The sequence below is a fragment of the Globicephala melas genome, chromosome 16 (genome assembly GCF_963455315.2).
Source record: "Globicephala melas chromosome 16, mGloMel1.2, whole genome shotgun sequence".
In the NCBI taxonomy this organism is placed as follows: Eukaryota; Metazoa; Chordata; class Mammalia; order Artiodactyla; family Delphinidae; genus Globicephala; species Globicephala melas.
This window is the reverse complement of record NC_083329.1, coordinates 80,952,890-81,014,701: the sequence shown is the minus strand read 5'-3', so window position 1 is coordinate 81,014,701 and position 61,812 is coordinate 80,952,890. Positions and strand designations below refer to the sequence as shown.

The following is a 61,812-nucleotide window of genomic DNA, read 5'->3' as shown; positions in this document are numbered from 1 at the left end:
GTGACAAACGTGAGGATTTATAGACTGCATAAAAACAGGTGCTGTTAGAAGGCGCAGAGCTTTAGTCAGAGTCAAATGTGGGCAATCAGAATGCAACGTAAGGAGGAAAAAACACCATCCCAGAAGTGGAATCTTACTGAAAACCTTTACCTTCCTCTCCCCACCTTAAAAACAAAAGAAAATACGTTCCACCGAATTCCGAAACGTACATGTGTGCATTTGAAGCAATACAACAAGGAGACAGGGTGGAGATGCATTCTGCAGGTTGCCACACAGGTTGAAAGGCATTTCCTGACAAAGGAGTAGCTACCGTTGGGCCACCTGGGTAACTGCATATGCAAATGAGTGCTGGGAAAGTGTTCGTGGGCCTCACCTCCATTAAGTATTGATACTTGGCGGAGTCATTACAGGTTGTGCAACTTAGTGTTCTAGGCCTAATACTTAGGGGAAAGCAGTAAAAAGCAGTTCAAGAAGCACAGCCGTAGATGGACAGTTGAACAGGAGTGGTGGTTACTGAAGGAAAATAATGACGGATCCAGGGTTTGGAAAGTTGAGGTCTTGAGAGCTGCTATACGAGTAGAGTGAGGGAAAATACCCTTTTCCCAGACTACAGTTAAAGTAAGCATTAACTCTCAGAATGTTCATAACTTACTAGCTTCCTTGAATGTAAAAGGAGTCACATTACAATGATTACAATTATATGAAAGTTGTCCTTTTTTTTTTCTCCCCATGGTCACGTCACCTCTAAGCAAAGAGTAGAAGACCACTGGTGGATAAGGGGTGAGCAGGGTGAGACCTCCCACAAACTGAGAACTTTATGCCCAACATCAGCAAAACAAGAATTCAGCCCAGGTCCTCTGGAGCCTGATTTATCCACAAGGAATCTGGCTAATCAACACATGTATGCAAAGAGCTGCAGAGATGTAATGGGTGGTGCTTCGCAAGCTTCTGGCTCGAGTGGGAAGAGACCCTAAAGATTACCTAGAGCAAACTACCTGCCTATGACACAGGCCTGTCAGGGGCTTGAAATCACTGCCATATTCTAGCCAAGTTGTTTCATTTACTGTGCCTTTGTTCCTAAATTTACAAGGAGGAAAGACTGCGTGTACAAGTGCCTACAATATGGAGTCTATTTAGGGAAAACGTAATAAGATATAGTATTTGTGTTTTCCCAACCAGCCCTAGGCCACCCAACTAACGAAGCCTCCGCCTGAGCTTTTATCTAGAGGATGCTGGCGCGCCACTTAGCTGCCCATCTTGAGCATGTTCTTTCTGGAAAGCGACGGTGGGACAAGGGTATCATAGCTAGTATTTAACTGAGCCTTTACTATACCAAAGACTGCGCCTTAGTGGTAACTCATTTGGTGGTCCAATAATCCTACGAGGTGGGTCCTACTTTACCGCTATTTTACAGATGAAGAAATTGAGCTAAGGGTGAATTACTTTCTCAAGGTCACACAACCACTCAGCGGCGGAGAGCACCGTGAAAGTAGGCAGTCTGGCTACGGGGAGGCGGGAGAGGAGCCCAGCGGAGGACGGAGGAGGAGGGAGGTAAAGTGGGACAGAGCGGAGCGGGGGGGCGGAAATGGGACACAGCGGAGAAAGTACCAGCAACGCCTTCCACTGACTGATTTGCACATTTCCATCACCTAAGCTTCTGGTGTCACCGCCAGGAATGGAAAATTAGACTCCTAACTCTGTAAGGTTCCGCCTCGATCCCAAGAAGACCATCCCACAGGACACGCGACGCTGATCCCTTCCTCACCTACCAGCCCCGGACGCTGCAGGGCCGGCTCCAGCGGCAAACTACAACCCCCCACTATGCACCGCGCGGGAGGCGGGGGCCACGCCGAGGGAACGCGAGGGTGCTCCAAAGGTGCCTTGAGGAAAAAAAAAAAAAAAAAATCACGTACATCTTTCGTCGCTTTCCCACCTTCACACTGCTCTCACCCTCAGGGGGATGCATCGTCTTTTTTAATGGACGGCTCATGCAGAGAAGCGTGTAAAGTCGTTTCTATCTTCAGGCACAGCAGAGGGCAGGCGTGACAACGGCTCGAGGGCGCGAGGTCCCCCGGGCCACGCGCGGGGCGGAGCCAGCGGAGGCGGGACTGGGACGCGGCCGGAAGTGTGTGAGGAAAAGAGAGAAGCTTGAGTGGCTGCGGGCGTGCGCTTCCGGCCGGGGCGTCGACGTCGGCCGGCTGCGCAGGTTAGCGCTTCGGGGTCTTCGGCTGCTGCTGTACGCATCGTGCACGCCCCGAGGCGCGGAGTGTCGTCTCTTCTCGCCGTAGACCGTGACGACATGAGCAGCAAAGAAGGTGGCGTCTTCAACGGCTTTGGGCGTTATTTATTTATCTCATCCAGCCTTTTGGTCGCGTTTTCCACTTCCCACCCCTTAAAGGTGCCCTCTCCCCGCGCAGGCTCCGGGAGGGGCGGCGGCCCTGGTGATTTCCCGGCCACATTGGCCCTGTTTGCGCCTCTCTGTTTTTAATCCTCGAGCCGTTTTTATCTTAGTTCGGTAATTGCCCCACCTTGTGCCAGATCAAGGTACTTGTTGGGGGAGGCCTGGGTGAGCGTAAGGTTTGGGGGGGAGAAGGCAGGGTTGCTTTTCTGTCGTCTGCTGAGGAAGCCTCTGTGGCGAGGGCCTTGGGGGTGCCTGGTTTTAAAGGAAGGGAGGGGTTTGCCTGTGTCATGTTTTGTCAGCTCCTTGGCGATGGAAGAGACTTGTCCAACCTTTTTCTCCTTCTCTACGTAAGGATCAGGAGGGTTCAGGAAAAGGAAGCACGACAATTTCCCACATAACCAGAGAAGAGAAGGGAAGGATGTTAATTCCTCTTCACCTGTGTTGTTGGCCTTCAAATGTAAGTTCTCTTGTCATGTAAGCTGGCGAAGGGAAGAGAACTAAAGGGTTTGTAAGAAGGATCGATTAGCCATGTTATGCACGTGAAAACAGCCTCTGAGAATTTCCCCGGGGGTTTTGCCATAGTGCTGGGTCTGCCCTCAGAGTTGAGATTACAGACGTCTTGACTCTTTTTCCCATTACAGTTTCGCAGGTAAACATTAGTTAATTAACATCAGACGTGCCACGTAACTAAAAATTACTGTGGACCTGATAAATATATATACTCACCCCCCCCAGGTGTGTGTGTGTGTGTGTGTGTATCAGGTATATATGTGTATTTTCATTAGATGTATGTTTAAAGTGTATATATATGTGTATATGTATCAGCTATGTGTGTGTGTGTGTGTATACATATATATATATATCAGCTGTATATATACGTGTATTTAATTTTTCAATTTTTAACGTGTATTGGTTTTGTTTTCCCAGCTAGACTTTTGAAGACAGGGCCTGTAGTTTTGTTTTGACTGCAGCACTTTGCAGAGAGTGGGAATCCATGTACATGTAAATCGTACGTGTACATGTGTTCACAGCTCCCCTTTTCTCAGTATATTAACTTGGGCAAGCTGTTGCAAAACTCAACATAAAACAAAATTCACCTAACTCTTCTGCCCAGCATCCTATTTTTTTTTTGGCCATGCCGCATGGCACGCAGGATCTTATTTCCCTGACCAGGGATCGAACCCATGCCCCCCTGCCGTGGAAGTGCGGAGTCCTAACCACTGGACCACCAGGGAATTACTCCAGCACCCTGTTCTTTACAGTTTCTGTAGTTCAGGAATCTGAGAGGGGGCTTAGTTAGCTGTTGGTTCTAACGTGCAGCCATCTGAAGGCTTGAATTGGGTTGAAGGATCCACAGCTATCGGCAAGGTAGGCCTTCTGCCAACAGCCAGCTCTGGGTTCCTCTCCACGTGGACCCCTCCATAGTACTGCTTGAGTGTCCTCGTGTTGTGGCATCTGGCTTCCCCCGGACCGAGGAAGAGAAAGAGACCACAATTCTCTTATGTCCTGATCTTGGACATCATACACTGTCACTTTTGCTACAGTTCTTTTGTTACCAATGAGGTAGTTTTAAAACTCTGCCTCATATTTAAGAGGAAGGGAATTAGGTTCCTCTTTTTGAAGGGAGGGGTATCAGGTGATTTGTGGACATATTTTAGAACTGCCACAGCACATACAGTGATCTTCAGGGGTGTAAGACAACTAGTTGTAATTGAGCAGAAAGCATATTGATAGAGCTATATACTCAGTGGAAAAACTATCGGTACGCTGGGGCAAGTATTGGGTTGGCCAGAAAGTTCGTTCGGTTTTAAGTAACTATAAAAGGCATTTTTCAGTTTCACCAAGAACTTTATTGAGCAACGTATTCATTAACCGAACGAACGTTTTGGCCAAGCCAATATTCCCCACCGGTATGTTCTCACACACCCCATACTGAGCTGCTTGTTTCCAAGCATATTTTGCTGTTTTATGTTTCTACCTGCCTTTGTGCACATAGTTCCTTAAGCTGGGAATTGCTTCCAACTTGGTGCCCCGTTGCCCACCTGGTGTACTGTAGTTTTCTTCAAGACCCAGGTCAAGTAGCTTCTTCCCTTTGAAGCCTTTCGGATTTTCCTCCCAAGCAAACTTGGTGACAAACATTGCATTCATTGAACATCCATCCATTCAGTCAGGAGATATTTATTGAGCATCTATGTTCTGGCATGTGTTGATAGTGAACAAGAAAAATGTAGTTCCTGCTTTACTGAACCTTTTCTATATATTTATTATAGCATGATTACATTTAATTTTTTGTTTACATCTCTGTCTCATACTGGACTGAGCTCATTGAGGGTAGAAATTGCCTTAACTTTGTATTTATAGTATATAATTCACAGTGGTCATTAATGTAGTCCAAATAAATAGTGAATACATTTCATTGTCTTGAAATATTGGGCAAAATCCTAGCCTAATTATTATCTCAGTAATAAAAGACCAGATGTATTTAGGTCTTTGTCAACTACTAATTTGGTTCATAGTTAAGTCAGGTTCTGAATAAACCTTTGTATTCAGAATTCCTCTGTGGATTGCTCCCTATAGGACAGGCAACTTGCTAGGTCTTTGGAGTGACAGTGCTTCTAAAATAAAGTGGTTATTAAGATAAGTAAGTGGTTTATGGGTATTTCAACAACTAGGGCTTGAGAATTCAGAAAGTTGATGTTATTAAGGGGTTATAAACTTAATTTTAGTTTTTTGTTTTTTGGGTTTTTTTTGCGGTACACGGGCCTCTCACTGTTGTGGCCTCTCCCGTTGCGGAGCACAGGCTCCGGACGCGCAGGCTCAGCGGCCATGGCTCACGGGCCCAGCCGCTCCGCGGCATGTGGGATCTTCCTGGATCGGGGCGCGAACCCGTGTCCCCTGCATCGGCAGGCAGACTCTCAACCACTGTGCCACCAGGAAAGCCCTATAAACTTAATTTTAAAATTCCAGTTTATTTTTTGTAGATATTTTTATTGTATATGGTAAGGTGATTAAAAATTACATAACCTAGCGAGGTAGTTGAAAGTAGTTTTTGTAGGTAGTTATATGTGATAATTTTGTGGTAAAAGTCTCATGTTTATTAGAACAGATACTTGTTACAAAATACATGTCTCACTGTGAGCCTCTGAGTGGTAAAATCCAGCGAAGGCATGCCTCTACTTAAAGAAAAAATACCTCGGTTAGTAGCAGTCTTTGATTTCCAAGTACTTTAAAAGTAAATAAGGTGGTTTCTCCAATATTGTTTGATAGGCTTCAAGTGCAGAATAAGCATGCTTATGTTCATAATAATGTGTTCTTAGCATTTCAACAGGAACTTGATGCAAGACATGACAAATACGAGAGACTTGTGAAACTTAGTCGGGATATAACTGTTGAAAGTAAAAGGACAATTTTTCTCCTCCACAGGATTACAAGGTGAGTAAATATCTTCAAAATTTGTCACAGTTGGATACAGTTTTATACGTGTTTTATATATATCGTATTTAATATATATCGTAAGTCAGTGGACAGTAACTAGCTGACTTTTTTTGAACACTGGGGTCAGAGGACGTTAGTAGCAGGTAGATTTTAAGAATAAACATTTTAATAAAAATAGGGACCAATTCTTATTTTCAGAACAGCTAGGGATTTATGTTCTGTTAAGGTCGTTCACCAAGATAGAGCTACTGTTTGTGAAATATTAAATTTTTAATGGTTTACTAGCACCTGTTACATTAAAGCTTTCCTTGGATGATGTGTGCAGAAATTTTAATATTAGATAAATGTTATATTCTGCTTAACTTACTTTCCCATTCATTTTTCAGTTCATTGCGGTGTGGCTTTCTGCCTCACAGAATTGAAATTGCCCTTGTTACTTTCACATTGCTGAGTCTAGTACACACTCTTCTGCTTTTTTTCTGACTCACATTTTTGCAGCATGTGATAGTGTTGACTACTTAATTCTTTGAAAGTTCCTCTACCTTCAGCTCTGCGCCATTCGTTCTCTAGGACTTTAATATTTTTCTAGGTAGGCTCTGTATATTTAATAGATTTCTTTGTTGCAAGTAAAAGAAGCCAGCTTAAAGTAGCCTAAATTAAGAGGAAGGGAGTGAATTAGAAAGAAGATTCAGGAATATTATATGAATGCGGTTGGGTATCTCCATCTCTTATCTTGGTTTGCTTCATATTTCATTTGACTAGCTTTCTTTGCTTCTCTGTTCTACGTGGGGGTGGAAATCACCCACCCTGTAACTCCCAAAGAGAGATTCTTGTTACATTACCAATTCCAAATGCCTGTAGAAGGATAGCAATGATGGGCTTCCCACCATGTGTCTTTTAAGTATTTAAGAAAGACCAAATATAATTTATGAGCTTTTTATTATTAAAATATTATTGAAGTATTCTATTCACTTATAACTTTTAAGGTAATTCTGAAATGCTTTAATTTTTATTCCACTAAGTGGAAGCAAATTTGCCATATATAGGTTTATTGGAATGTGGCACTGTTAACATTTTCTTTTTCATCCTTGACTCTAAAATTAGTTTTTGCTTGTTTTTTGAACCAGTTTTCACATAGCTTGTACACACTTGAGCTTGTATTATGGAAAGAAGCAACACTGATCTGGTTAGTTATGAACACTTTTTTCTACTAGAAATTGCAGTTTTAAAACAATTGCTCTCAATATTCAGCAGTTTAAAGAAATAGTAGAACTGTGACAGGAGAACTTAATATTTTAGAAAAAGCCATGTTATTGTGTACAGTCATCTTGTAAATATTTGTCCACCAAAAAATAATAAATATGCATTATGGTAAACTTAGAAAATAGTAATCTTTAGAAAAATACAAAATGACAGAAAAGTAAAGCTACCGAGTGAAAGAAGTCAGTGACAATACACTAGGATAGCCACTATCAATGAGCAGATTTCATATTTTATACTTTTTTATCATAATTGTGTCCATATTATACATATACTTTGATTAGTAAACTGAGGAAAGGGTAAACTTCAGAAAAATTATAAACTACAGAAAGTAAAAATACTTTATGAGAGAAATCAGCTAGAGTACATAAAGATAACTACTGTTAATGAGCAGATTTCATATTTTAACTGTACTTTATTTTCTTTAATAGATGTAGGTAGATATCTCTGCTAGTGAGCTTTGGTAGTTTGGTCTTTTAAGGAATTTTTCCATTTCATCTCATAATGTTCTTTTATTATCCTTTAATTTCTGTAGAATCTGTTGTAATGTTCTCTCTCTCATTCCTGAAGTTGGTAATTTGTATCCTCTCTTTTTCCTGATCTGTCTGGCTAGAGGTTTATCAATTTTATTGATCTTAAAGGACTGCTGTTGATTTCATTGATATTCTGTATGTTTTGGTTTTCTGACACATTGATTTCTGTTATTTCCTTCTTTCTGCTTACTTGGGATTCATTTACTCCTTTTCTAAAGAGTTTCTTAAGACAGAAGCTGAGATCACAAAGAAGAAACAGATCATTTCTTCTTTTCTAATATAGGCATTTAGTGCTATAAATTTCCCTTTTATGGCTCTAAGTACACTAGCTACATTCCACGAATTCTGGTATGTTGTTTTTTCATTTTCATTCAGTTCAAAATGCTTTCTAATTTTCATTTTGATTTCATCTTTGACCCATTGGTTGTTTGGATGTTATTTTGTTTCCAAATATTTAGGAATTTTCCAAGCATATTTTTTATGATTTGAATTCTTTTAAATTTACTGAAGCTTGGTATTGGCTCAGAATATGGTCTGTCTGGACCTTGTACACTTGAAAAGTATATGTATTCTGCTATTGTTGGGTGTAGTGTCCTATAAATGTCAATTAAATTGGTTGATGATGTTGTTCAATCATCTGTGTTATTACTGATTTTCTGTATACTTGTTCTACAATTATTGAGAGAGGTTCAAATCTCTTGATGATACTTGTGGATTTGTCTATTTCTTTTTGCCCTTTTATTAGTTTTTGCTTGATGTATTTAAGCTCTTTTATTTGATGCATTAATATTTAGGGTTGTTCTGTTCACTTGATGGATTGACCCTTATTTTTATGATAGTATCCCTGGAAATATTCTTTGTTTTGAATTCTACTTTGTTAATACAGCTACTCTAGTTTTCTTTTGATCAGTGTTAACAGGGTATATCTTTATTTGTCCTTTTGCTTTTAATCTATTTGTGTCTATATTTAAAGAGGATTTCTTGTCTTTCTTGCTTTTTTATCCATTTATCCATTTTATCCAGTCTCTGCCTTTTATGGAGGTGTTTAGACTGTTCACATTTAATGTGATTATTGATATGGTAGGAATTAAATTTATGATCCCTTTTCCACTTTTTTGCCTTATTTTGGGTTGAATATATATTTTTTAAATTGGGGTATCATTGCTTTACAATGTTGTGAAGACTTTTTTATAATTCCATTTTATCTTATTTGTTGGCTTATTAGCTGTACCTTTTTTGTTTTATTTTTATAGTGGTTGTTTTATGGTTTATAATATATGACTTGTCACAGTCTGCTGTCTTTACTTTGCACAATACTGTGTTAATTGAAACTTGTGCATCTCAGAATCATGTCTGTCTTTTGCATGGTTCTGTGGTAACATTTACTTTGCAAATTGAGGTCATAATATTGATACGCACACTTTTCAGTTAATGTGATACTGTACAAGGTAAGGACAGCTTGCATATCACTTTGCCTATAGTATATGAACCCTATAATAGTATACTTCCTTTTCCATTTCACCTCTACAGGCTTGGCCTTTGTGCTACTTTGAAATATATGCTACTTCTATATTATTTATAATCCCCATAATACATTATTATTTTTATTTAAACAATATGATTTTTAAAAAATAACAAAATTATATTTTTATATATATTTCCCATTTCTGGTGTCCTTTATTCCTTTATGTACAGATCCAGATTTTCATCTGGTACCATTTTCCTTTTGCCTAGAGAACTTCACCTTTAATACTTTTTGTAGTGTCAGTCTGCCAGTGATGAATCAACTATTTCTGGTCTTGTGTGAGCTCTGTATATCATTTTGCGTGCTCACTTAGGGTGGTTCATTTTTCAGCCTTGGGTAGTTTCCTCACAAGTCTGCACTGATCAGAGTTCAGCTGCAGACTTGAGTGGGTCCCCTGTGTAGATCTCTAAAAACTGTGTGTAGTTTTCTCCTTTGTTACTCTGCCTTGCAAGTTTTAGCCATCTTTACCAACCTGAACTCCCACTTCCTCCCCCTCTGCTCAGGGAGACTCCCAGGGTCCACCTAAGTTTCTCATCCCTGCACTGTCACTGCACTGCAGGCAGTTAGATGGGACAGTCATAATAAGGCACATGTCCTTTTCTTCACCCTTCTCTCAGGGATCACTGTCCCATGCTGCCTGTTGCCCAACGTCTGAAAACCATTTTTTTTGTATATATGTATTTCTCTTTAGTTGTTTAGTTTTATGGTGGGATGATAAATCCTGTCCATGTTACTCCATCCTGACTAAAAGTAGACGTCTCCAGATGTCATATTTTTATGAACATAATTTTTCTTGTAGTTATGGTCATATTATAAGTACAACTTTTTATACTTCTCTTTTCACTTAATATTATAGCATTTTTCCATGTTTTGATTTTTTAACCTTTTTTTTAGTAAACTGTAGTTGTAGTTTTGCGTTAGAAGTTTCCAGATACATAGGATATTTATTTAGCCCTATGTTAATTGATATGTAGATTGTCTCAGTTTTTCACTATCAAAACATCTGACTGATGTTTTAAAAGTTCCCAATATCTTGATTACAGTGCTCCTTATATGGACGAAATACTGACTGAAGCAGAAATTAAATTGGATGGTGTCAGACAAAAGATATTGCAGGTAGCCCAGGAGCTCTCAGGAGAAGACATGCATCAGTTCCACAGAGCCATTACTACAGGTGAGTCTAGGTTCATTGTAGTGGTAACATTAAAAAAAAAAATAGTTCGTTACATGATTTATGTGCATTGCCTGAATTTTAATTGATGCTTGGTGAAATATTACTGGCTTTAAAAAATTAGAACTTCTGAATAGTAATGTAAAGGTAATCTAAAAATGCTTAATGGGCTTTATTTTTCTGTGTAGTGTCAGTCATTGATAGATTTTAATAAAGTAACTGAGGACACAGACTTAATAGATGAACTTTATTCTTGAGTGAGTAGGGTGTATTCAGACAGGGCATAACTCATTTCCCACTATGGGTATATCTCACTTGTGGCTCTAAGTTTCAGTCATAGTAAGTTCATGAAAGAGAATGTATCACTTAGCCAGGTGGACCAGAACATCTCATAGTGTGACTCCATACTGGGAAGTTTAGGGTAGTACTGGGTTTTTTTTTTTGGGGGGGGGGTATGCAGGCCTGTCACCGTTGTGGCTTCTCCCGTTGCGGAGCACAGGCTCTGGATGCGCAGGCTCAGCGGCCATGGCTCACGGGCCCAGCTGCTCCGCAGCACGTGGGATCTTCCCGTATCGGGGCACGAACCTGTGTACCCTGCATCTGCAGGTGGACTCTCAACCACTGCGCCACCAGGGAAGCCCAGTACTGGGTTTTATATATTCATTTAAAATGTTTCATGGAGTACTGGATCTTGGTGATTATCACCATTTGGAAATTAGTTGGCGCAAATGTTTAAGGTACTTGATCTGATCCTCTTCATCCTTTTCTTATTGTGAGTTCACTGTGAGGAGAGATATGTATAATTCAGACATACCCTGAAATTTGCAGAAAGACAAAATCAAAGGCTGATGCATATTTATAGAAGTAAATGGAAGTTCTGTATTCCTTTCTATCAAATAGCTGATTCCACTGAGCTCAGGTAAGTTCAGTAGTAGGAAATGAGTTCATTTGGTACCTGGTCAATATATGTTCAGTTTTAGTCTGGTTATCATTTCAGCACTTGTTTTTCAGAAATGTCGACCTGTGGTTGTTGAAACGTGTTGATATTAGTAAGAGAAGGTGCCTGCGTGTATCGGTTAAAACTGGAGGCGTGTTATTATAAACTAAAGTGATAACACATTTCCATGAGGAGTCATTATAGTATATTCTGAAAGAGGGTACATTCCCATCCTCATCATTTATTATTTACTATCAGGGATTTATTTGATTTTCAAAATAATAGCACATATAATAAAAAAGATTTCATGAATTCAGTTTATGTTGCCACATGCAAGCACAGCCTTGCATGTGACAGATTTGGCAGGGTTGGGAGAGAAGATCGGAGATAATGGGAGAAAGAAGGGTGAAGTGAAAGCTGAAACAAGCCTCTAGAAGAAAACATACGAGAGTATCTTCGTGACCTTGTGGTAGGAAAGATTTTTTTTTTAATGACACAAAAAAGCATTAACTGCTAAAGGAAAATCGGATCAACAACTACTGAAGCCCGTGTGCCTAGAGCCTGTGCTCCGCAACAAGAGAAGCCACCGCAGTGAGAAGCCCACGCACCGCAACAAAGAGTAGCCCCCACTTGCCACAACTAGAGAAAGCCCACGTGCAGCAATGAAGACCCAATGCAGCCAAAAATAAATAAATTTATTATTAAAAAAAAGGACCATAAAAGGTGAATAGGGGCCTTAAAAATGTGAATATTCAGATGACTGAATGTTCACTAAACGGTGTTCAGCATCATTATTCACTAGAGTAATGTAAAGTGAAACCACGGTGAGATACCATTCACTCACCAGCATGACTAAATCATAAATACTGCCTGTACCATTTAAAAAAACTTTGGTGGCAGTATCTAGCTGGAATGTGTCTACTATATGATTACTTCTGGGTATATACCCAAGAGGAGTGAGGCTTATGTCACCAAAAGACATGTGCAAGACACCTCATAACAGCTGTAATCACAATATCCTAAAAGTAAAAGATGACCCAAATGTCTGTCAACAGGAAAATGGGTACATTGTGGTGTAGTTGTACAATGTAGTACTACATAGCAGTAAAAAGTAACCGTATGCGACAGCAAATATGAATTTGACATTGTGTTGGGCAAGATAAGCAGACACAGAAGAGTATCTAACTGTATACTTCCATTTGTGTGATGTTCAAAAAGCACAGTTAATCTAGGGACACTGATCTTTGCTTTATTTGGCCCAGTCATTTATTTTGTAGGTCCTTCATGGATCAATGAGTAAAGTATAAGGAAAGGCTTTAAATAAGAGCAAGGACCATATGGATAATGACACTAAAAGAAACCTAGGAAGTCATACTTGGCTTTTAGAATAAAACAGAAATGGAGAAAAAGAGGCAAAGGGGACATTTCATTGAGTCAGTAGAGTGTTTCTTAAATCAGGAAGGAAGCACTACATTCTTGGAAAAAGTTTAGATAGGACGTTAGTAAAATGGGAGCAGTCTTTCTTCAGATATTCCCGGTTCACTATCATTGAGGATTGTTGTAAGCACCATATTCTGTTTAAGGCCTTTGTTTATGATTTGTAAGTTTTCTTTGAGATTACCTACCCATGAATTAAAAATTTAAGGATTCTCTGTGTCTCACTTTTCTGTAGGAAGTCTTTAAAATTAAGTGAGGTTCTTTAAATTGAAACAATAAAGATTTTTTTTCTTAAAGTTAAGGAATAAAGCAGTCAAAGAGGTGTCTGGGACTTAAAAATTTGCTGACAGATATTTTATTTGATAAAATACGGTTATTTATAATTAGAGTAGCATTAACAATGTGACGCTTATGAATAGCTTGCTGCTTGTAATTGTTAAATGCTTGTTTTGGTGTTACTCCAAATAGTTGTTCTTTTGACTTGAAGATAAAACAATTCTGGCATTGAACTAAAGGAGTTCTGTGCTTTTCCTCATTAAGAACAGTGCCAATGGCACGCAGAGCATGTCCCTAAGGGGTACTTGTGTGAGCTCAAACATTGAGTGTCCTACTGATAATTGAACAACAACAAAAAGCTAGGTCTGTTTTCTACACATTTCTTATCAGAGTGGGTTACAGATTGTCCCAAGGGATGGTTAAACAAATGACAGATAATTAGTTACTTGAAATAAGTCACTTAAAACTTTTTCTCGTGCCCTGTCATGTTTTTGGTTTTTTTTTTTTTTTTCTCGTTGAAAAATTAACAGTTGGGGGAAATGTCCTCCATCTCAAAGAAAAAAAATATTTCTTCCTTTTTTTGGTTTAGTTTATATTGCTGTGATAATACTAAAAATTGTCATTTAATTTTGAGACATTCAGGTGTGCAAAACTCACTTCAGACCCTAACTAATATTTTAATTCTCTCATCTGAGAATGTGAATGATGGGTTAAGTGAGTGTTTTAGGCCAGTTACAGATATTTTTTTAAAGCCATTGTTCTTTATATATTAAATATTTATATTTATATAACCTTTGCAGTATCCCTAAATCATAAATATTATTTTTACCACTTCATAAGTGGGGAAATTGAGACTCACAGGAGTTAAGCAGCTTGTCCAAGGTCATAAGCTAGTAAGTGGAATCATTGCTTTCTTATTATATGGATTTAATTTACCTGTAGACTTCAGAACCTAACCCCGAGTAAAGGCTTTATCTTGCTTAAATTTCTCTTTGCTTAAATATGAAGGTGTTTCTTAAAAACCCAGCACACACAGCTCTTGTGTTGCTCTTTTTATTTTTCCATAGCACTTAACATGTTTTGACTTACTCTGTAATCGCCATATTTATTATGTTTCTTTCTTTATTATTTCTCTTTCCTCTACTAGAATGTGGACTCGACAAGTCTCTACAAAAGTTTTTTACTATTAACTGATGTATCCCAGACACTTAATAACTGTTTGATAAATGTTGACAGAATGAAGAGCAGAAGTATTTTAAAAGGGCTTTTTCTGTTGTTCAGTCAAATCTTTTATTTGATGATTTGCTTTTGCGAATTTTTGTTTGACTATTTTTTGTTCCTTCTAAAAGGAAGCATGTTTCCAGGGGCTGTTACTTAGACATAAGTGCAGAAATAGGATCAATGTTAATATTTAGGGGCGTGCTAAAGCTCATTATATCAGTACAGAGAAATTTGATATCATTTCAGCATAGTAGCAAAATTGAGAAGGCTCACTGAAAAAATGAACTAGGACATGAAGATCTGTAAGCCTTTGGAATTTAGTGAGGGGAGAGATATAGCTAAACACTGAATTTTTCTGTTTGTAAGTGAGATTAAGTTGTCAGCAGACATGTTAGTTCAGGTAAAGCTAAGTACTGGAACAAATGAATAAACCTGTGACATTTTGGTGGCTTAACAAAATAGAAATCGTTTCTTTCTCATTTAAAGTCCCGGCTTTGTGATGGTGTCTTGAGTGTGCTCTTTGCACTTAGTCATTCAGAGCCCCAGGATCTTGGGGCTCTGCTACTATCAGTACGTGGTTTCCAAGATCAGTCAGGACATCAGCATACAACTGGCAGGTTGTGGAAGAGAGGAGTGCAGGGTCATGCCTGAGGTTTTTATGGGCCAGCCCTCCAAGTGGCATCGACCACTTCTGTCCACATTTTATTGGCCAGTCCACACCTGATTTCAAGGGAGAATGGGGAATATGGTCTCTGTGCCAAAGACAATGAAATATGTTTGATGAATAGTTAATTTTTCTCTGCCCACTACAGTAGTTTGGTGTCCATTTGGTTTAGTGGGAAATCCAGGCATATGCATGTTGATGGATGTAAATTTTTTTCTGAATTTTTTTTTTTTTTTTTTTTGCGGTATGCGGGCCTCTTACTGTTGTGGCCTCTCCCGCTGCGGAGCACAGGCTCTGGATGCGCAGGCTCAGTGGCCATGGCTCACGGGCCCAGCCACTGTGCGGCATGTGGGATCTTCCTGGACCGGGGCACGAACCCGTGTCCCCTGCATCGGCAGGCAGACTCTCAACCACTGCGCCACCAGGGAAGCCCCTAAAAAAGTTTTAAATACTATCGAACAAAAATTAATGCCCATCATTCTTATTTTAATAATTCCCACCTCAGTTTAATTCAGTAGTTACAGAGGGCCCTTGTACCAGACACTGACATTGTTTTATATAAGTCCTACAATGTAGGTAGATGTTTGTACTTTACAAACGAGGAAATTGAAGTGCAGTAACTTAATAGACTTCCTGGTTTGGCCAGCTGGTTGAGTGCAGATGTTATTTGTTAAGGGAGGAAATGGAAGACAGAATGGGTTTTGGATGTGATTGGTGTGGCATCCAAGCAGCTTCCTAATAGCAATTGAATATATTGGTTTCGAGAACTCAGGGTACGGTTGTAGCCTTGAAGGCTTCAGCTTATAAGCTAGAGTTGAAGTTATAGACATGGATAAAATGGTCCGGAGAGAGTGTAGAGTGAGAAGAAAGCCGAAGACTGGGTCCTCCGGACCTAAACCAAAGGGAATAGAATGGAATCTTTGATGGAATAGGATCCCTGAGGAATTGGGAGAGGGTGGGTTCTGTAGCATAGGTAAATTGACAAGCCTTGTATGCGATGAAGGCCACCGCTTTGGAGATTGGCATTTCAGGAGGGGTGTAGAGGCCAGCAGGGGAGGACATTCTTGGTCAGAAACCTCTGTCTTCCAGTCGCGTGCTGAGAACGGGCCGGAGGTGGAACAGTAGTTTGGAATTCATGGGGGCCTGGAGATACAAGAATGACTCCAAGGGAGTGGGGGTGGGTACTTAACCAGCAGCATTTAATAGTTATTACTAATGATTTTGGAAAGTTTACCTGATTGATAAATGTGATTGGAATGAATGAGGTAGGGAGTTAGATTCATTCCTGGCTAGCATTTTGCTAGTTAGTTGTAGCACGATAACAGTGGGAGAAGTCGGGCAAGATATTCAGCTTGACACACTATTATGACCATTTTGGTTGTTAAAACATACTTTTGTGTCTGTTGATAAGTAGTATGTTATTAACTGTGATTAGTCAAATTAATTAATAATACAGATTTCAGCATATCTGATTTATCTCAAAAGCCAAGCATACACTGTGATTCCAAGATGCTATATTAGTTTGCTGGAACTGCCACAGACTGGGTGGCTTAAGCAACAGAAGTTTATTTGCTCCCAGTTCCGGAGGCTTGAGGTCCGAGGTCAAGGTGTCGGCAGCGTTGGCTTTTCTGAGGCCTCTCTCTCTAGCCTAAAGATGGCCGCCCGCAGTGTCTTCACGTGGTCTTCCCTCTGGGCATCCCTGGTGTCTGGGGTGTCCTAATCTGTTCTTATCCAGACACCAGTCAGGTTGGATTCAGGCCCATCCTAATGTTCTTGTTTTAACTTAATCACCTTTAGAGGCCCTATCTCCAAATATAGTCACATTCTGAGGTACTAGGAGTTAGGGCTTCAACATACGGCTTTTAGGAGGGCATAATTCAGCCCGTGACATACTTTTTGGTTTGTGCACTGCAGCTAGGGGACAGGCTGCAGATAATACATTATTTTGGGTGGGGAGACTGGGGAGTTGCTTTTTTTTTTTTTTTTAACGTCTTTATTGGAGTATAATTGCTTTGCAATGGTGTGTTAGTTTCTGCTTTATAACAGTGAATCAGTTATACATATACATATGTCCCCATGTCTCTTCCCTCTTGCGTCTCCCTCCCTCCCACCCTCCCTATCCCACCCCTCTAGGTGGTCACAAAGCACCGAGCTGATCTCCCTGTGCTATGCGGCTGCTTCCCACTAGCTATCTGTTTTACATTTGGTAGTGTATATATGTCCATGCCACTCTCTCACCTCGTCCCAGCTTACCCTTCCCCCTCCCCATGTCCTCAAGTCCATTCTGTAGTAGGTCTGTGTCTTTATTCCTGTCTTGCCCCTAGGTTCTTCACGACCTTTTTTTTTTTCCTTAGATTCCATATACATGTGTTAGCATGCGGTATTTGTTTTTCTCTTTCTGACTTACTTCACTCTGTATGACAGACTCTAGGTCCGTCCTGGGGAGTTGCTTTAAGTCAAGTCCAGGAGTGGAGTGGGGTGGGTTTGTGTGGTGCAGCTGAGCTGTGCCCCCAAATAAGTGCCCTGTGGGGAGAAGCAAACAGTATTTGGGAGGTCTCCTGGGACCAGGGATATAAACAAGTCTTTCACACGAGCACATTCCCTCAGGTTGCAGTTAACAGGCTTTGAGGTGGGTTCAGGGAGCTCTGCTTTGTTTGAGACACCCCCCTTGGAGGAGAGGGTAGCGACTGTCTCTGCACGTAGGAAAGAGGTCTGGGGAGGGCGCTCTGCCCTGGATCTTACTGAACGACCAAAGGACAGCACACACACCCAACAAGTGACATCACGAACCTCCTTTTCTCTTCTCTTTCAACTCTCTTCATCCCCCAGTGGTTAGAGGAGAGAGGATGATGAGAACAGAGATTTGTTGAACGGTGGGGAGAGTTGGAAGCTGAAATGGAGGCAGGCCTGTGAATCCCCACGTGGCAGGATCAGTCACCTAGTGACTGTCATTTTAATGGAAGAAGTCATGCGAAGTTTGATGATGTTCCCAGTATCAAATCATGGCTCAGTCAGGGGCATCGTTTAGCTGCGGAAAGACAAATCAAACGAAAGATACTTCCAACAACATCTAAAAATCAAGAAATGATTTGAGAATTAGCAGAATGATTTGATGGATAATTTATGCTGTATCTTAAATCACTTGGGAAGCAGGTTTCATAATAAATGTAATTTGATATCATAAGGGAATGGAAGAATATATTTAAAATGCTAGATTTATGTAATAATTTATATTCCTGTTAAAATATTTTGAATATCACTCCAAGGGACAGGGGAGCTGACGGTGCTGACCAGAACTGTTCCAGGGATGACTCTGTAGCGACTGAGACAGGAACAGTGTGGTCCTCTCCCCAGGATCCCAGAGTCAGCTCGGGGGGATTTAGAAGATCCCCAGGTGGCTATTAAGTTTTCTACTCATTCAGGTTTGCTTTTAACAGGTAAAATTTACTGAGTGAGGTGAAGCAGAAGAGACTTTGCTGCCGTACAGACCTGGGCTTCTCTGTTTGCTGTGATATTCCTTAGATCTGTAACCTTGGAACATGCGGCCTCTTTCAGTTTCAGCTTTCTCAGCCTGTAACGCGGAAACAGTAACAGCTGCCTCATGGACTGCTTTGAAAATTAAATGGAATATGTTCGTGGAAAGCATTTCTTAGTCTGGGACATAGCTGTTAACAAAAGTTTGTTCTCTTCCCTCTGGAATTTAGCAGAATTAATCTGTAAGAGTATGCTAAATTCTAAAATTTGTTTTCATGTTAGATAAAAACTCAGGAATACTGATTTGCCCAACATACACTCTTTGGTGCTAAAGTAAAAGCCTTGCTCAGACAAAGTCCAAATTAGACAAAATCCAAAGTAGTGGAATTGCATTTGTTGTACTATTGGTAGTAGAATTGCACACACTTATTTTCTATGTACGAGTTATGTGTTTGAGGGTACAATTTTTAGCAGAGTGGGCTGTGAATCAAACCTAGACATGATTATACTTTTACATTTCAGTGATCTGGTAAAGCTCACTTCTGCAGAAATTCAGGTGGTGGTCTTACAAATAGTTATAAATGCAGTTTTAAAAATTGAGATATAATTTACATGTCATAAAATTGACCCTTTTAAATTGTACAGTTCCGTGGTTTCTAATATAACCACAAGGTTGTACTGCTGTCATCACTGGATAATTCCAGAATATTTTCATCACCCCAACCAGAAACCCCTTACCCATTAGCAGTCACTCACCAGCTCCCTTCCCCCACCCCAAGGCAGCTACTAAGCTGCTTTCTGTCTCCATGGATTTGCCTGTTCTAGACATCTCGTAGAAACAGGAGTGTGCAATGAGCGGCCTATTTTGACTGGATTCTTTCACTTAGCATAATGTTTCAAGGTTCATCTGTGTCATAGCATCTGTCAGCACTTTACTCCTTTTTATGGCTGAATAATATTTTATTGTACATATGTACCATTTTGTTTATGCATTCGTCAGTTGATGGACATTTGGGTTGTTTCTACTTGCCTAAAAATAACACTGCTGTGAACGTTCGTACAAGTCTGTGTGTAAACATACACTTTCAGTTCAGTTCTCTTGGGTATATACCTAGGAGTGGAATTGCTGGGTCAAGTGTCAGATAGTATTCTAAAACACTAGAAGCCTGGGAAGAAAGTTGAGACTTGTAGATCGAATTTATGATGAAACCTCTGTATGGTTTTCTGTGGAGTTTTGGATGGGATATATACCGCTTAAATATTATAAGAATAAGTAAAAATAATCAGAAGCCTTTAATTGGGTTTCCTTGTATATGTTCTAATAGTAGAAGAAGGAGAAAAATAACAAATTACATAAAACCAGTCTACAAACTTCTGTCTTACTGGCAGCTGATTTTGTAAATAATTCTAATTGGATTTCATCCAAGCAGAAGCAGAAGCAGAAGGGGAAGCCATTGTTTGATGGAATATGGCAGTAGATTGAAAATTTTCACCTTGGGGATTATTCACTGAAAATAGCGGATGTCCTTTTCATCAAGTTGAAACATAACTTGTTTAAACATCCTTTTACCTAGATGTGACCAAAAATGCTTTCGGTGTTTGGGGCCAGATGTCGTTGAACTTTCTCTATGGTATATACTGAAACCTAATTTCTATGGAGTAGAAATGGCACCGTCATGTCTGGGGTAACTTAATCAAACACATCCCAAGGACAACTTAACTAATGACTTTAGATATACTGGAAAACGTAATATTTGACAGCCACCCCCCTTAATAGAGATTGATACAAACAGATGAATTTTGAGGGCTCTTGTTCCGTATCTTCTTTTTTCCCCTATAAAAAATAAACCAGATAACCATAAGACCTCTGATTCTGAGCTTCATCAGTTTGAACTCCAATCTTGTAAAAATATGCCTTTCTTAGTGGACTTAAATCCAAAGTACTATAAATAAAGGACAATTAGATAGTTCTGAACATTTGAATACCAAATTTTAGAATAGTTTTGGCAAAGCACCTAGAGTTTCATAAAGCTAATGAGGAGGAACAGGGAGAGATTATTTTAAGCAATTTACTAAGCATTTGAATCTCTTCTGTATGGGAAGTGCTGTCTTTGGGAATGGAGGAAGGAGCAAAGTTGTAACAAAAGGATGATTCTTGCCTTCACAGTTCCAGGGTGCAACATTGGTGATCATACAGCTTTTATAATACAGAGGTTCTGAAACATTTAATTGTAGTATAAGCTTTATGTAGTGGGTTTGAAGAAATGAGTGCTGCCTTGATTGGAGTGTATCGAAACGTTTAAACTTTTTTTTACAGGTAGAAGAAGATTTGAGAGAGGGCAACATAGGCTAGGCACAGACTAGCACAGAATCACGAAAGAATACAGTATCAGAGACTAGAGAATAAGGTGAACGAAGCATGGAGAAAAGCTGACCTAGGGATTTAGTGGGGAAAAAAGTGAGAAAAAGTGAATATGTTTTATATAGAGTTGAATGTAAAGAAGCAGGCAAGGTGGGAAGGGCTTGAGCTTTTGAATTATAGAAATGTTTTTTCACCACTCCTTATGTGACCTGGGTGAATTTCTGAATTTCTTAGAGCCCCAATTTGTTCATCCATAAAGGAAGGATAGTATAACCTTGGTTACATAAGGTTATAATGAGCTTTAAAAAGGTGGATGTAAAGTATCAGATACATTGTCTTACATATAATTGGTAGTACCTAAGTCAAGACTTAAGTACTACCAATATTTTATTTATATATTTTAAGAAATCTTGTTGGGGGCTGCTGAGTATATACCCCAAAGAATTGAAAGCAGGGACTTGAGCAGATATTTGCACACCCATGTTCATAGCAGCATTAGTCACCATACCCAAAAAGTAGAAGCAACCCAAGTGTCCATCAGCAGATGAATGGATAAACCCAGTGTGTTCTATTCATGCAGTGGAGTATTATTCAGCCTTATAAAGGAAGGGAATTCTGACACATGCTGCAACATGATAAATGCTCAGTGAAATAAGCCAGTCACAAAGGGACAAATACCATATGGTTCCATTTATATGAGGTCCCCAGAGGAGTTCAATCCATAGAGACAAAGTAGAATGCTGGCTGTTAGAGGCTGAGGGGCAGGGAATGAGAAGTTATTTAATGGGAATAGAGATTCAGTTTTGTTTTTGTTTATTTGTGTCTTTTGGGGCCACACCGCACGGCTCGTGGGATCTTAGTTCCCTGACCAGGGATCGAACCCGCACCCTCAGCAGTGAAAGCACGGAGTCCTAACCACTGGACCGCCAGGGAATTCCCGAGATTCAGTTGTGTAAGATAAAGAGTTCTGGAGATAGATGGTGGTTTTGGTTGCACAACAGTGTCAGTGAACCTAATGCAACACATCTGTACACTTAAAAAATGGCTAAAATGGTAAATTTTATGTTCTTTACCCTATCTGGTGAATTTAATATTTTTCATGTGCATTTATTCATGAGACTGCAAACATTTTAGCAACATCATTCAGGAGTGCTTTGTTGCAGAAGCAAATGGCATTCCTGTTTGCCATATAATTTAGTTTCACTAAGGTGGATTTTTTTGCCATTTCAATAGGAAGAATAGTTCATACCAATCTAAATCTGAAAAGTACCACGGAGATCGTGGTGTCTAGTACTTTTGTTTTATAGTTGAGGCACAGTCCTGGAAGTTGGTTGTACTTAGTTGATTTTATTAACTACAAATCATTTTTAAAAATATATTCATTAAAATGATTTTCCATGTTTTGAATTGGCTCATGTGGATAAAACAATTCTACAACTAATGAATTCAGCCAGATACCTTTTTCCATTCACAAAGAAGTGATGTTTTACCAATGTGCTCTCCTGTAGGTAGCATCTTTGTTAAATAAAGTTCATTCAGAATCAGGAATAGTATTAAAAATACTGTCTTGCTTTTTCACTGCTTGTTTTCTTTTTAAAAATTCTTTCTCTTCCATTGCTGAACTTTGAAACTTGAAATTATTTCTTTTTAATTATGCAGGGCATTTCAACTCTGTTGTCCCTGCCCTAAGCTGAGCTCCATTTCTCCCCTTGCACATCAAACACTCCTTAAAGGACTCTGTTAAGCAAAGGTACATCTACTCTGGGATACTTTTCTTTTTTTTTTTTTTTTTTTTAACCGGTACGCGGGCCTCTCACTGTTGTGGCCTCTCCCATTGCGGAGCACAGGCTCCGGATGCGCAGGCTCCGGATGCGCAGGCTCAGCGGCCATGACTCACGGGCCCAGCCACTCCGCAGCATGTGGGATCTTCCCAGACCATGGCACGAACCCGTGTCCCCTGCATCGGCAGGCGGACTCTCAACCACTGTGCCACCAGGGAAGCCCTTTTTTTCTTTTTTTTTAGTGTAGTTTTTAGCACTTGTTATAATTGGTGGACTTGTTTTTTGGTCTAGTTGCATTCTTCTTTCCTTCTTTTGATTACATTTAAAATTTTTTTAAAAATTATTTTTATTTTAATAACTTTATTTTATGTTATTTCATTTAATTTTAGTTTATCTTTTCCTTTTTTTCTCCCTTTTATTCTGAGCCATGTGGATAACAGGGATATTGGGATACTTTTCTTAAGCATTGTGGGATAGGTCCTGGAATTTAAGTCTTTCCTTGAATGCAATCAAATTCTTAGACATAGTTTTTCCCCAGTGATCTCTGTAAGCAGAATAGCACAGTATAACAGTACTCCCACTAGAATGGTTTAAACCAGCTTGCTTAGAGAGCTGAGGTAATAAGAATCCTTTTGATGTTGTTTTAAGTTGCAAGTTTTTCCTGTTTCCCACTGTCTTTATTTATAATCATAGTGTATATATTATGTTTTAATTTTTACTTATTTCTTTATTATATTTTGGGTTTTTTCCAAAATGGTCATTTTCCTATTTATTAAATGTCCCTATGAAACATAATTTAAAATTACTAAATAGTTTTTCAAAAATGGATCTGCCTTATATAATTATGTTTTTGTGCCTGTTACATTAGGAACAAGGGATAAGCAGTGAACAAGGTAGTCATCATATTGCTCTCCTAGCAAGGGATAGAAATGGATGGTAGATAAGGAATTCTATGTTAATTTTTTAATACTTCAAAAATTTTTATTTTATTTTATTTTATTTATTTATTTCGGTTGCGCTGGGTCTTAGTTTGGCACACGGGCTCTTAGTTTCGGCATGTGGGATCCAGTTCCCTGAACCCAGGCCCCCTGCATTGGGAGTGCAGTCTTAACCACTGGACCACCAGGGAAGTCCTGGAATTTTACATTATTTAAATGCAACTTTGACCTAAATGTCCATCAACATTTAGATGAATGGATAAAGAAGATGTGGCACATATACACAATGGAATATTACTCGGCCATAAAAAGAAATGAAATTGAGTTATTTGTAGTGAGGTGGATGGACCTAGAGTCTGTCATACAGAGTGAAGTAAGTCAGAAAAACAAATACCATATGCTAACGCATATATATGGAGTCTAAAAAAAAAACTGGTACTGATAAACCTAGTGGCAGGGCAGGAGTAAAGATGTAGACATAGAGAATGGACTTGAGGACACGGGGAGAGGGAAGGGTAAGCTGGGACGAAGTGAGAGAGTGGCATGGACAGGTATACACTACCAAATGTGAAATAGATAGCTAGTGGGAAGCAGCCGCGTAGCACAGGGAGATCAGCTCAGTGCTTTGTGACCACCTAGAGGGGTGGGATAGGGAGGGTGGGAGGGAGATGCAAGAGGGAGGGGATATGGGGATATATGTATGCATAAGGCTCGTTCACTTTGTTGTACAACAGAAACTAACACAGCATTGTGAAGCAATTATACTCCAATAAAGATGTATTTAAAATAAATAAATAAATACAACTTTGATTAGTGCCTCAGAGTAAAGGTACATGGTACTAGGAAAACATATAATAAGGGCTTGACTTAGAATGGGATGGTGTCAGACAGTTTCTTCAAAGGTTCTGTTTGATGGAACATGAAAGGATTAGTAGTAATTAATCAGGTGAAAGAGGGAGGAGGGCATGGAGGGAAGGCTGAGGGCCAGCAAACGAAACCCCTTGAAATCAGAGAAGGCGCAGTGTGCGTGTGGAATGAAAAAGGGAAAGCACGGAGAGTCAAGGAGAGGAGACAGGTGTGTGCGTTGTATGCGCACTTAGGTTATGTGAGCACTCTGCCTCACGAGACATGCCGTTCCACTGTTTGACGTCAGGGTTCTCCAGAGAAACCGAACCAACAGGAGTCATGGGGGTGGGGGAGGGAGTGGGATAGGTAGGAAGTAACTTATTTGAAGGAATTGGCTCACATGATTTGGGGGCTAGGAAGTATGAGATGTGTAGAGCAGGCCAGCAGGCTGGAATTTCATGGAAGAGTTGATGTTGCAGTCTTGAGTCTGAAGTCTGCAGGCTGGAGGCTCAGGCAGGGTGTCTTTGTGGCAGTTTTCCCAACCGGTTGCTTGGTTGGGAAGCCTCATTCTTTGTTCTTAAGGCCTTCAGTTGATGGGATGAGTGTCTCTCCCCGCCCCACCCCATTATGGAGGGTCATCTGCTTTACTCTGAGTCTGTTGATTTAAGTGTTAATCAATCTAGAAAATACTTTCACAGCCACATTTAGACAGGTGTTTGACAGAACAGCTGGGCACCGTAGCTAGCCAAATGGACCGTCACACACAGTGTTACCATGAGAGAATAGATGAGAGACGGGTTCAGTTTAAGTGATACCCTCACTTCTGACTGATTTCTTCTGCCTTGACCTACACACTGGAATTTGCACTTTGTCTGTCAAATCAGCTTGAGATTATAGGTATATAGATACGGCCATCCTCCATCTGTGGGTACACTGGCTTATACCCATTAATCTTGATAATTAATGTTCACATGATGAAATCATCGAGCCTCACCATGAAGCCCTGGGAAAGCTTGTGTGCACCACCTTCAACTGATAGAACCTTAGTTTTTATGCTCTCTCCCCCATCAATTACCACATGTATGACAAGAACCTTGATACTTGTATTTGATTCCAGCATTTAAAACACTACTATTTTTGCTCGACGTGGCTATGAAGTGTAAGCCAACTGTAGGAACTTGGGGGCAGGATTATGCCTAGAAATATTGAAGAAGTAGTGTTTTATATTAACTGTAGGAAAATTCATATTATAGAGTACATACAAGCCTTGTACTGTTGTTAATTTAAAGGATATTTATATGGGTTTACATACCCACCTTTGCAATGTATTACTACGTGAGTTATAACTTGACCATAGCGTGAGTTGAGGCTGATGATGGTTGGTGGAGGGTGAAATTAAGCAGGTGTTTATAAACCACGTTAATGGTTTTGCTCCGTATTCGGAGAGCCATGGAAAGCTATTGAGGCTTTAAGTGGGGGAGTGACGTGGTCATAGTTATTAAAAAGGCAAACAGTCTGTGGTGTGAGAGTGGATAAGAAGAGGGAAGAAAATGGATGGAAGGAAGGGCGGGCAGGAGGCTCTTAGAACTGGCAAAACGAAGAGGGCTAGGCTGGGAAGGAAGATTGTGAACGCCGTGTGGGACATGTTGGTCTTGAGGTCCTCTGATGGGATTGTCAAACACGCATTTGGATACGTGTGACTCGAAGCCAGAGATGTAAAGTTGAGGGATTGAAGCCAAGTATAGGTAAATTTGAGAGCCTGGGATTAATTGAGGCAGAGACTAAGAAGACATGGCCAGAGAGTTAGAAAAACGGGGAACTAGGAGATGATGCCATTCAAAGGAACCAAAGGGGAGTTTGTTTAAAGAAGGGAAAAAGGGGTCAAAATGCTGAACGCTGCTACAGTTAAGACTGAAAAAATGTCCATTAGACTCATCAACTATGATAACTTGAAGTGAAAGCTGTTTTGGTGTAGAGATGCATTCAAGCTAGAAGGAAGTAGGCTGAGAAGTGTGAGGTGAGCTTACTGAAATTTAACTGAAGGCGAGGAGAGAGTTGGGGCAGTAGGTGTGAGGAAGGTAGGGCCAGTGGATGGAAGAGATCTGAGAGTGTCGATGCTGATAGCGTCCAGTAGGGGACATCAGGTGGAAAACCTCATATGTGGAAGGGAGAATCCACGTTAAGGTTCCTGCTGGGATTGTATCTTGATTCTGAGGCTAGGCTTGCTGGCTGGCCTCAAAGGATGGAACACCTCATCCATGGTAATAGGGGTGAAGGGGATACGATACCATTATGTATTTTCCTAAGTCCCTGTTGTATTCATCAGTGTCCTGCATAGTAATTTGAACAGAGAAAGTTTAATATAACGAATTAACTGTGTAGGGGACTGCCTTATAAGAGGAAACATGAACTCTGAAGAGTACAGGAGTATCAGACAGGAGGCATCCACTACCCCAGGGCAGAGGCAGAAACACATCTCGAGGAGTCCCCCCTCCCTCCCCCCCTGAAGTCGTGGGCCATTGGATGGCTGAGATGTCGTGCTGATGCATCACTGGGAAGCTGTCCGTGGGGAGGTGCTGGGCCGGGAGACTCCTTGCCCAGGGAGGTGGCTCCCTGGGAGATGCTCTCTGGGTCACAAAGGGAATCTGCCCCCAGAGAGGGGCCTCGTGCTGCTGCCCACCTGGAGCTGCAGGTTCCCCACGCTTAGAAGGCTGCCAAAGACGGGCACACCAGAACCCGGAAGAGAGCTTTCCCTCCTTTGCTGTCCTTCCAGGGCCCTCTACCAGCAAAGCTCACTAATGTGCCAGCTGGCAAAAGAGAAGCGTGTTAGGGTCCACCTCCATTACCTGCACTGATGGAGCTGAGGGACAGTACGTTGACAAGTGGCACTTCTGTTATTGACCTTTCAGGTTTTTTCAGTTTTTGTTGTTGTAGTGATTGTGATGATGCATATCCTTGTCCATAAATCTTTCTGCATATCTTCGTCTTTAGCTCTCATTCTTAAGAGCCAGTCACGTTAGAGCATATTTAGAGATGTGATGAGTGGTTCTTAAGTGTTGCTGTTTGCTTTTGTATGCCTGAAGTATTTCTGGAAGGAAATGAGAAATACAGATTGTCGTTAGGGAAGGGAACTGGGTTTTATGAACCTATTCATAAAACTAAAATGTTACAGAAATTTAATTGTAAATGTTAAGGGGTGTTATCTCTTTTGTTAAACTCAACTTTATTGTTTCATTTCTCAGCATGTTAAGTTTATTAAGCAAAGTGTCCTATCATGTCTTACTCTGTCAGCAGGAGACACTTATTTTCTAACCTTACTTTAGCATCATTTGCTGCTCAAAATGAGTCAGGGTATTTTCATTTAGTTGTTTCCTCTTATTGCTATAAAAACCAGGTCATGCATTTCCTTTTGTGTCTTTGACCCTAGTGTGGCATTTGTGACAATACCACAGTGGCCAGCCTTCTCAACACTGTTGCTGCCAGGCCTGACTTTTAGTGTCAGCTTCTGGGAGGCTCTGTGAGTGCAGGACTCTGTCAGGAGAAGTGTTAGAGAGAGAACTTGAATACTGATGACCCTACCAAGTTCTGAGTTTTCTTTCTGAATTTGTTCCCCTCTTCCTGTTTTTACAATAATGCCTTTAAAAAGAAGACTGAGTTTCTTAACCTGACAGTAATGATAATCATTTTAAGAAATACTTTTTCCCTGTATGTATTACCTTATAGATTAAGACATAATAAAGTAATGCTGAAAATTGTGACGATAAAATTTGGTTGTTTTAAAACACTTGAAAAAGTATTTATAGTACTATTTTCAACCTTTACTGAGCTTTTTTTTTTTTTTTTTTTTTTTCCGTATGCGGGCCTCTCACTGTTGTGGCCTCTCCCGTTGCGGGGCACAGGCTCCGGACACGCGGGCTCAGCGGCCGTGGCTCACGGGCCCAGCCGCTCCGCAGCATGCGGGATCCTCCTGGACAGGGGCACGAACCTGTGTCCCCTGCATCAGTAGGCGGACTCTCAACCACTGTGCCACCAGGGAAGCCCACCAAGATGTATTTTTAATTCAGTGAGGACTCTGTAGAATTTACATCTGGTACATCTGGTATTACTCATTAGCTTTTTTTCTTTTTAAACGTAAACTACTGAAGCAGAAAGGATTGATTTTGAAGTATGAGGAAAACAGTATTCTGAATTTTGACACTTTAGTCTGCATTATTTACTGTGTTTTTTTACCTATTAAAATTTTAGGAAAGAGCCAAATGATCTTTAATTTTGTCTCATTTGATTGAATCATTGTCTATTTTGCTGCTGAAGGGAGCAAAAAATAATCTGTGTAGTTTCTTTTAAAGCCTATCAGAATTTTTGTAATAGCCCTTTCTTAAATTCTTCAAAAAATATTTCTCTGGGGCTTCCCTGGTGGCACAGTGGTTGAGGGTCCGCCTGCCGATGCAGGGGATGCGGGTTCGTGCCCCGGTCCGGGAGGATCCCACATGCCGCAGAGCGGCTGGGCCCGTGAGCCATGGCCGCTGGGCCTGCGCGTCCAGAACCTGTGCTCCGCAGCGGGAGAGGCCACAACAGTGAGAGGCCCGCGTACCGCAAAAAAAAAAAAAATTTCTCTGAAAATCTTTGCCATTTCTCTGTCGGAAAGAGTAGATTTTTAAGATAAATGGGCTCATGAAGCACGAAGAAGAAATTGAACACCTTTGTACTTGAGCTGTCTAAAGTTCAGCCACAGAAGTGTTTGCGTGTTCAGTGTAGTCCCCACCATCTATTCCCAGGTGGTCCCTTGTGTTCTTTCTAAGACCTGAATCTAGGGCTGATATTCATAGGAGGCACCCATTAAGCTTTTGTTGAGCTAGGTGATGATTAGTTTGAAGTTCTTTATTATGACTTCCTTATTATTAATTCAGTGGTTGTTCCTTAGTAATTTCTTGGTTGGTTTTTCAGGACTGCAGGAATATGTGGAGGCTGTCTCTTTTCAACACTTCATCAAAACACGATCACTTATCAGTATGGATGAAATTAATAAACAATTGATTTTTTCAACAGAAGACAATGGGAAAGAAAATAAGACTGTAAGAATTTAAAATCATATTTCACATTTATTACATAATTTATGTAACAGTATAATGATTGTAGGCCGTTTATTGGCTTATGATGCTAAGAATATTGAGATGGGAAGATTCTTTCTACAGTGTGATTTCATAGATTCCCAACTAGGGAAATGGTCTTTTTAAATATTTTAGTTAGTGGCTCAAACAACCGTGGGTATGTTGGGGGAAAACATTACTCTTTACATAAAGCATTATTGAGTAATTACGTTAAGTCCACCGTTGGTTTTATGGTGTATTTTACTATGTGCCCTTTATAAGCACTGTCTCATTTAATCCTTTTTTTAACCTTATGCGGTAAGAATTATTACCCTCATTTTTCAAAAAAGGCCTTTAGGGAGTTTAAGTAACTTACCAAAACCTAGTTAGCTAGTAAGCATGACAGGTAACTTTGAAACCAGGTGTCTCGCATCCAGAGTCATGAGTGTCCTTGTCCAGCTGCCGGTGTTTCTCACCATGTGCCCCAGGGACCCCTGTGCCAGGTGTCTACCTCAAAGGAGTGTTTTAAAGGATTTGATTTAAAGGTTTTAAATTAGGTAGTATACAGCACATGCCACATAAGTGCTCAGTAGTTAGTTGTCATTATCAATGTCAATATCAAGTTGTTATTACATAGTGAGAGATGTTAATTACTGAGTTCATAATGCTTTTATCTGAAATATTACATAGCTTCTCTAAATTAAGAAAAGAGAAACTTTGGCAGTTCAGCTTTTAAATAAATACTATTTTTTCCCCTGGGTTTCAAGATACAGTATTCAGGCCATGAGGTAAAATTTTGACTGTTTGGTAACCTCCTGAGATACCAGTACACATAAAGATACAATTAAACAGTTTTTTTCCTTTCTTTATTTTTCATCAGTTTTTCTTTCATTATTATTTTTTTAAAAATCACTCAAAGAGTTAGGATAGGCAGGCAGAAAGTGGAAGAAGCTATGGAAATCATCTTTTCTTGAATGTTAATAAAACATTAATTTTGAAAAGTGAGATATAATTTGGCATGACAGGTGTAACTTACTTCAAGGAAACCATGTATTGTCTCAATTTTTAAAATCGTGAAGTTTATTAAGGAGGAAATTCATCTTGAGAAGTAAAATTCCTTCATACCTTTTATTTATTTAGTAAAGATTGAATTACGGAAAGAAGTAAGGTAAGCCTGTTTGACCCTGCTTCTTTTTTTTTTTTTTTTTTTTTTTGTGGTATGCGGGCCTTTCACTGTTGTGGCCTCTCCCGTTGCGGAGCACAGGCTCCGGATGCACAGGCCCAGCGGCCATGGCTCATGGGCCCAGCCACTCCGCGGCATGTGGGATCTTCCTGGACCGGGGCACGAACCCATGTCCCCTGCATCGGCAGGCGGACCCTCAACCTCTGCTCCACCAGGGAATCTCGACCCTGCTTCTTAAATATATCAGGCAAATTACCATGCCTCCCTTTCAAAGTTCTCTCTAGTTCAGAATGGAAATATAAAGGCAAAAGGTAAAGAGAAACTGAGAGTTAAAACACTATTCTGAGGATTTAGGTAATAAATTATTGTAAGATTAAGGTGTCATAATATTCATATACATATAGTTCTCAAAATGTGAAGACCACATTCATAAATAATTTTTCCCTTTAGTGCTAAAGATTGTTCTTGGTGCTGAAAATTCTGGGAATTCAGTAGGGGAAGGTATTTTGCTCTGACATGCCTATTGAGAGTAGTGTCAAAACCATTTAATTTTTTAAAAACTTTTCATTATGAAAAATTTCAAATACACAAAAAGTGGAGAGAATAGTAGCACATGAACATCCATATACCCACTACCTGGATTCAGTAATGAACATTTTGCCATATTTGCTTCATCTAAGTGTTTTTTGCTAAACTACTTAAGTTATGGATGTCACGATGTTTTACCCCTAAATACTTCAGGTCCATCTTGAAAAACTGCTTTTTAAGTAATTTTCTTTCCCCTAGTTTCTAATATGTATTATCGGTAAAGCAGAATTTATTTCCTTGACAATTAGTTGAAATTTGTTCGTTTTTTAACACACTTTTTTCTTCAAAATCAACTTCTTAGTTTATAATCAGGGAACTCCTTCTGTCTAATGAGAGAAACAAAGAACATTAATGTTTTCTTAAGCAAAAGTTACTTTTATAAATGACTTTTATGAAAATGCCCGCCACCTCCCCACCTCCTCTACCCTCACCACCCACAGTCTGTCCTTTCCAAAAAGATGCCAGTTCTCTTCACAGTTAATAGAAACAACACATAGCAGGTCAGGATAATTGGGAATTATGTCAGGATAATTGGGAAGCTGACTTTGTATACTTACCCAGTTCTACCATTAACTAGTTATATTACCTACAGTGTTTCTTGGACCTCATTCTTATACTCTACATTGAGAAGGTTGGAACAGATGGTCTCTGAAGAGTCCAGCAGTGCTAGGATTTATGTATTGGGTACAGAGCAACCAGAGTCATCTTAATAAAACCTAAATTTGACTCTGTCATTTCCTTGCTAAATTCTGAACGACTCTGTTACCTATAGGTAAAGTTCTCATTTCTTAATGTGACTTTGTCCCCTCGCTCTATCTTTCTAGACTCATCCTGTACCACTTCTTACTTTAAATTTTACTCCAAAGAAATACCTCACTAGTTCCTCAAATATACAGCTCGATTCTCACCTGCACGCCTTTGCAGTTCCCTCTGCCTAAAATGTCCTCCAATATAATTGCACCCCACCTAGCTAAGTCTCATACAGACTTTTAATAACAATTTAGACATTGCCTCTTTTAGACAGAATCCAATAGAGAGAGAAATTGATGTGGAGAGAGGAGACTGACATAGTGATGGTAATGGTGATACCAGCTAACATTTATTGAGTATTTACTTTGTGTTGGGCATTATGCCAAGAACTTGGTAAATGTTATCTCATCCTTAAAATACACCTCTGAGGTAGGTACTGTTATCCCATTTTACAGATGAGGAAACTGAGGTTTAGAGAGATGAAATAACTTGCCCAAGGGCATACACCTTATGAAGCAAGGTCCTGGAAGAGGTGGGAGGAGATGGGTCAAGGTCATTTGGAAGAGTTAACCTCAAACAAGAGGAGGGACAACTCATCATCTGAGACTGGAGGATAGAAGGTAAAGATGGATGTGGACATAAATAAGTTTTTTTGTTTTTTTTTTAGGGATAAGGTAATTGAGAGAGCTTGTGCCAGGTGGTCTGGCAGATAACCAGGCCAGTGAAAGTAGGCAAGATTGTTTACTGAGAGTGAAGAGGTTTGGGGTTGAGTAAGGGCTGAGGAGGAGAGTGGTGAAGGTTTGGAGTAGTGTTTGAAGAGACTGGAGACAACCATCTCAGAAATAAGCAAAAGGACTGGTGAGTAATTTGTAGTGGTACAAACGCTATACAGTTGTGAGTGTTATTTTTTAGCCCAGTGGTACTCAGCCACTTGAATAAAGCACTATCAAGAGTAGATTTTTATTACTGATTTAGGGTTGTGTTTTTGCTGGGCAGGTGCAGTAGAAAATAGGAGCCTAAAGGAACTGAGGCGGGTGTAGCGAGAGAGTAATAAATCCTGATGGCTAGTGCCGAGGGGGACAGGAGAGAGGCCAGAAAGGGACTAAGTGATTGAGGAAAACATGACTGGATCCTGAACCTGGAGGGCTTTATGATTTGTCGTTTAAGTAAGTCAGTCATTGTCTTGCAGTAAAGTCAGTAGGCCTTGTTTAAGAATGTTTTGATTTTATCTTGTATGTTAAGTGAAATTGGAAATGGTTGATTTTATAATGATACAATATTAGATGTCAAAATTATCTTGAAGTCATAAGTTCAACTCCCTACTGAGGGCATGAATTCGTCTTGTAATGTCTCGAATGGTCATTTAACAAAACAGATCATTTTATTTAGAGAAGATTAGTATGATTGGCCTGCTGTTGATTTTGTTCCTTATATGAGATACATGCATAGTCACTCTTTTACACAGTGTATTTTCTTTGTGTGTGTGTGTTCTTTTTTTTGTTTTTTTTTTTGTTTGTTTGTTTTTTGTTTTTTACCAGCCCTCTTCTGATGCACAGGATAAGCAATGCGGTACCTGGAGACTGAAAATCACGCCTGTTGATTACCTTCTGGGAGTGGCTGATTTAACTGGAGAGTTGATGCGAATGTGTATTAACAGTGTCGGGAATGGGGACATTGACACCCCCTTTGAAGTGAGCCAGTTTTTACGTCAGGTTTATGATGGGTTTTCATTCATTGGCAATACTGGACCTTATGAGGTTTCTAAGAAGCTGTATACCTTGAAACAAAGTCTGGCCAAAGTGGAGAATGCTTGTTATGCCTTGAAAGTCAGAGGTTCAGAAATTCCAAAACACATGCTGGCAGATGTCTTTTCAGTTAAAACAGAAATGATTGATCAAGAAGAGGGCATTTCTTAGAGTAACATAACTCAGTTTTCTTTCTCTTAAGAACTCCTGAGAGAGACCAATTTGTAAGACTGTTATTTAGGATATCATTTGACTTTATTGTGGCTTTAGAAATGTTTTCAGTTGTACTTGTTTTAAATTGTATACAGGCTGTACATAAAATTACCGAAACAAATCATTTCTTATATCTTACTCGTGAAAATTTGCATACAGATGTTTGCTTATATGCCTGTTTGACTTTTTGCTGGCTAAACCTCATCATTTATCTTTGTAAATGTGAACATGCTTCAGAGTGCACTTTCTGCCGTACCTGTTTTAATTTAGTGTGTGTGAATTTTGGAGCGGTAATATTTAGTGAAAGACAGTTATAGTTTAAGTTGATGATTTTTAAAAAATATATATTTAGTTATACATCTGGACTTGAGCTTCCTGTTTAAATTTCTTGATAATATTGTGCCAAGCCTCCAAAATAGGCTTAATTCATAGACCAAGAGTTTAAAATCACATTACCAGTATACTTCATGAGGTATTGTAGTGAGAATTCATGTTATGTTCTGGCTAATTTTAGGTCATTTTGAATGCATATGAAACAGCCTTCCAGAAAAATTGACAGGTACCCAGATGTTAGTTTCTACATTTAATCTCTGTCCTTTATCACAGAAAGTCTGATAGAGAATTGGCACTAACATTGTAATATTTTCACTGATGTTTGAGTTGAATTATATACTTGCACATACAACTGAAAAGGTAGTGATTATTTAGCAGTTTTTGTTGTTGTTGTTATATTTAATTAGGCATGTTTGGAGGCTTTCCTATTCTAACATCTATCAGAAATTACATCTAAATAATTATAATGAAGTTTTGAAAATTCTGAAATATTAAGTTAATCCAAATCTTTATAGTTGTCCAGTTGTGTTAATGCATAGTATGAAAAGTTGCCAAAGAAGATTTATCACGTACAATTCAGCAATAAGACAGTTGTCAACACAGTTGGGAATAGCAAGTAGTATCACTCGTAGTAGAAGTAGTCTCACTATTAATATTTAGAATTGGAATTTGCCTACTGAAATTAGTTACTTTAGGAATATTAGGAATTGGTTATATTAGGAATTTGCCTACTGAAAATAGTTATACCATTCACTGTGGTGTGAAACTGACTTGAGCATGGCACTGTTGGCTGACAACTAGACATTTCCATTTAGTTTTGTGAGTTTTGAGAATCTGGATACTGGATTTTATTTTTGGAAAGATTAGCAGCTCTGTTTGCAAGGCCTTATTCTTGGAAAGGATAATTTTCCAAAAATGATCACCTAAAGGAAAATAAAATATATACATGCCTAATAGATTAGGTTTGTTTGTTTGTTTGTTTTGGTGGTAGTTTTTTCCGTTTCCCTACTCGAAGGTATACAGCTGAAATATAGTTTTATTACATATTTTTCTTTGCCACTTGAAGTTAAATTTATAATGTTAAAAGTAAAGTAATAATGGATTGATGAATGTCTTACAGATGTTTAAAACTGAACTCTTTGAATAAAATATTAAAATACAAAAGTTAAGCTTATTTTTTGATCAGTTGAGAAATACTTAATCAAACTGTTATAGACTTTTTAGCCTAAACAGGAAACTTGATATAGACTCGCTTAATGTGGAGATTTATGATTTCTTAAAATGGGTCCAGAAGTAGGGAGAGTTCAGAAAAGACATCTTTTCACATCTCATTGACCTAGACTGGGTAACTTTCCAGTCCCCTCAAAACCAGTTAGTGGAAAGGAGGATGAGATCACCTTGATAGATCAAAGTGCCCTTTATCTGAGAGAAGAGCAAACACAAGAAACCGAGTTAAGGTGTTGCCATCTTCGGGGAAGGGGAAATGGCCTTTAGGTCCGCAGTCAGCAGTATCTGCTACAGGTGGATTGGTGCCGGGCCTACTGATACATTTCTACATTGCATGTTATACTAATACAGTGGGTGTTAGACCAGGATGGTAGAGGATCTCTAAATGTATCCTGAATGTTTCAGTTTTAAAGTGGTTGCTCTCATATCATCACCTGTGGTGATGTTTTTCATCTTTATTATAAAAAGAAATTGGTTCTAGGTAACATGGCAAGTTCCTGAGAAATTGTAAAATAAAATTGGGTTATTTCCTTCATAAGTAATTGCTGCATTTATGAAATCATTGTTTTTTCCACCATACACATTGCAGAGCCCTAGGGCTTTTTTTGAAGGTGATCAAAGAAAGGTGTTATTTAAATGAGGGATTGGTGGAATGGATTTAAAAACTTAATACAAACTCTTTGCTGTCTGCAAAAGACTCACTTTAGATTCAGAGACACAAATGGATTAAAAGAATGGGAAAAGGCATTCCATGCAAACAGTAACCAAGAGAGCTAAACAAATAGACATCAAGACCTTTTTTCTTTTGGCTAGAGACAGAGAACAACATGTAATGGTAAAAGGCCCAATCCATTGAGAATGCATAGCAATTACAAACATATGTATATTGATATATAAAACAGCAGAGCCCCAAAATACATGAAGCAAAATCTGAGATAACTGAAGGGAGAAATGGACGATTCAGTAGTAATAGTTGGATAATTTAATACCCGACTTCCTATAATGGATGGAAGAACAAGACAGATCAGTAAGGAAATAGAGGACTTGAACAACACTGTCAACCAATTAGACCTGACACCCGTATATAGAACACTCATCCCAACAAGAGAAGATATATTTTTCTCAAGTGTGTGTGGAACATTATCCACAAAATGTCAGGCCACAGAACAAGTCTCAATGCAATTAAAAAGATTGAAATTATACAAAGTATGTTCTCTGACCACAATGGAATGAAGTTAGAAATTAATACTAGAAGTAAATTGGGAAGATAAATGAAGCAACATACCCCTAAATAGTGGGTCAAAGATGAAATCACAGGGAAATTAGAAAATATTTTGAGAAGAATGAAAAAAACACAGTATACAACTTACGGTGTTCAGCAAAAGCAGTGCTCAGAGGGAACTTTATAGCTTTAAATCCCTGCATTTAAAAAGAATGATATCAAATCAATAACCTAAACTTGTCTTAAGAAACTAGAAAAAGAATAGCAAAGCAAACCACAAAGCAAGCAGAAGAAAGGAAATAAAGATTAGAGCAGATATAAATGAAACAGAGAATAGGAAAACAATAGAGAATACCAGACAGTGGAGAATATCAGTTGGTTCTTTGAAAAGATGAACAAGATTAAAGAAACCTTTGGCTAGACTGACCAAGGAAAAGATGATTCAAATTACTGAGATCAGGAGTTAAAGAGGAGACATTACCACTGACCTTACAGAAGCAGAAAGTTTATAAGGGAACACAATGAACAATTCTAAAGTTACATAACCTAAATAAATGGACAGATTCCTAGGAACGCACAAAACTGACTCAGGAGGACACGGAAAATCTAAATAGAACTATAGCAAAGAGGTAAGGTTACTAATAAAACTCCCAGTGAAGAAAAGCGCAGGACCAAATGGCTTCACTGTTAAGTTCTACCAAACATATAAAATTAACACCAGTCCTCAAGTTCTTTCCAAAAAAGTAGGGAATAGTTTCTAACTCATTTTATGAGGCCAGTATCATTGTCATACCAAAGCCAGACAGAACTACAGACCAGTGTCCTTCATGAATATAGATGCAAAAATCCTCAACAATATACTAGGAAACCAAATTCAGTCACAAGTAAAAAATGATTGTACACCATGACCAACACCGTGGAATTGCATCTCAGGAATGCAAGGTTGGTTCAACATGAAAATCAAATGTAATACGCCATATTAATAGCACGAAGAGGAAAAAACCATGGTTTATCTCAGTAGAAACAGAAAAGTCACTTGACAAAATCCAACACCCTTTCATGACATAAACACTCAAACTTACAGTAGAAGCGAAATTTCTCATCCTGGTAAAGGGTATTCGAAAAGCACACAGCATTGTACTTAATGGTGAAAGAACGGAAAGCTTTCCCTCTAAGATCAGGAACAAGACGAGGATGTCCAACATTGTACTGGAGGTTCTAGCTAAGGCAATTAAGCAAGAAAAAGAAACAGAGGGCCTCCAGATTGGAAGGAAAGATGTAAAACTGTCTCTATGTGGAGATAACATGATCTTATATATAGAAAACCTCTATAAAGAACCCTCAAAACCCCCCAAACTATTAGTAATAATTAATGAATTAAGCAAGGTCGCAGGATACAAGATCAATACATAAAAATCAGTTCTGTTTCTCTACACTAGCAATTAAAAATCAAAATCAAGGCAATAATTGCATTTACAATAGCATTACAAAGAATGAAATATACAGAAATAAACTTACCCTAAGAAGTGCAAATTGTACACTGAAAGCTATAAAATGTTGCAGAAGAAAAAGGCATCCTGTGTTCGTGGAATCTATGGGTTTGGACATTCTATGGGTTTGGACAGGTCAATTGATTTTTGACAAAGGTGCCAAGACCGTTCAATGGGGAAAGAATAGTCTTGAACAAATGGTGCTGGGACAGCTGAGTGTCCACATGAAAAGAATGAAGTTAGATCCTTCAAATCATATACAAAAATTAATTTAAAATGGAGCGAATACAAATATGACCTAAAACTATAAAATCCTTAGAAACAGGTGTACATTTTCTTGACCATAGATTAGGCAGTGGTTTCTTAGGTATAACATCAAAAGCACAAGCATCCAAAGAAAAAAATAAATTGAAACTTCCATCAAAATGAAAAACTTTTGTACATCAAAGGACACTATCAAGAAAGTGAAAAGTCAACCCACTGAATGGGAGAAAATATTTGCAGATCATAATCCGATAATATAGTGATATAATGATAATAGATATATGTATCTAAAATATGAAAGGAACTCTTCTTAACAACTTAACAGTAAAGAGACAACCCAGTTTAACAGTAGGCAAAGGATTTGAGTAGACAGTTTTGTAAAAATGACACGCAAATGACCAATAAGCACACGAAAAGATGTTAAACTTCATTAGCCATTAGGGAAATCAAAATCACGAAGTACCACTCTACACCCACTATATATATACATTTTATATCTATATCTTTTATATAATAAAAGAGAAAGAAGGAAAGGAAGGAAGAAGAGGGAAGAAGGGAGAGAAAAAGAAAAACAGAAGGAGAGGGAGACTTGTGCATGAATGTTTCCAACAGCATTATTTATGGTAGCCAAAAAGTGGAAACAACGCAAATGTCCATCAGCTGATGAATGGATAAACAAGGTGTGTTACACCCCTGCAATGAAATATTATTCGGCCATAAAAAATTAAGTGCTGTTACTTGCCTCATGGATGAGCCTAGAAAACTATGCTAAGTGAAAGAAACTAGATACAGAAGGCCGCATATTGTATTATGTATTGATATGAAATATTGGTGGCATTGGGTGCTTGAGGGGTTTGGAGTGACTAACAATGTGGGGTTTTTGATGAGGTGATGGAAATGTTCTGGAATTAGTGGGACTGTGCAACCTTGTGAATATATTAAAACCCACTGAATTGTGCACTTTAAGATGGTGAACTTCATGTTATGTGAATTGTATCTCTATAATAGTATTTTAATGTTTTTTAAAAAGTGGATTTATTGTTTCCTTGAAAATTTGCTTGAAATTGCCTGGTATTTTGCTTATGGGAAGACTTCTTTTTTAATTATTCAGTTTCTTTAATTGTATAGGGCTATATAAGTTTTTCATCATTTCTTAATGGCAAGTTTTGATAAATTACATTTTTCACAGGATTAGTCCATTTTGTCTTCATTTTCAATTTTTTTTGATACAGTGTTGTTAATATGTTATTATATTTATATCCTGGCTATATATGTATTCATAGTATATATTTGTGTTGTCTCTCTGTATAGACGTTTTTAGTCATTTTTGCCAAATGTGTCTCCATTATGTTAGTATTTTTAAAGAATTAATTCTTGCTTTATTTGGCTTTGGCTTTTTGCTAGTCTGTTTTTTATCTCATTGATTTATACTCTGATTTATTATTTCCTTGTATACTTTTTGGGGGTTTATGTTCTAATATTTTTATAATACATTATATTTTTTACATTTTTGCTTATTTTTAGACTTTTTCCACTGGGTCTTGAACGTTGGTTTTATAATTAATTTCAATAAATGTGGAGTACTTTTATTAGTAAGATATTGTGCTGACTAGTCTACTTTCTATATAATCCTGTACTGATCTACCTTGATCTCTTATTTTTAGGGGACTAAGGGATCCCGCCCCCTCCTCGCAAATCTGGGAATTAGTAGGTACTTGATTAGCTTCTATTTGTTGATTCTGTGGTTTCTATTGGTATCACCTTTCTATCTTTTGACAGTTTCAAAAAAATCTATTCAAAAAATACCATTGAAATCTTGTGGAAGTTCTGCAGTTTATTGTTTTTTAAAAATTTTTTAAAGGTATTTTTATTTACTTATTATTATTATTTTTTTTGCCTGCATTGGGTCTTCCTTGCTGTGCATGGGCTTTCTCTAGTTGCGGTGAGCGGGGGCTACTCTTCGTTGCAGTGCGCGGGCTTCTCATTGCGGTAGCTTCTCTTGTTGCACAGCACAGGCTTTAGGTACACGGGCTTCAGTAGTTGTGGTGCATGGGCTCAGTAGTTGTGGCTCGCGGGCTCTAGAGTGCAGGTTCAGTAGTTGTGGCACATGGCTTAGTTGCTTCGCGGCATGTAGGATCTTCCCGGGCTAGGGATTGAATCTCTGTCCCCTGTGTTGGCAGGTGGATTCTTAACCAGGGAAGTCCCCCTGCAGTTTATTTTTGAAGAAATACTTCGAGTCTGTCTTTCTTTGAGTGCACAGTTTGTTGCATCCAGAATTGTGAATGTGGTAACTTGCAGCCTAGAGCAGTAGCATTGCAGCCAAATCAATCATCTGTTTATCTTCCAGATGATCTTGCTAAAGGAGCCCCTGTTGGTTCCTGATTCAGAGTGGCTCTCCAAACAATAGATCAGGTCCTGATTTCCATCAGGGTTGGTGAGGTCTTCAGTATCCCTGTTCAGCACACTCTCATTTGGGGCTCTGTCGATCCCTGGAGGGGTTATAGACAGGACCAGTATCCTTGGACCCTCTATACTTAGAGCCATCCAGAATTCTAGAAAGTACCTCGTGGTCAACAATTTGTTCATGTTGATGGGGTGTCACATTTGCAACTCATAATTTTTTTTTGAAGTTGAGACTTGAAAGTTTTTAGATGATTTATACATTAAATTACAACCCACAGGTTAACTATAGGACTTTCTTACATTTTGTCTAAAAGTGCATTTATGTAAATTCAGCTGATTCTTAGAGCTCGGAGGTAGGCAGGGAATGGTAATATTCCCTCCCACTGCCCCCTTTATATGTAAATAATGTAACTGAGACCTAGAGAGGCTAAGTAACACGCTCAAGGTTACCTACCACACTAGACAAAGATTTGGGATTAGAAACTACGTCTAATGAAACTTAGATGACAGCCTTTCTGCAATGACACACCACTTTTTGTGGTTCTTAATATTATATGTGACCTTGAACAGGTTTACCTTAAGCCTTTTTCTTTCTGCACCTTAGTTTTATCATCTGTTAAATAATATGTGCCTCACTTTTCTCAGGTGTTTTTATGATTGAGCCATATAATCTGTGTGAAAAAGCATTTCAGGGCATGAAGAACCCAGGAATATAACTTACTGAATAGACTCTACCTGCAAAATTTTGCATGTAATTTAAGGAGATGGCATGGACCTTCAGAAATCCATCTATGGATGCTCTAAAACTAAGTCCCTGAGATCCAGATTAAGAGACCTTGTTGGGGCTTCCCTGGTGGCGCAGTGGTTGAGAGTCCGCCTGCCGATGCAGGGGACACGGGTTCGTGCCCCGGTCCAGGAAGATCCCACATGCCGCGGAGCGGCTGGGCCCCTGAGCCATGGCCGCTGAGCCTGTGCGTCCGGAGCCTGTGCTCCGCAACGGGAGAGGGCACAACAGTGAGAGGCCCGCGTACCGCAAAAAAAAAAAAGAGACCTTGTTATTGGAGGAGTCCAAATATGTCTTTCACATCGTACACTTGTATAAGCATGCAGTTTCCATGGTGATACTCTGACAGGGGCAGATACTCAATTTTGTTATAGTTGTGTGAGTGAAATGCTGATATTACGTTAGAGAATTTCTCTAGTTAGAAATGCCCACGACTTTCATGTCATTCTGAAATGCGTCTTTGACCTTAAAAAGCCAAGAATCACCGGTCTAGATGATTTCTTAAGGTCCCATGCACCATCAAAGACTTTATAAGGGACTTCCCAGGTAGTGAGGTTAAGACTCTGCACTTCCAATGCAGGGGGCCTGGGTTCGATCCCTGGTCAGGGAATTAGATCCCACATACATGCCTCAGCTAAGACCTGGCACAGCCAAATAAATAAATAAATAAATATTTTAAAGATAATAATAAAAAGAAGTCTTTATAAATCCAAGGATCCTAACTAGATGAAGCAATTTCTAGGATTTATGAAGTAGTGGGCTTTTCTTCGGTTCGTTTGTTTTTTAAACAATAAGTGAAGTTCTGTTGAGTGCATGTTCCAGCGTTGTCCCTTCCCTTGTCCCCTAATGCAAGTTCTCATTTGGTAGAAGCACACTGATATTTTAATTCAGAGACTACCTATTGCGCTTGTTCCTTATGCATCTATAATTGGTGTGTTTCAAGAGAGAAGGTTTTTGCCTTGTGGAATAAATTATACATAGTTAATTTTCAGTCATACCGTCTTCAAATTTTAGGGTAAAAGTGATTATTTCTCTTTTTTTAACCTTTATTCAATATTTTTCCGGCTTAATTTTGATATACTTGACACATGACATTGTGTAAGTTTAAGATGTAGAATGTGTTGATTTGAAACATTCATAAATTACAAAATTACTACCAGCCGTCATACTATTAGCTACTGCCTCTGTTGATCCCCATCCCATCACATAGTTACCATTTCTTTTCTTTCTTTCCTTTTTTTTGTTACTTCTGTCACTGTACATAGAGACAAGCCATTTCTTTTTGGTGGTGAGAACATTTAAGATCTACTCTTTGAGCAACATTCAAATATATGATACAGTATTATTAGTTATAATCACCATGCTATGGATTAGCTCCCCACACTTGATAATTTTATCCCGGGGAGGGTGTACTCTTTGAACAGTATCTCCCCGTTTCCCCTACTTCGCAACCTCTGGCAACCACTACTCTATTCTCTGTTCCTCTGAGTTTGTCCTTTTTAGATTCCACCTATAAGTGACATCATATAGTGTTTGTCTTTGCCCACCTTATTTCACTAGTACAATGCTGTCAAGTTCCTTCCAGATTGTTGCAAATGACAGGATTTCCATCTTTCTCACGGCTGAATAATATTCCATTGTATACAGTCAGTCCTTTGTATCCTCAGGTTCTGCATCTGTGGATTCCACCAAGTGCAGATCAAAAATATCAGGGAAAAAAATTGCAGAAAGTTCCAAAAACCAAACTTGAATTTGCTGTATACTGGCAACTATTTACATTATATCTACAACTATTTACATAGCATTTACATTGTATTAGATATTTTAAGTAATTGAGAGGTGATTTAAAGTATGTGGGAGGATGTGTATGGGTTACGTGCAAATACTACATTTTTTTATATAAGGGACTTGAGTATCCATGGATTTTGGTACCTGCAGGGTAGGTCCTGGAACCAATTGTCCTTGGATACTGAGGATGACTATATATACCACTCTTTATTCGCTTATCCATTGATGGACACTTAGGTTGTTTCCATACCTTGGCTATTGTGAATAATGCTGCCATAAACATGGGAGTACAGACATCTTTTTTTTTTTTTTTTTTTTTTTGGTACGCGGGCCTCTCACTGTTGTGGCCTCTCCCGTTGTGGAGCACAGGCTCCGGACACACAGGCTCAGCGGCCATGGCTCACGGGCCCAGCTGCTCCGCAGCATGTGGGATCCTCCCGGACCGGGCCATGAACCCGCGTCCCCTGCATTGGCAGGTGGACTCTCAACCACTGCGCCACCAGGGAAGCCCCAGACATCTTTTTGATATCCTGTTCTCATTTCCTTTGGATGTATACTCAGAAGTGGGATTGCTGGATCATACGATAGTTCTGTGTTTAATTTTTTGAGGAAACTCCATACCGTTTTCTATAGTGGCTGCACCATGTTACATTCCCACCAACAATGCGCTAGGGTTCCCTTTCCTCCACACCCTCGCCAACACTTGTTATCTCCTGTCTTTTTGATAATAGCATTTCTAACAGGAATGAGGTAGTATCTCATCGTGGTTTTGATTTGCATTTCCCCGATGATTAACGATATTGAGCATCCTTTCATGTACCTGTTGCCATTTGTTTGTCTTCTTCGGAAAACTGTCCAATTCCTCAGCTCATTTTTTAATCAGGTTGTTAGTTTTCTTGCTACTCCTTATATATTTTGAATATTAACCCCTTTTCAGTTATATGACTTGCAGATATTTTCTCCCATTCAGTAGATTGCCTTTTCATTTTGTTGATTTCTTTTGCTAAGCAGAAGCTTCTTAGTTTGATGTAGTCCCACTTACTTGTTTTTGCTTTTGTTGCTGTGCTTTTGCCATAAAAATGTTTATTTTTTACTGGTCTACCTTTTGGGGGGAAAATCCTATTTGTAACCCATCTCAATGATCTTTTGAATAGTATAAGCAATTACATATGCCAAATCCCAAGTCTTCCTTTAAGAAACATGACAGAACAGCATCTAGGAAACACAAGAACACAGGACTCAAAGTCCAGAACTTTCTTCCATATCATAATGTAAATAAAAGCCTCCAAAACTCTTTGTCTACCTAACAGAACCCACACGTACACATGCGAGCCTGCGTGCACACACACACCGACAGTAGTTTTTCTGGATACCTCTTAGTACTTCCCTGCGTGGAGGGAGAATGGATAGAAGGCTTTGGCAGCGTTGAAGAGGCAGAATCCTAATGGCACTGATCCTTTAGCAGTCACGATTTGAGCCACCCACCAGGTAAAGCATCTCAATTAACTGAGGTTTTGACTCAAGGCACAGGGAACATAGAATAAATAGTAAAAGAAGAAAATTTTAAATATCAACTCTCACCTTGGGAGCAGTTGCAGAAACAAGGACTTTAGTGACAATGCATATTTTCTCATTGCTTTGTAATGTATCTTTTATATTTTAATCAGTTGTGCCTTTTTTTTTCCTCCCCTTTTCCTCGTTATTTCATATAGGGCATGTTTTTGTTGAGTAAACTTTTAATCTAGTCTTCAAGTTACAGGATGGCAAAGGCAAGTTGTATTGAACCAAAAGAGGAATGAAGATCAGAGGTGGGTAGTGACTGATAGGACTTCCTCTCTCCCCTCTTAGGAAGAAAGTGAACAGCCTTGGTTGTGGGGAGGATCGATGCATCCTATTCGGTGGAAGCATGAAGTCGCCTGGAGGTTTAAACCTAGCTGGAAAGGTGTGAGTGCCGCCTAGCCAGAGGAGTAGACCGTGCCGGGCACTGACTGCTGATACTTGGTACTAGGCCTGCCTCCTAAACTCTCATTCTGCATTGTAGGAACTGGAAGCCTAGAAACCACACTTCCTTGATTCCCTTGCTAAGAGGGTTTACTTGCAGTCTCCCAGTGAGAGGCACATGTAATATTTGAAAAGCAGAAGAGAAACAAAAGCCTTGATTGCTCCTTCAGCATCAGAGGCAGGGTCAGGCTTGCTCAGATGGCATACGTGAGGTCTTGCAGGAGCTTCCACACTCGACTGATACCTGCTTCAGGGCTGCCGGCAGCTGAGATCATCAGCCGTGGTTTCCTGCAATTCCTGTGACTTCTGGGTTTCCTGAATTCACTGGCAGCTTTCCCTGACCTTCCTTTCACCCAGCCCTTCCAAGGTTTTGGAAGCACCTGTGTTAAATCCTTTCCTGTATGCTTTCTGTTACCTCGAGTGCTTTCTGTTTTCCTGACTGAATGCTGACTTCAGGGAACAAGTGGTTCTTAAGCCTGAGAAGAGGTGCCCGATCTCTCTCGTTGAAGAAATGCAAGTTAAAACTACAAGTTGGCCCTTTTCACTTATCAGATGGGTTAAGAGTTGAAGACTGGGGCTTCCCAGGTGACGCAGTGGTTGAGAGTCCACCTGCCAATGCAGGGGGCGCGGGTTCGTGCCGCGGTCCGGGAAGATCCCACATGCCGCGGAGCGGCTGGGCCTGTGAGCCATGGCCGCTGAGCCTGCACGTCCAGAGCCTGTGCTCCACAACGGGAGAGGCCACAACAGTGAGAGGCCCGCGTAACACACACACACAAAAAGAGTTGAAGACTGGTAACACTATGTTGATATGAGGGAAACGGGGACTCAGGCTGCTGTGAAAAGTAGAAATTGATATTGATCTATGAAATTGACATTGATCTCTACGAGGGGTGTTTTGGTAGCATCTGTCAAGTTTATTCATACATTTGTGAAATTACATGTTCAAAATATACTCATTATAGCAATGTTTTGAATATTAAAAAGTCAAATGTGAGTGTCCTTCCATGAAGGACAAATTAAATCAATTATGGTGCAACCATAAAATTAGATGCTATAAAGCCATTAAAAAGAATGAGATAGGGCTTCCCTGGTGGCACAGTGGTTGAGAATCTGCCTGCTAATGCAGGGGACACGGGTTCGAGCCCTGGTCTGGGAGGATCCCACATGCCGCAGAGCAACTAGGCCCGTGAGCCACAACTACTGAGGCTGCGCGTCTGGAGCCTGTGCTCCGCAACAAGAGAGACTGCGACAGTGAGAGGCCCGCGCACCGCGATGAAAGAGTGGCCCCCGCTTGCCACAACTAGAGAAAGCCCTCGCACAGAAACGAAGACCCAACACAGCAAAAATAAATAAATTAATTAATAAACTCCTACCCCAACATCTTAAAAAAAAAAAAATCAGACAGCTCTGCATGTCCTGTTATGGAAAATTATCCATGGTGTTTTAACTGAAAATAGCAAAATGTAGATATGCCACTGCTGTGGAAAAGGTTAAAATAATATGTCCATATGCTTTTGTTAATGTGCAAACTATTTCTAGAAAAATACACACAAAATGACAAGAGTGCTTGCTGGTGCCCTCCTTCCACTCGTGAATCAGTGAGCAAGGGTACAAAATAGGTGGCACATTTGTAGGCTGTGATGTAAAGCAAGGGTCCCCAGCCCCCGGGCCATGGACCGGTACCAGTCCACGGCCTGTTAGGAACCGGGCCGCATGGCAGGAGGGGAGCAGCAGGGGAGCCAGCCAGCGAAGCTTCATACGCTGCTCCCTGCCGCTCCCCATTCCTGGACCCCCAACCCCGTCCAGGGAAGAATCATCTTCCACGAAACCGGTCCCTGGTGCCGAAAGGGTTGGGGACCGCTGATAAAGAGCTCGAAACCAAGGATAATATTGGTATTATTATTGGATTTTTTGTTTTTTACAAGGTCTGTTTCTTCTACCTTTTGGCTCTTTTTTTCTCCAGATATCTGTACTCTATTTCCCTCATCACTTTTAAGTTTGTGCTAATAGGCTACTTCCAAATGAGGCCTGCCTTGATTTAATTTAAATCTCCATTTGCCACTTATTCCCAACACACTTTCAGAGAGTGGCATCTATAGAGAATATACTATGAATGGTCTCCCTGACACTATGGAAAGTACCACTCCCTGCTTACATAAGTAACATGGAACCAACTCAAGTATTATGCTTGCCAGTTGTCTCCCATAACTAATACATAAGCTTTGCAGGGGGAGGAATGTCTGTATCCCCTGGTCTATCCCGACACATTGAACAACCCATGGCACCTAATGGGTGCGGAGTGAATACTTGTGGAACGAGTAGACAGGTGGATGGTTTTCAGTTCTGTGATGTTACAAATAACGAGTGCCTGTGATGATTAACTTCACGTGCCAAGCTGACCAGCCGTTGGAATGTCCCCGCATTTGATCAAACATTATTCTGGGTATGTCTGGTGAGGGTGTTTTTCGATGAAATTCACATTTGAATTGGTAGACTGGGTAGAGCAAATGGCCCTCCCTAATGTGGGTGGACCTCATCCAATCAACTGAGGATGTGAATAGAACAAAAAGACTGAGTTGGGAATTTCTCCTGCCTGACTGCTTAAGACATTGGTCTGGTCTGGCCTTTGGACTCAGACCGAAACATCAGCTTTGATTCGTTCTTGAGCCTGCTGGATTTTGAATTGGAGCTTTACACCATTGTAAGTTGCTGTAATTGGCTCTCCTGGGCCTTCAGCTTGCCAACTGCAGTTCTGGGACCTGTCAGTCTCCATCAGGCTCCATAACTGCATGAGCCAATTTCTTCTCTCTCTCTCTCTCTGTCTCTCTCTCTGTCTGTCTCTCTCTGTCTCTCTCTGTCTCTCTCTCTCTCTCTCTCTCTCTATATATATATATGATTTTGTCCCTTACTGCTACTAGTTTTACCTATATAAAATTGCATTTTTTTGTGAGCCAAAAACTATTGAAATTGACAGTTTAATGTGGTCTAATCTAACAGTGACTGTCTCTACAATTAAAACTCTTTGCCACTCATATTCTTTCATAAATTACTTATTCATATAATTTTGACATTTTTCTGTTAGGTCATTTCCCCCAAACCCCTCGTGGCTGCTCCCCTAATTTTGTAGTTCTTCTTTATATAAATACCTTCTCCTGATCTGTGGTTGGGCGTGCATTTTCTTTTCTCATGCAGAAATGTGTTATTTTAATGACATCAAATTTACCAGTTTTGTATGCATTGTGTTTTTATTGTCTTATTTAAGAATGTCAGCCATACCCTGAGGTCATAAATAGCCTATATTTTTGTCAGTAAGTTTTTAGAAATTTGAAAGTTTTGCTTTTTTCCATTAGGTTTGGAATCAATCTGGAAATTTTTTAGTATTCCAGAATATGGTGTGTAGTATGAAGAAGATGTCTTCTTTTTCAACGTGGATTGAAAACTTTTTCGATCATCAATTTCTCATAAGAAATATGGGTTTCTTTCTAGGGTCTCTGTTTTCTATCTCACTGGTCTATTTGCCTATCCTTGTACCAATAACATGCTTGTTAATTACTATGAGTTTACAATGAGTTTTGATAAATGAGAGGACAACTACTCCCACCTCATTTTTCTTCAAAATTTTCTTAATGTTCTTGTATTATTTTTTCTTTCAATATTTGATAGAATTCTACATTGTGTTTTCTTTTTTGTTTTTTTGTTTTTTTTTTGCGGCACGCGGGCCTCTCACTGTTGTGGCGTCTCCCGTTGCGGAGCGGGATGCACAGGCTCCGGATGCACAGGCTCGGCGGCCATGGCTCACGGGCCCAGCCGCTCCGCGGCACGTGGGATCTTCCTGGACCGGGGCTCAAACCCTTGCCTCGTGCACTGGTAGGCGGATTCTTAACCACTGCGCCACCAGGGAAGCCCCTGATATACTCTTTAAAGAAGTTCCCTTCTCTTTCTAGTTTGCCAAGACTTTTTCTTTTTAAAATCATGATTCTGTCAATTCAATCAAATCTTTTTCTTGCATCTGCTAAGAAGATCTTATAGTTTCTGTACTTTAATCTGTTTATATGGTGGATTATGTTAATGGATTTTCTAATGTTAAACTATTTGTGTATTCCTGGAATAATACAAGGATGTTTTCCTTCCTTTTTAAAAATACACACTTCTGGTTTGGTTTTGCTAATATCTTATTTAGGATTTTTGCATCCATGTTTACAAATGAGATTGACCTGTAATTTTTCCTTCTTGTGCCGTCCTTCTCTGGTTTTGTTATCAAGTTTATTCTAGACCTGGTCCATAGCATGGGAAGCTTTTCCATGATTATTTATAATGATTTGGGGGATGGGGTTGTGCCTCTGAGTCGTCTTTGCCTGGCATTAATTTAACTATAGCACCTTATTTTGTTTGCTGTTAGATTTGGATTTTTTTCCTCTTCTTACTTTATGTTTCATATCTACCAAGTCTTCTCTTGTAGTTGTTCATTATGTTGTTCCTTATTTCCTGTCTTGTTCTCTTTTTTTAAAAAAATTTATTTTTGGCTGTGTTGGGTCTTGGTTGCTGCACGTGGGCTTTCTCTAGTTGCAGCGAGTAGGTGCTACTCTTCATTGCGGTGCGCAGGCTTCTCATTGCGGTGGCTTCTCTTGTTGTGGAGCACTGGCTCTAGTCGTGCAGGCTTCAGTAGTTGTGGCACACGGGGTCAGTAGTTGTGGCTCGCGGGCTCTAGAGCACAGGCTCAGTAGTTGAGTTGTGGCACACAGGCTTAGTTGCTCTGCGGCATGTGGGATCTTCCCGGACCAGGGCTTGAACCCATGTTCCCTGGACTGACAAGCAGATTCTTAACCACTGCACCACCAGGGAAGCCTTTTCCTGTCTTCTTAAAGTCTAAGGTTAATTAGTGTTTCTACCCTCCTTCGGAATGATATAAGCCCCTAGGATGCTGTAACCCTAGCAATCCCTCATTTTATATGTTGTTACTGTTGTCCAGTCTTTTAGTTGCGCTTTGTTCCCGCCTGTCCCCTAGATATTGTTGTTTAGTTACAGTTGGTGCTCATTTAGGTTTACACACAGGTGACCAGATTCTTTGTTTATCATTGCTTCTTGCTCCCATTTCTTTCTTCTAGGGTTGATTAGTTTCCTACTAAGTTCTGTAGATGTTAAATTGTTTTAGTCTCTTTGTCTTTAAACCTTTTGATTTTGTTCTTACTCTGGAATAACAGTTTACCTGAGGAGAGAATTTTAATTTGATAGTAATTTTGTGGAAGCACTTTGAAAATAATATTTCATTATCTTCTGGCCTCTATTGTGCTACTTATATTTTTCCTTTGTAGAAATTCTTTTTTTCCCCCCAGTTATTTTTAAGATTTTTTTTCTTGCCATCCTGCAATGTCATTAAAATGGGTTTAGAAATTTATTTATTTATTTTTTGATGTGGACCATTTTTTAAAGTCTTTATTGAATTTGTTACAATATTATTTCTGTTTTATGTTTTGGATTTTCAGCCCTGAGGCATGTGGGATCTTAGCTCTCTGACCAGGGATCAAACCCACACCCTCTGCATTGGAAGGCGAAGTCTTAACCACTGGACTGCCAGGGAAGTCCTTCTTTTTGTTTATATTTCTTTGGACTCATTGGGATTCAATGGATATGTGGATTCATGCCTTTCATCAACTCAGGAAACCTCTGAGCCTGTTCTCTTAAAATACTGCCTTTACCTCATCATCTATATTCTTTCCTTTTCCTTTTTGTATGTATCTTGGACCTTTTTATTTTATCCACTATATCTCTTAGCCTCTTTTTCACATTTTCTGTTATCATTTTGGACTCTTTCTGGTTAATTTTCTCAATGCTGTCTTGCAGATCTCTCATAATCTCTTCATTGGAACTTAATTTACTATTTAATCCTTCTTTTAAACTTGTTAGGAGGAGAGAACCTATATTTTTTTGTTTCAATAACTATTTTTAATTTCTGTAAGTTTTATCTATTTTTCAAATCTTCCTGTTCTTTTTTTGTAGTGTCTTATTCTTTCCTCATAGTTTCTATTCCTTTCTTTTTAATATCTCTCTAATAATTTTAAACATGCTTATTTCATAATCCCCTTCAGACTGTTCTTGAGGGACTAATCCTGCTGCATGAATGGGGGTCATTTGTTCAGGTATATTATGTATTTTTAAAATTTGTGGTGGACCACTTAAGTTTCATCTCCTGTCCTTGTGTGTCGTTAAAATCCAAGCTCCTGGTGTTTAGGTACCTACTGCTGGGTCCCTTCTCTATGGTGCCTTCAACCATGAGCATGATCAATTCATGTGCATCTCATTCTGGGTTTCAAATTTCTCTCTATTTCTGAGGGACTTGTTTTCTTTTTCTATCTTCCTTGTATGTGTTATTTCTCTGGGTTGGTAGTACATGGCATTCTACTTTAGGTCAGTCTTCCATGTTGTCAGATCTGATACTCAAATTTTAGAAAGAAAAAGAATTTTTTACATAAGTTCTGTATGTACATTATAGAAAAATCTAGAGGCAAAAAAATTATTCTACTTAAAGAGATAATTACTATTAGCATTATGTTAACTCTGTATCTTTCTAACCTTGTTTCTCTGTGCATATGTGTATGTGTGTGTGCAGGTGTAAATACACTAATATAGTTAAAGAGGAATTATCCTCATTGTACTATCTTATAACATGATTATTTTTACTAAAGATAATGTCAAAACATTTACATATTAATATATTCCCGCTAGGTGCATTTTAAAGGCTACAAAGTATTTCATCATGATGCTGTAATGTAATTTATTCAACCAACTGTGTTGTTGAACATATAAAAAATGTTTGTGGTTATAAACACGACTGACACAAATGACCTTAGAAGTGTATGTTTGCCTGCATCTATGTTCACTTATTTAGGGTAAGTTGCTGAAAGCAGAATAGCTGGGTAATATGAAGGTTTTTGTTATTTACTGACAAATTGAGTTGTTTTCTTCTGGAACAGTTATCAGCCAGACTCCCTTTCCTAAATTCTTGTTTTCCAGGTATCAAAGATCTAAATGACATGAACATATATTTATATGTATCTCTTCCCACAGCTATAGGCATAGCACTAGCATTTTCTCCCAAGGTCACTAAGAGGTGGTGTCTGGCATGTCTTTCCTACCTAACTCCACCCTGTCATAGTTAATAGGAGTTCCATGTGTCACACGTGCTCTGAAGTATCAGTACGTGCGCTGAAGGAGAAAGGGTTCTCTGTGATTACTTTTCAACGTGAAGAGCAGTGTACATGCCTCACATTTGTGTGCTCCATTTACTAGCATGCAGCCCCATCCTGCCTCGGTGAACTTTAATGAGGTTAACAGATGCTGTTTCTTTTATCTTCATTAGAGCCCTGCCAGGTAACAGCACCATTCTGGGGTTACTAGAACTGAAGCATAGAACAGTGATGAGATGGACTAAAATTTAGAGGAGAATATTCCTCAGGTCTTCCAGTTACAATCCAGCTATACTTTTCTCTAAAGCCATTTATATAACGGAATGCTGTATCAGAAACCTCCCAACTGGAACTGGTTTATTATTCAAGTATTCTTTTGGTTAAATTGTAGATTATATAAAATCTTGCCATTTTTCTTGCTTAAAAACATTGAAAAGAGACATGATATGATTCTAAGAAGTTATCATTAATTTTGTTAAGTTTCGTAGTAGCATTATGTCATAGAAATATATGCACATGTATTTTATTTACTTATTTATTATTATTTTTTTTTTGCGGTACGCAGGCCTCTCACTGTTGTGGCATCTCCCGTTGCGGAGCACAGGCTCCGGACGCGCAGGCTCAGTGGCCATGGCTCACGGGCCCAGCCGCTCCGCGGCATGTGGGATCTTCCCGGACCAGGGCGCGAACCCGTGTCCCCTGCATCGGCAGGCGGACTCTCAACCACTGCACCACCAGGGAAGTCCTATGCATGTGTATTTTAGACGGCATATCAAAGCACACGAAGTCTGGGATTTGCCTTAAAATTCAATGGCGTGGGAGGGAGGGAAGGAGAGAGGAATGGGTGGATAACTGAAGCAAATATGGCAAAACTTTACAGGGGCCCATTACAGTATATTATTCTCACTTTGTGAACATTTGACATTTTTCATAATGTAGTAAAAAGGTGTTTTCTTTAACCTAGGGCAAGAGAGAGGAGAGGAGAGAGATTGAGAGAGAGCGATTGAGAATCCTGTTGAATCTCTGAGGTAAAAAGTCAAGGGAAACCTTTCTGACAAAGAGAGAAGCCCGGCTGAAGCCAACTTTGTCACGAATTAGCTCCCTGCTGCCATCTAAGGGCACAGATAGAGGTATGGCTGTGTCTGTGTCACTACATAGCCCACTTCCCTCCCCGCCCCCATACACATACACAATTCCCACTGCTCTAAACCTGTGCTGTAAGAATTCAGTTAATTTACTTCCTTTGGTTAGGATTTAATAGTGGAAGGAATATTAAAGACCTTGTAGTCTGCCCTTTCCCTGGAGTAAATGAAGAAATCAGGTAAAACACATATATTTTCCTGCGTAAGCATCTTTTAAAATCTCGTTTCATTTACCCTCACCACAGTTTTGAAAGGTAAACGATGGAGATGTTTCTCTGTTTTTAGACATGACAGTGAGACCTTGTATGTGTGTATGGCAGGGGCGGGGTGGGTGGGGGATGAGTGGCTTTGCCACTTAGAAAAGTCTAGATTGAAATGACCTATTTCCCTGAGTCTAGGCCTTTAGACGTCCATCCCAGAACTCTTCTCCTGTTGTGCTTCCTAGAGCACTAGGACTAACAAGCGCTTAAAAGAGAAGCAAAAAAGTTATTATTGCTGATAAGTGAGTAGGGAAACTTCTGATGCTGTCTTATTTAAAAAATTTAAGGCCTGAATTTTTATTCTGATATCATAAATTCCATTCAGTGGCTATAAAACTGAGAATGTTCAAGTTCAAAATGCAGTAGTGAGGGCTTCCCTGGTGGCACAGTGGTTGAGAGTCTGCCTGCCTATGCAGGGGACGTGGGTTCGTGCCCCAGTCCGGGAGGGTCCCACGTGCCGCGGAGCGGCTGGGCCCGTGAGCCATGGCCGCTGGGCCTGCGCATCCGGAGCCTGTGCTCCGCAACGGGAGAGGCCGCAACAGTGAGAGGCCCGTGTATCGTGAAAAAAAAAAAAATGCAGTAGTGAAATGGTCAAAGCTGGGTTCAGCAATTATGTTATGCTCTGGATTAAAAAAATGAGATTTTATTTATAAGACGTGCATAGCTGGGTGCCTTATATACAGAATTACAGAAATAATGTCATAATTCAAAATACATTTTCCCAAACCTACAATACTCATCTCTGACATCTCTAATACTACCTCTGCCAGTTCCCCTGACCCCCTGAAGGTTCTAAAGCTCATGTCAATTTCCCAAGTGCTTTTAGTGTTTTTCTGTCTTGTTTTTCCTAATGCTCTTTCCTTTTCTTCGAATGTCTTCTCTTTAAGTCTGAGCTTGGATTCCGCCTCCTCCGTCTTCCATGAAATCTTCCTTAGTAGCCTGGCACGAGAACTCTCCCTGTCTCCTAGGGCCGCTCTGAGAAGGTAACACGGACCGTGAGAGGCTTCAGTGGCGGAAATTTGCGGCACAGTCCTGAGCGCAGGATGGGCTCTTTCTGAGGCTGTGAGGAGGGCTCTGCTCCAGGCCCCTCCCCTAGTTTCTCGTGGTTTGCTGGTCATCTTTGTTGTTCTTTGGCTGTGGAGGCGTCACCCCGAGCCTCTGCCTTCATATTCATATGGCACTCTCCCTGTGTGCATTTCTGTCTCCAAATTCCCCCTTTATTAAGGACACCAGGCACATTGGATTAGGCCACCCTAGTCCAGTACGACGCGATCTTAAATAATGACACCTGCAACAGCCTATTTCTAAATATGGTTACATTCCGAGGTGAAAGGGGTAAGAACTTCAACTCGTGGATTTTGGTGGAGACCACGATTCAACCCATAAAATTCCTTCTTTTGAAGTTCTTCCCCTACTTCACTTATATTTTGTTCATGGAACGTGTCACATTCTATGTGGCTGTGTTGCCTCTCCTTCTAAACTGCAAGATCCTTGAAGTCTGGTTCATCTTCATATAACCTGAAGCGCCAAGCACAGAGGATGGATAAATGTTTGTCAGGGGCCTTACGTATTTTTCGCTATGGCTGTCATCTCTGGTACGTAGGTTGGGCTATACCTCCAAATGGCAAGAGGCAGGATTTTATTAAAATGGAGGCAATACAGACTTTTTCTCTGTACCTGTCTGCATGCAGTTACGTTTGTGTGCCCTTGTTGAAGGCAGGACAAAGTGATTGGGTTTCAAAGTCAGGCAGACGACCCAGGCTATGACAGTCCACGGCATCAGCCAGGAATATGAGGAAGGGAAGAGAGAGAGACAGAGAGGCAGAGACAGAGAGAGAAGGAAACAAGTATGCCTTTCAGAGGTCCTGCAGGGTATGAAGGGAGGGAGTGAGCATGAAAACAAAACCAATTACCGGTAACCAGGATACATGGTAAAGGGGCAAAATATCTGTGCCAGCGTCTGTGCCAGCGTCTATGCCAGCCCAAGGGTCTGGGCGACACAAGCACACGTGCCAGAAGCAAGAAGCGAATTTGATGATGAGCCAGGCCGTTGCCTTTTTCCAGAAAGCTTGCATCACTGTGAAGGAAGTCCAGCCGATCTGGGCCCCTCAGCGGGAGGAGGGGAAGAATGTGGCTGGAGCAGGGAAGGTGGCTCATCTTGCCCCCGCCAGCCTCAGCAGCCGGTGCCTGGCTCACAGAGGGGTGGCCTTCATTTGCTGTTCATTCAAAGTACTGAACTAGACAACTAGAAAAGAAGAATTAAGTCATGGTCCCTTCACTCGAGGCTTACAGATTTACAGGGAATAAAACACAGTCAAGAAAAAGTAAACAGCCATCCAGTGGTTGCCTGCTAAGTACTAGGAAGTTCCAAAGTTAGTGGGAAAGGGGGCCTCTCTGGTGAGGGAGAGTCTATCTCAAAGTGTGGTCCTTGGACGGTGGCATCCGTGTCACCGGGAGCTTGTTAGAAATGCAGCTTTTCAGGCTGCACTCCAGACTTCCTAAATCAGGGTCTCTGGAGATGGGACCAAGGAATCTGCATTTAACCAGTGAGGGGGGTGGATTCTTAAGCTTATTGAAGTTTAGGAAGCACTGCACTTAGGAGTAGTGGGCACGATGGGAATCGAACCAGGAGGCAGGAAGGGAAAGGGGGAGATGCAGATAAAGAGTAAGTGAGTAGGAGAGTGATGTAGGGGTCTGATGGCGAACTTAAAACTTTCAAAGCCTTTGTTTAGGAACTCAGGAGTCTGCAGGAGTAGCGAACAGGGTGAGTAGGAGAGCAGCACGCATCTCTGGAATGCCAGAACTTGGCTTTATCATTTCGATTAGCATTTCCCAAAAACCTATTCCTCAGAGATGCTCCATGAAGAAAGGATTCCAAGAGCAGATACATTTGGGAAACATTGGATTCTGTTCATGCCTCTTGGAGATTTACAGTACACATGAGCACATTAAAGGCATTAAAATTCCTTAAAAAAAAAAAAAAAGGGCTTCCCTGGTGGCGCCGTGGTTAAGAATCCGCCTGCCAATGCAGGGGACATGGGTTCGAGCCCTGGTCCAGGAAGATCCCACATGCCGCAGAGCAACTAAGCCCATGCGCCACAACTACTGAGCCTGTGCTCTAGAGCCCGCGAACCACAGCTACTGAGCCCACGTGTCACAACTACTGAAGCCCGCACGCCTAGAGCCCGTGCTCTGCAACAAGAGAAGCCACCGCAGTAAGAAGTCCGCGCACCGCAACGAAGAGTAGCCCCCGCTCGCCGCAACTAGAGAAAGCCCATGCGCAGTAACGAAGACCCAACGCAGCCAAAAATAAAATAAAAAAAAGAAAAAGATATGTTTAACCAGTTTTGATCCTTTGCTCACTCAGCATGTGGTCTGCAGACCAGAAACATCAGCACCACCGGCAAGCTCGGTAGAAAATGCAGAATCTCAGGCTCCACTCCAGAATCAGAATCTTCATTTCACAAGGTCCCAAGGTGACTGATACACCGATTAAAGTTTGAAAAGTGCTGGTTTAACCCGTGGAACCTCTTTTCATGGAATAAAGCACAGCTGTTCTGTGGAATTCACTTTGGAAATGCTGCTTTAGGCAACGAGAAGCCAATGATTTTGAGCAGGAAAGCACCAGGATGAGAGCAGCCTTCTCCTACACAAAGCATGCTCTCAGAACCCCCTGAAGGAGTCTTTCCCTGTCTTCTCTTCATGTTCACTCCTGGCGAGAGCTTCCTGTCTTTCTCCTCCACTGCAGGAGATCTCGTTTAGGAACAAAGCTCAACAGAGACTCTTCTGGGTAGAGCCACGGTGGCGACCTGTAAACCACTGATCCGTGAGCTGCTTGGTCTCACGAAACTCAAACGCATTTCACTGAGCTGCAAGCCCAGCCATCCAAGCGTTCAAAGCATCACTGCATCCCTGTCATTTAATGGTCTATATTTCTGTGCAGCTTTTAGGTAAGATCTCCCACAGTAGCCTTGTTGTCAGACATGGTTGTTTCATTACACTTTTATTTTTTATTGTATTTTTAAGTGTTTTTTATTTTATTTAGTTTTTTTTCTTGATGTGGACCATTTTTTAAAGTCTTTATTGAATTTGTTACCATAATGCTTCTGTTTTGGTTTTTTTTGGTTTATTTATTTATTTATTTATTTATTTATTTATTTATTTTAACATCTTTATTGGAGTATAATTGCTTTACAATGGTGTGTCAGTCTCTGCTTCACAACAAAGTGAATCAGTCACACATAAACATATGTTCCCATATGTCTTCCCTCTCGCGTCTCCCTCCCTCCCTGCTTCTGTTTTATGTTTTGGTTTTTCGGCCCCAAGGCATGTGGGATCTTAGCTCCCCTTCCAGGGATGGAACCCTCACCCCCTGCACTGGACGGCGAAGTCTTAACCACTGGACCGCCAGGGAAGTCCCTACACTTTTATTTTAAAAAATAACTTTAAACATTATTGTCCTAAAATGTCATCCTGAATTATTCACTAGTTGTTGCGTGTGCTTAGTCTTTCTGAAAGCAAGAAATCTTTCTAATCCCCCTTTGAATCCCCCAACAAGAAGTTAGGGGTTTACTGAGTAACAACAAATGGCGGGAAAGCATAGGATTTCCTGGAGCCATATGAGGTGGAGATCTGGTGGTGGCACTCAAAAGAAGCCTGATTGTTCATCACATTCCAAAGGTATGAGCGAAGCAAAACCTCATTTTATTTTGTTTTTTAACACTTTTAGAAATCTCATGTAATGTCTGAAACATTTATGTTAACATATTTCCATACAAATAACCTGAACAAAACCTCATTTTAAATGGGGTTAGCTGAGAAAGTGCCTCGTCATAAAAATACATTTGGTTTTTAGGATGCCATATTGTTAAAATTAGATAACTTACATTGAGTAAACGAATGCATTTTACTGGTAACAAATTTCACCACATTTACCAGTTTTAACACAGGTGGATACAGAACTTCCATTCTCTAGTCATTCCAGGTGGATCTCTGAGTTTTCTATTCTAACTTTTAATACAGTTTTTGAGTTTTGTGTGACTTGAAGTTTTAATCTTTCTGTAAAATACGTAATTTAATTATATGTGTATCTTTTCTTCAGATACCAGATTTGATGTTAAGTGTTGTAACATAGGTGTGTAGATAGTTGCTTGGGTGAAACTGGCTTCTTTATGGAGAATATCATTCTGCATGAGGACTTAATGGATCCAAACCTGTGTCATGCCTGTGTGCATACCCAATTAAACCCTGGAAATAAAAACTGTTTTGGTGAAATAAATAAATAAAGGGGGTTAGCTGAGAAGGTGACAGTGGAAAGACACTGAGAGGACAGAAATTGTGGGCACATAGCGGCCCGTAGGAGAGACTCGGGGAGAGGGCACATCCAGGGCTAGGGACACCGCAGGTGGGGACTCACACAAACGAGCGAGGGTCAGGGCAAGAGACCCGAGAACACAGGGGGCTGCCAGAGGAGCGCTGACAAAGCCATGCAGAGTCAACCTGAAGCCAGGAAGTGGAAGACCTCAGGACGTCCCCGTCGGCATCTGCCAGCTACGCCTGCCTTTGTGTGAAAAGGAGGCCGGAACGGGGAGCAAGCTAAGGAATGGGGACCAGTTTCCTCTCTTTGTGCCCCAGTTCCCCCTCCTTTGTATACACCCTCCATCCTGAATAAACTCTGGTTCTCAGAGCTCAGATGCACAGCATTCATCCTGTGGAGAAGCAAACACCGCCCAGAAGAGCAGAGCGTTAAGGATACCCAGAGTCAAGAGGTGAGAATCCCCAGGGTAACACTTGGGGGAATCGAGTCTCTAGAAAAGAACCTATTGGCCTAATGAGGCCAACACGGAATTAAAGAAAGTTGTGGGTTCTTTCTCTCCCTCTCTCCCCATCTCCTCCTCTGTCTTTCTCTCTTTCTCTCTCTCTCTCTCTCCACTCCTCCCTCCCTCCCTCCCTCTTTATTCTCTCCTTTTCTTTCATCATGAGGCAGAACGTTGAGAGAAAAGCGACTCGGTGACATGGTCTTAAACACTGAAGCCGAGGCGGCCACAGTCGGGCGGGAGCGGTCCCCTCCTTGGGCATTGTGGGACTTGAGGCATTTCCTGGGCGCTTCTGCCATCTAGCGCCTCGCAGGAGGGGTCACCACGCCTGTTTATCCTGGCTTCCTCGGTAAATGTACGCATGTTGACTCAGTGTGAGAACATTCTAAAATCAACCGGCTGGAGCCGAGTACCGCAGGTTCATGGCAAATTCTGTAAAGATCGATGAAAGAGAAAATCTGGGAGGATACAGTCAAGTGGACCCCAAAGCGTGTGCCCACCAGCTCTTCTCCTTTCCCGGCCCGGCCTTCGCCTCCCTAGGGGTGCCCGTTGGGGAATGGGCTTAGGTAAGAAATTCCAGCACGAGAAGGCAAATCACCGCAAGAAAGGAGAAAGGGGAACCATCGGGAGCCGAGCGAGGACCGCCCCAGCCCCGCGGCGCTCGCACCCGGCTCCCTTCTCGCCGCGGCTCGGCGCGCGGAGGCCGCCCTTCCGCGCATGCGCACTGTCCGCTCGCCGCGGAGGGGTGTGACCCGCGACCCCAGGCGACCGCGGGATGCTCGGGGCGCGGCCGCCGGGCCGCCCGCACGTGCGCGCGGCCCCAGCGCCCTGGCGGCAGCGAGAATCCTTCACCACCACATCTGGCAGCTCTGTGACCGGAGGTCAAGCAGAAAATAACCTGTTTAGATTACAAATCCATTCAGTTGTTTTTAAATACAGAAAAGTTAAAAAGAAGAAAACAAAAATGTCTCGTAATCCTTGCGACCACCTTTCTGGACTTTAAGGAAACGACAGACATGGGCTTAAAACACGCAAAACAGCATAGAAAGGTTCAAAATGAAAAGTCAATAGCCGTCCTTCCCAGCAATCCCTCTTTCCAAAGGTAAACAATATTATGTTCCCCCCAAATATGTACATATTTATATATGTTTGTATTCTTACCTTTTTAATAGTTATACAATATGGATTTTTACTGATCATTCTTCTGCTCTCCCCCCCGCCCCCCTTCATAGTTCTTAGGGATATTTCCACATTTGAACATCTAAATCTAGTAATTTTTAAAGATGCATAGAGTTCCATTTGTAAAGTACCATATTTTATCTAATATAAAGAAAATTTTAAATGCTACGTTTTTGTTCAAGTGCTTGTCACTCAACTCACAAATCTAGAACACAACTAATCTACAGATCTAAGTGTTCACAGCTAGACGAGTTTTCGGCTTGGTTCTTGGTGCTCTGGAAGCAACTCATTTACAAAAGTGCCACCAAAACATCTTCGTGACGTCATTTAACTTAATGCTACCAAACATGGACCTCTTAAACCTCGGAGACAAAACTAAAATCTTCCTAGGAGTGGAAATGCTAAGTCCTAAACTATAGAACTACACTTCAAAGAGGTATTGGTAGATTTTGTTCAATTGCCCTTTTAAAAAATTGCACAAATTTATACCCTCACCAAAATGTGAATGAGGTTGAACACCTCTGTATATGTAAAATGACAGTCAGTATTTCTTTTTCTTTGAATTGCTTATTCACATCCTTTGCATTTTTCTTACTGATTCAGCTGGGCTTTATAAATGAAAGAGATTATCCTTTTGTCTGTCATTGTGTTCTGCAAATGTTTTCCCAATTTGCCTTCTGTGTTTTAACTTTGTGTTTAATTATTGGTTTGGTTTTGGTTTGGTTTTTGCAACAGAGAACTTTTAACAAATTTTACAGATTTTAACAAATTTGGCAGAGTGCTTTTATGCTTGTGGGTTGTCCATCTAATTTTGAAACGCCTTCCCCACTACAATCAATCCATCAATTAATTATATCCAGTCAGTGAACTACTTACTACTACTTACAATCAA

The 61,812-nt window shown here is 40.3% G+C and overlaps 1 protein-coding gene across 2 annotated transcripts; it reads left to right on the top strand.

The window, feature by feature from the left end:
• The first annotated feature begins 2,162 nt into the window (after nucleotides 1–2,162).
• TSNAX (translin associated factor X) lies at nucleotides 2,163–35,116 on the top strand. Of its 2 annotated transcripts, XR_004035790.2 has the most exons (7): nucleotides 2,163–2,315; nucleotides 2,754–2,858; nucleotides 5,719–5,833; nucleotides 10,198–10,328; nucleotides 29,206–29,333; nucleotides 32,325–32,489; nucleotides 33,408–33,546. XR_004035790.2 is itself a non-coding variant. In XM_030839586.2 (6 exons), the coding sequence occupies exons 1-6, from the start codon at nucleotides 2,300–2,302 to the stop codon at nucleotides 33,783–33,785; spliced, it is 873 nt and encodes a 290-aa protein (XP_030695446.2). In that variant the 5' UTR covers nucleotides 2,163–2,299; the 3' UTR covers nucleotides 33,786–35,116. The 2 variants fall into 2 exon arrangements, 1 of the variants encoding a protein (XP_030695446.2); XM_030839586.2 differs by lacking the exon at nucleotides 32,325–32,489 and having other exon boundaries at nucleotides 33,408–35,116.
• Nucleotides 35,117–61,812: the final 26,696 nt, after the last annotated feature.

Coding starts and splice junctions, on each gene's coding strand:
- TSNAX (XM_030839586.2), top strand. Junction 5,834..10,197: donor CTCCTCCACAGGATTACAAG/GTGAGTAAATAT, acceptor TCTTGATTACAG/TGCTCCTTATATGGACGAAA. Junction 29,334..33,407: donor ATGGGAAAGAAAATAAGACT/GTAAGAATTTAA, acceptor GTTTTTTACCAG/CCCTCTTCTGATGCACAGGA.